This window comes from Pseudopipra pipra, chromosome 2 (assembly GCF_036250125.1).
Source record: "Pseudopipra pipra isolate bDixPip1 chromosome 2, bDixPip1.hap1, whole genome shotgun sequence".
Taxonomy (NCBI): domain Eukaryota; kingdom Metazoa; phylum Chordata; class Aves; order Passeriformes; family Pipridae; genus Pseudopipra; species Pseudopipra pipra.
In genome coordinates, this window is record NC_087550.1 from 34,849,192 (window position 1) to 34,912,900 (window position 63,709).

At 41.4% G+C, this 63,709-nt stretch overlaps 4 protein-coding genes across 13 annotated transcripts; 1 reads left to right on the forward strand and 3 right to left on the reverse strand.

Annotated features, from left to right (window-relative positions):
* Positions 1-1,723: 1,723 nt before the first annotated feature.
* CCDC90B (coiled-coil domain containing 90B) lies at positions 1,724-12,455 on the forward strand. 5 transcript variants are annotated; one of them, XM_064644983.1, is made up of 9 exons: positions 1,724-1,866; positions 3,218-3,337; positions 5,681-5,844; positions 7,800-7,901; positions 8,548-8,589; positions 8,668-8,739; positions 8,822-8,875; positions 9,824-9,938; positions 11,080-12,455. In XM_064644983.1, exons 1-9 carry the CDS (start codon positions 1,761-1,763, stop codon positions 11,133-11,135), a joined length of 831 nt encoding a protein of 276 aa, XP_064501053.1. In that variant the 5' UTR covers positions 1,724-1,760; the 3' UTR covers positions 11,136-12,455. The 5 variants fall into 5 exon arrangements, with proteins under 5 accessions (XP_064501053.1, XP_064501055.1, XP_064501054.1 ...); XM_064644984.1 differs by having other exon boundaries at positions 1,725-1,866; positions 5,681-5,784; XM_064644985.1 differs by lacking the exon at positions 8,668-8,739.
* ANKRD42 (ankyrin repeat domain 42) lies at positions 9,978-32,024 on the reverse strand. 4 transcript variants are annotated; one of them, XM_064644975.1, is made up of 14 exons: positions 30,631-32,023; positions 30,339-30,495; positions 29,137-29,300; positions 27,470-27,577; positions 27,026-27,145; positions 26,298-26,433; positions 22,836-23,036; positions 21,753-21,878; positions 20,079-20,184; positions 19,279-19,454; positions 18,742-18,868; positions 15,952-16,096; positions 13,386-13,518; positions 9,978-11,004 (listed from the first exon to the last, which is right to left on the reverse strand). In XM_064644975.1, exons 2-13 carry the CDS (start codon positions 30,352-30,354, stop codon positions 13,423-13,425), a joined length of 1,521 nt encoding a protein of 506 aa, XP_064501045.1. In that variant the 5' UTR covers positions 30,355-30,495; positions 30,631-32,023; the 3' UTR covers positions 9,978-11,004; positions 13,386-13,422. The 4 variants fall into 4 exon arrangements, with proteins under 4 accessions (XP_064501045.1, XP_064501044.1, XP_064501046.1 ...); XM_064644974.1 differs by lacking the exon at positions 9,978-11,004 and having other exon boundaries at positions 12,811-13,518; XM_064644976.1 differs by lacking the exon at positions 9,978-11,004 and having other exon boundaries at positions 12,811-13,518; positions 30,380-30,495; positions 30,631-32,022.
* A 1,439-nt stretch (positions 32,025-33,463) lies between these two features.
* On the reverse strand, positions 33,464-55,029 carry PCF11 (PCF11 cleavage and polyadenylation factor subunit). Of its 3 annotated transcripts, XM_064644937.1 has the most exons (17): positions 54,615-55,028; positions 49,785-49,910; positions 47,329-47,517; positions 46,764-46,955; positions 44,491-45,599; positions 44,040-44,229; positions 43,331-43,964; positions 42,638-43,243; positions 41,766-42,556; positions 40,319-40,406; positions 39,540-39,659; positions 38,867-38,975; positions 37,507-37,690; positions 36,936-37,091; positions 35,768-35,860; positions 35,173-35,208; positions 33,464-34,582 (listed from the first exon to the last, which is right to left on the reverse strand). In XM_064644937.1, exons 1-17 carry the CDS (start codon positions 54,801-54,803, stop codon positions 34,373-34,375), a joined length of 5,022 nt encoding a protein of 1,673 aa, XP_064501007.1. In that variant the 5' UTR covers positions 54,804-55,028; the 3' UTR covers positions 33,464-34,372. The 3 variants fall into 3 exon arrangements, with proteins under 3 accessions (XP_064501007.1, XP_064501006.1, XP_064501005.1); XM_064644936.1 differs by having other exon boundaries at positions 38,867-38,972; positions 41,766-43,243; positions 54,615-55,029; XM_064644935.1 differs by having other exon boundaries at positions 41,766-43,243.
* On the reverse strand, positions 52,527-55,476 carry LOC135409442 (uncharacterized). Its single transcript, XM_064644993.1, has one exon. The coding sequence runs from the start codon at positions 55,428-55,430 to the stop codon at positions 54,999-55,001; it is 432 nt and encodes a 143-aa protein (XP_064501063.1). The 5' UTR covers positions 55,431-55,476; the 3' UTR covers positions 52,527-54,998.
* Between the last annotated feature and the right edge of the window lie 8,233 nt (positions 55,477-63,709).

The following is a 63,709-nucleotide window of genomic DNA, read 5'->3' on the forward strand; positions in this document are numbered from 1 at the left end:
GCAAGGCTGAAAACTTCTCTTGCTATGCAGAGGTGGGAGGAAAGCATTGAAACTGCCTTTGAGAAGGAGCCACTACCTCAGAAGAAAGGCTTCCTAGCAAATGAGTTCTAACTTTCCATTATATATTCTTCCGGAAATATATCTATTCCTACAGGGATCTGCATCCACTTGCTGTCCCTGTTTTCACCTGCTTGAGAAGAGGTCTTCTACCATACAGCATCTTTGCAGAGTATGACTACATGAAATAATCCCTGCTGCAGCCCTCATCCGGACACCTGGACTGACAATATAGACATGTGTGACTTGTGTGCATGCTAAAGCTGCAGGATGGCTGGCTGAGGGCATAGCAATAGCTATCCTCCACCGTGTTTGTACATAAATAAAACAGAGAGGAAGGGTGACCTGATCAAAACAGACAGTGCTATCCTCAGCCCGTCTGGCTGTAGGCTGCTGCCCTCCTACGGCAAGCTGGGGCAGTCATTCTGAACTCCAGATCAGCTCCCTGTATTACTAAAATGGACCAAGCTCAGCTGTTGGTTCCAGCTGACAGAAATTGCAGCTTCCAAACACCCAGTTTGCCATTTTGTTATCTGTCTGAAGTAGAAAATCAGCACCCTGGGGCACTCAACCTCTCTGTCCTGCCAGGAAAGCCTTTGTGGAGGGAAAGGACTGTGTGCTGCTCAAGGAGCAATTGCCATCCTGAGCCTGCATGTGCCACTGTTGGTGTTGAACAATACATCCCTGCAGAGAGGGTGCAGATCTGCGGCTCTTCTCCCTCAGTGACACCTTTCGGTTGCTATCGTTTGGGCTTTTTTCTAGTATCTGTATCTTGGCAACACAGCAGCTGCTGACTCATGGGTCCACGAGATCTTCATGAAGTTCAACAAGTCCAAGTACAAGGTGCTGCACCTGGGTGGGAACAATCCCAGGCACGAGTACAGACGGGGAGAGGAACTCAATGAGAGCAGCCGTATGGTGAAGGACTTGGGGGTTCTCATGGATAAAAAGCTGGACATGACCCAGCAACATGCGCTCAGCCCAGGCAGCCAACTGGGCTGCAATGAAAGCAACGTGGGCAGCAGGTCAAGGGAGGGGATTCTGCCCCTCTACGCTACTCTCTCCTGGAGCGCTGCATCCAGCTTTGGGGGCCTTGGCATAGGAAACACATGGACCTGCTGGAGCAAGTCCAGAGGAGGCCACAAAGACGGTGAGAGGACTGGAGCATCTCTGCTGGGAGAGTTGGGGGCATTCCACCTGGAGAAGGGTTAGGGGAAACCTCACTGCAGCCCTACAGCACCTTAAGGTGGCCTATAAAAAGGAAGGAGAAGGACATTTATACCAGCATATAGTGACAGGACAAAGGGCAATGGTTCTAAACTGAAAGAAGGTAGGTTTAGATGAGATATTAGGAAGAAATTCTTCATTGTGAGTGTGGTGTGGCACTGGCACAGGTTGCCCAGAGAAGCTGTGCATGCCCCATCCCTGGAATTGCTCAAGGCCAGGTTGGATGGGGCTTTCAGCAACTTGGTCTAGTGGAAGGTGTCCCTTCCCATGGCGGAAGGAGGTGGAACCAGATGATCTTTAAGGTCACCTCCCCGCGCACCCAACACCCCCGCACGGTGACACCACCTGAGGGCGAACACGGCGCGGCCGCTCCTCCCGCCCGCGTGGGGGCGCTGCCGCGCGGCTGTGGACTACAGTGCCCAGCATGCCCCGCGGCCTGGCCGGAAGTGGTGGCGGAAGCGGCGGGCGGGGGCGCCATGAGGGGTGGCGGGAGTGGTGCCGCGATCCGCGCCTTGGCCGGTCTGATCCACGTCCCCGTCCCGATCACGATCCCAGCACGGCTGCCCCCAGCTCCTCGCAGAGGTGAGAGGCGCCGCAGCGCCGTGCTCGGCCCGCTGGCAGCCCCCAAGCACGGGGGCAGCCCCCGCGCTCTGCGAGAAAGAATGCTTGGAATTGTTTTTCATTATTTGTCGTATTGAGTGCATCTTAATTCCAAATACAGACATTAATTCGGGTGCTGTGGCTGGTTTAGTTAGAACCAGTTCTTTAGAGCGCACGTAAGGTAGCACGTGACTTGATTTATGTGGTAGTGGCACAATGTAACTTCCCTGTTGTTTAAGCGGTATAAAGCTTTTCAGTAGATAAGGTTCAGAACAAAGTTTTGTTCAAGGCAGGCAGCGAGCAGTGTGTAAGGTTCGAATAAGCATGGATTTAGAAGTAAAAGGGCTGCTTAGAGAACAACGAATCTATTAGAACACAGTCTGTAATATTCAAACCCCACAAAGATAAGGTGCAGAGAAAGATATGTTTGAAATAGAAATAGAAGTAGTGAAACATCTTCTGGGAAGACGCTCACATAATGAGAGGATCTTTAATATCCATTTGTAAGATATTAGGTGCAGGCATCATATAGCTTTGTTGCCTAGTTACTTTCCTGATGAACCAATAGACCCATTCTGAAAGTTACACCTGCATAGATTTCTAAAAAATAAAAAAATCTGTAGCTTTATCTTCACATCCACATCCTTGCTGGAAAGGATAGTGATAGAAGAAAATGTAAAAAGAAAGTGATTGAGGAATTCTTTGCAAGTGAGAAATTTAGACTGGATATTAGGAAGAAATTCTTTAGTATGAGGGTGGTGAGGCCCTGGCACAGGTTGCCCAGAGAAAGTTGTGGATGCCCCATCCCTGGAAGTGTTCAAGGCCAGGTTGGATGGGGCTCTGAGCAACCTGATCTAGTGGAAGGTGTCTCTGCCCATGGCAGGGGGTTGGAATTGGATGGTCTTTAAGACCCCTTCCAACCCAAGCCATTCCATGATAAGATAAAAATCTGTTGGAATTAAGGCTCAGCAATTTAAATAAAATAGCAATGAATGCCTAATTGCATTAACTCACTGAATGTTTTAAAAATAAGAAAATTATTTAAGGGATGTTTCCCAAATATTATAAAACAGTTGGCTGTGGTGGGTTCATTTCTGTTGTCTCAGGATGCTTGTCCATTGCACAGTTACGTGGACACACTCATCATTGATATATGAGTCCTAGTTGGTATAGATTTCCTGTGGAAAAGGGACAGATGGTTTCTGGTGTGTGCTGTAACCCAGCCTTTTGTTGCAACATCCATGCAGCTTTTCTATGATGAAATAAGTTAAAATTAGTGTATTGCATGATAAACCAATCAAGTTAAGTTTTAGGCATGTTTTGTTACTTCCAGGTTTTGCTGCCACGTTCATTAGGAAGTCATATGATGTCAGAAGAGTTGATATCACTCCCCTGGAGCAGAGGAAGGTAACTTTTGATACCCATGCTTTAGTCCAGGATCTGGAAAACCATGGTAAGTGATATCTGATTAGTAATTCAAAGGAAAACTTTTAGTTTTAAATACTGTAACTTTGAGTGCTATCAGTTTCCCCAGAGTACCGGTACTCAGTGGTATAAAATATTTGGCAGCCTGTCTAGGAGGCTGGTGAAGGAGAGGCATCTCACCTGAGGATCTGATACATTACATTCACCTCATTACATTTGCCTCATTAGGCAGGTTTATCTAGTGTCTTCCAGCTGAGGAACATAATTCAGTTAACAAATGTAAAGTAAATAACAGTTAAAGACTGTTTTAGAGCAAAAAGGAAGCTTTAATAGAAGTTCCTGCTCTGTGCCTGCTAATAGTAATTTAAGGGTTTTTTTCTAACTAGAAATATTCTCAGCAGCATAGTGCTGTGATACATTCTTAATGCCCACACTTTCATGTTGTGAGTGTGACTGGCTGAAGTTAGGTGAAAGGTCCATCTAGCCCTGGGTTCTCTCTCCTGACAGCAGCTGTGAGTCAGTGCCTGCAGAGAAGTGTTGAAACAGGGTAAATATCTGTGACACATCCCCTTTTACTTTCTAAGCCTCCAGTTGCTGTCACCCTGGAATTTGGGCCAGGTGTGAGTTTTATTAACCTTTGCTGGAAATCTTCTCACAAGCTTATTCAGTCCCTGAGCCACTGTAAACTGATTAGTACCCAAAACATTCTTTCTCATGGAATTTCAGGCATCCACTCCTTTTGTTTATGCAGAATCTGGCTTCTGTGAGGTGAATTTGCTGCCCACTCAGCTCTTTTGTGGGAAGAGGACGTGAACATTTGATCTTCCGTGTCACTCATGATTATGCAGACTTCTGTCATATTCCCCCATCGCTCTTTTTCAAACAGAAGAATCCTAGCTTATTGCAGTTTTCCTTGAGCAATAGCTTTTCCATATTTTTGATCATTCTCAATGTTCTTAACATTAATAATTTTGACTTCTATCACATTTCATTTCACAGGGGAGGGAACAGAGCTGCTGGCATTACTTGACAGTTGAATGTCCCGTAGATTTGAACAGTGATGTAAAGTTGCATCTGTTTTATTCTCTGTTCCTTTTCTTAGTAATTCCTAAGAGTTTGGTTTGCTTTATTGGTCCTTACTAAGCCTTGAGCTGGTGTCTTCATCAGACTAGCAACCATCTTTTAAAATCCTAAGTGACAGTAGAAACTTAATACAATTGGAACTTCATACAACTGGAGGTTGGGATTTTTTTCCATTATTTGGGTCTAATAATAATATGCGTTAATAGTTAAAAGACTAATAATGGTCCACTAACAATGTTTATTTTTTTCATGCCTGTCAGACTTGACAGCCTGCAGTTCCCTACATCTCCCTAGAACTGCTTTTAAAAACTGGCATTGTTATTTCCCAGTCCATGGGTAACCAAGGTAGGCTAGGAAATATTACTTCCGCCCAGGACTATTTCAGCTATTTCTTCATCACGTTCCTATGGGACTTGTGGGGTGAGGTCTGTCTGGTGCTGGTTGTTACTCAGTTTAATTTGTTCCGTAACTTTACAAATATTTCAGTACCACAGTGGCAGAGCTCTATAGGTGAAGCCTATACACACCACAAAAGTGAGAAAGCATTTTATTTTTTCCCAAGCTTGCTGCAGACAGTTTTCAGGCTCCATTCTCTTGCTTATAGGAATTTTTCCACGTTTTCTAAACATCCATGCAACACGAACAGTTCCTGCTATAGAGGAAGAGTGAAATAAGGAATTGGCAAAAGCCTAAGTAACCCTGAAGATTCAGAGGAACTGAAGCAATACTATCACACCTCTTAGTGGAAGGAAGCTGTCATAAAGCATGCATAGCTTCTTTAGTCATGTAAACCAATGGTGCAGCTTGACAGTACCAGTATTTTAGAAGGGAGCAGTGGTATAGTTCTCTAAATAATTTGCCTTGAAAGTCTTTTTCAACAAAATGTTAATCGAACCCATTTTTTAAAATAGGCCAGTTGAAACACATCAGTGAGATTGCTGGAAATAAATCTGTGGCAGTTCATTATGAAGTAAAATTTTGCTGAATTATTTTCACAATGCATGAACAGTTAAACCTCGAACAGAAATTTGATCTTTCTGTCAGCTGCATCTATAGACTTTTAGTATATTAAAAGTTAACGTGCTTCAGATTTTTGCAGTCTGTGTTTTTTCTAGTTAAAAGTCACAGGGACCGGCTCCTGGCTGTCAGTTTTCAGGAACTGTGTGAATTCCCATGTGCCACTGTAGTTAGGTATGGCATTTGAGTGTCCCAGGTTGTCGTGTAGCTCTTGCTCTTCATCCAGATTTTTGATAGCACCTTAACTTGTCATACTTCTGTTGTCCTCTAGGCTTTGGGAAGGAGCAGGCGGAGACCATCGTGTCGGCACTAATAACCCTGTCAAACGTCAGCTTGGACACCGTCTATAAGGACATGGTCACGCAGGCTCAGCAGGTGAAAACCAATCTGTGGTGTGTAGCTGTAATGGCTCGTACTTGCATCTTTAAAGCACAAGTGAGCAGCTCTTGTTAGTACTATAAAGACCTCACTGTGCCAGGTTTTCCTAATTTTCACTTGGGATTTTAAATGATAGTTAAATGCCCTGACCTAGCTTCTGCTGAAGTCTGGCTGCTTCATTGAACACAATGTTGTTTTTACAATTCCTGGGAAAACTTCAGTTGCATTTACACCGAGGAGCCTCATCCCATCTTGAAGTATTCAGTCTCAACACTGACTGCACTATAAAAATCAATGTTTCTGCCTGACACAATTCCATGCAAATTATATCTGGGTTACTGACTTTCTTTGCATATAATAGGATTTCCAAAAAGAAAGGTTTCCATTTTGAAGAAAAAAAAAATAAAGAGAGAGAAGTTCTTGTCTTCTTCTGAGATTTAGAGGAAGAAAAAAATTTAAACAACTTTTATTAGAAATAAATGCCAGTAAGATAAAAATCTGTTGGAGGAAAGGCTCAGCAGTTTAAATAAAATAGCAGTGAATGCCTAATTGCATTAAGTAATTGAAGAAGAATGGCACATGATTTCAGCTTGCACAGCCTTCCCGAGTAATTATTAATGCCATCACTGTGCATCAGAGCTTTGTTATCCCACCCAGATGTCTACCCTACAAGAAAAACTAAGTTCTTTTTATTTTGTCAGTATGCTAAAGCAAAACTTCACCACCTCTACTGTCAGCAGGAAAGCCAGCCATGCTACTTAACTGACCTGCTGCCTCCAGGTATGTCCACAGACATGGACTTGAATACCTCAGTGAAGGAAACACCCCAGTGCTTTGCTGGAGTGCAGACCAAGGTGCTGACCTGGCCAGCACAAACAACCAGGTTTATACCAACAACTGAGTCATGCAGAGCCCACCCGCTGTCCCCAAGGGCACATGACACAGCACAGACTACATCCAGGTGGCTAAAACCTCTGCCTCCTAAATCAAGGTGGCTCTGTCCACCCCATCTGGTGGGACAGTCCTGGCCCTGTACTTTCACATAAACTATGCCTAGGTCAGGGAGGCAGAGCTGCCACAGGTCAAAACCAAACCACACTCCAATGGCTGTGGCCAGCCATGCTGCTGAAGTTTTCCCAGGAGTTGTAACAATTTCATTGTGTTCAATGAAGTAGTCAGACTTCAGTGGAAGTTTGGTCAGGGCATATTTTAATGAATTTAGTTCTATGTAAAATATGAGAAATACTGTTGGCTTGTAGTCTGAGTGAGAGCTTTTTATTTTGCTGGCTCTCAGCTTTAAAAGACGAATCCCACAATGATATGTCATTGTCATTATGACATTTCCATAAATAATAGGGTAACTTCCTTATGGTGACTGAAGGAATATTATTGCTTTCAAGATTCTAAAGTACTGCATTTCTTCCTTTATTTTCTGGAGGTTTTTTTCCTCTATAGTTTATAAATAGCAGTTGATTTCTGAACTTGTTAGGTCAAACCCCACAAAGACTTTTTTCAGTGCTTTTTTAGCAGTGTTTTTACCTGTGTCTGACTTCACTGCTGAGAGGATGGTGTGATACTTGTATCAGTAAGACCTGGACTTTTGATCAGTCTGTGGGCAAGCAGTGGAAGTGCTTCTTAGGAACTGCATTCAAACCAAAAATTAATATTTCTGAGGCTACTGAACAGTCACTGAAAATGGAAGAGACTGAAGGACTAACTTGTAGTTTCAGGTATATTTCATTTCATAACTACTTGGACTAATACTTAGGGCCTTTTTTCTTAAGTTCAAAGTTGGTGCATTAAAGCAACAGAAAGAGCACAAAATGCAAACCTCTTGAGTCTTCCAAACAAATTGCAACTATAAAATTCTGTTTCTATCACTTCCTTGTTGGAGAGACTCCCCACTTTTGTGCTTTGGAGTAACTAATTTCATAATTTCAGACCTAAAAATCTTTCCTTTACTTGCCAGAAAGTGTGCAACATAATCAATGGCATATTTTATTGTTCCAAAGGAAATAACTTTACAGCAGATAATGGCACATTTGGACTCCATTCGAAAAGATATGGTCATCCTGGAGAAAAGTGAATTTGCAAACTTGAGAGCAGAGAATGAGGTACTAATATATATTTTTCATTAAGCAGTTTAATTCCAATATACGTTGGGGCTTACATGTTGTACATTTTTGTGGAACAAAGTATGAATGTAAAAATAACCCTAGATACTTCCATCAGAGTTGAAAAGTTTATAGATTACACTTCTGAGATCACATAAAAATATATTTCACATAAGACTTGCTCAGGTTTTCTGTAAAGAAAAAAATGGACAGATCTTACAATCATCTTCTGTAATTTTATTTAAAGGTAATTCTGGTAGTTTGTGGCCATGAAACATATACTGCAGGGAGAGGAGTCAGCCGTTTCTTTGCAACAATTTAATTAAGCTGGTAATTGAGATACATTTTACTTTTACTTGATGGCATGTTGGTATTTTTCTGCTGTCTTTAGTCTCTGAATAACAAGATCATCATTTTTAGAAAATAATCTCTTTATTTTGAGCAAAATTGCCAGCAGATGATATGTGGCTGTACAATTGAACACCTTATTGAGGATATTTAATCAAGAAAAAATTGCCCCACTGGGAGAAAAATTAGGGAAGAATAATTGCATGCATGCAGTGGTAAGGCTTACACGACTGATTAATTTGGTTAGCAGCTTCCTGAATTTGTAAAATCTTTCTTTTTTTCTCTCCTCTGCACTTAGAAAATGAAAATTGAATTAGATCAAGTTAAACAGCAGCTAATGGTAAGTAAATAGCAAGTACCTACTTGCCCCTATTAGGGAAAGTAAATAGTTATTTTCATAATCTTTATTTTTTTAAAGAATGAAACTGGTAAAATCCGAGCTGACAGCAAGCTAGACATAAACCTGGAGAGGAGCAGGGTGACAGATATGGTAAGCTGGTCTGTGAAGATGCCCTTATCAGTTCTGTGTCATGTTTCTGTTACTACAGTTATAATTTACCTTTCATCCACAGTTTACAGATCAGGAGAGGAAACTGATGGAAGCAACTACGGAGTTTCATAAAAAAGTAAGTACTGAGTAAAGCTGATTTATAGTCAGCAGGATACAGTTACACATTGCATTTTATGTACAAACTTTTGTGGAAGTTAATAGATTTTTGGATGTGGTTAAAGAAGAGGCTGGACTGTATCACTCACGGCTGTTGCAGATGTTTTTTGCCTTAGAGATGAACACCAGTCAGCAGAGGGAGGCATGCAAGCCTTTTCCCTTGCTTCCCAAGTACCTTGTTGCTGGCTGTTACAAGTGGGATGTGTGCTGTCATGCTGCCCTTCCCAGTGTTAACTGATGAGCTGTACAAGAGGGATGGTCCAGGTGCCTGCAGCCAAGCATTTCAAGGGCTGGAAGTCCTCAAAAGCTGCTAGATGGCACCAAAGTCTAAGAGGCTGAAGAGGGACTTGTCCCATCTTCAGCATCTCCTTCCTTTTTGGGATATGGCTTGTGAATGCTTAAACCTTTGTTTTTCAAAAATGTAGGAATAATGTTCTGTGTGCTGTAGAATGTCTCCTTTAGGATGCACTGGCATATCAGACAAAAGTCTGTATCATGAGGGTGGTGGGGCACTGGCAGAGGTTGCCCAGAGAGGTTGTGGACTCCCCATCCCTGGAGGCTTTCAAGGCCAGGCTGGATGGGGCTCTGAGCAACCTGGTCCAGTGGAAAGTGTCCCTGCCCATGGCAGGGGAGTTGGAACTAGATGGTCTTTAAGGCCCCTTCCAACCCAAATCATTCTGTGATTCTGCGATCATCAGAGTTTTCTTGCTTTCTGTCACTTCAGTATTCTTCCTGGATTGTATTAAATGGTGTTCTGTGTCTTCTAAGGTCTCTTAGTAATGTTTTACTTCAGTGATAGGCTGGAAATTAATTTCTTGTTTCTAGTAGCATAGTATTTTAGTGCAGCTTTGCAAAGCTGAAAGGGTTAAACACCATTGTCATTATATGCTATCTTTTAATGTTTCAGGATTCAAGTACCAATAGCGTTATCTCAGAAATCAGTAATAAAATTGACACTGAAATAGCTTCCTTAAAAACACTCATGGAATCGAACAAACTTGATACGATACGTTATCTGGCAGGTACGTGATAGGCAAGGAGGTGAGTGCCGGCACTGTATCTTGGATGTAAAACATTTTATTCAGGAGTATATGCTGAAAGAAGTCAGTAGTAGGAGCAGACAGCTGGGATTGCAGGGGGAGATTTCCCCCCAGCTGGATAAAGTGTGACACAGAACACAGATGAGGTGGGAGCATGCCACACTAGGACTAGGATTGTGCCCAGAACTGGGATAAGGAGGAATATGGACATGATCTAAAAAAAAATAATAAAAAAAAAGCTTAAATACCTTATCCATCTGACAGTACCTCTGCTTGCTGCAGCAGCCACTGACATGGCAGAGTTGCTACAGAAGTTCTCCTGAGGTCATTTGGGTTACCCTGAAAGTTTGCTGTCATTCGGGACTGGTCTGAGAGTGACCAGTTCTGCTTCCCATTCAGTCTCCACAGACATACAGTTCAGTGTGACAGCACTTGTACTTTCCCCTGCCAAGCAGAACAAATCTCAGTCTAATTTGAGATTGTCTTCTCAATATATACATAAAACCAGTGAAGTTTTCATTGTGTTGGAGCTGGACAAAAAGAGAGTAATGCAATATATTTGGAAGCAAGAGTAAATTCAAAGGGAAATGTAATTAGCTTTATTCTAACACTGATTGAAACAGCAGCATAACAAATCCAAAAGACAGCTTGTCAGGGGTGCTGCCGGGATATCCTGGTGTTGTGTCAGATACCTGTATCGTCAGTTCATTGTCGTTTGGTTCAGTGGCAAATCATTATAACCACATCTAATGCAAGACCTGATACAGCATCTCCTGTAATACAGCTTCCAGTAGTAAAAGTTCCTGTAGCCTGTGGTGCACCGAGTATCCAGTGTAGCTGTTCGGATGTGTCCCTGAAAACATGCTTCCTTAGGCTGCTGAATTCAGCCCCCATCTCACCACCACAGTGCTGCTGTGCAGGGTATGACATCTAAGGCAAGCCACTGTCTTCTCAAATTGCTCTGTCACACCTGCAGCAATTCATGGAGTTTAAGAGGCTCTGCTCTAGTGTTGTTACCGTTTTCTTCCATCTGTTTGCAGCTAATTTCCTGTATGTATAAAGTGATACACTTCAGCATTCAGCTAATTATTTCCTTTCTTTGGGTTTGTTTTTTTTTTAACAGCTTCAGTGTTCACTTGCCTGGCAATAGCACTGGGATTTTACAGGTTCTGGAAGTAGATCTGAATGGAATGACTGCATCTAATACAGACAGAGAAAAGGCCACCCAGGCCAACAGTAGTTTGATGATCATGTTTGCACTATGGATAACCTTGGTACCTTTTTGATTTGATATTCTTACTGTATAAGAAAAATGTTTTCTGAATATGTAACACTAAAATCAAAATAATTGGGGGGAAGTAGCCAAATAGTAATTTTGTTGTCTCTTGTTCAGTAATGTATTAATTTCAAAGTATTTCTTATTCTATACCACTAAGTGTTTCCTGATATTTTTTATAATTAAATTTGGTTTTCCAACATTCTCACTCTCAGCTCCTCTTAAAATGGAAATATTAAACATTTTATAGGACCTTGAAATGCAAATACAATTCTCAAATTAGTGTTCCCAGTATGGGGATACTAATACCAGATTACAATACATCTACTCTGATCTAAGTATATTAATCTTAAACATAGGTTCTGGATTTTTGTCTTCAGTCCGTTCCTCACTTTTCTGATGGATTGAAGCCTGGCCCTTTGGGGGTTTTATCTGCATACAAAAAAACGCACTCCAAGGCCTTTATTAAAGAACCCCTTTGTCTTGAAAACTAGTTTACATAAAGTTAAAATCTTATGTACAACTAAAATGTCTCCATAGATTTATTTTCTTTAGTATCTCTTGCAATGTCCATAACCCCAGAAGTCAGCAGAATGGGGGAACTTCTCTGTCTTTGTCTTTCCAAGGGGAAATGCCACTACTCTGAGCAACCATGTACAGCCCTGGGGCAGATAAGTACTCTTAATTTCCCCCTTTCAGGTAGTGCAGAGTATTTCTAATGAACCCAGACATATTTTCTAGGCATAGTAACATGGAAATACTCAGCATCTCGGTGGTGCCAGTATGGTGGTGGTGGTGGTAGTGGTGGTGGTGATCCTCCTCCCATCTCCACACTCCTCGGGTTTGTTCTGTAATCCTGACACACTGACTTTCCTAACCCATCTACCTTCTGCAAGGACTTGAAAACTTTTGTTGCAGAGATGCAACATAGCAGGTGGATGCCTTCAAAACTGAAGCAGTCACATCTCAAGTACAAATGCATATGCTTGGTTTGATTCTTGTAGTAAAATAATAATTTTTAAAGAAGTCCTTCTGGATTAACTTCGAAATAAGAATGGGCCCTTTATGGGCTAAGGAGTATGTAGTAGTGAGTAGTGGCAATATTTTTTATTGAGGTTTTATTCTGTTTACAGTTGAACTTGCTGGTCTTCTGCTAATTCTTATATTCTGTGCATTAAATTATTTATTATCTTCATTCAAGAAAATAAAATTAATTTCTTATATTTGCCGTCTGACTATCTGAGTGTTCCTACATTAACATTTAGCACCAGTGGTGAGGTAGGAAAGAGCTCATGTATTGCAGCTTCTCACCATCATCATCTCACACACCCTGAAGTGAGCTCTTGAGACTGAATTTCTACTCTTTAGCTCTGATACAAGGCTTATGCTGTTAGTCAGTGTGCCTCTCCTTCAGTGTGCACAGAAAAACATTGATTTTTATTTTCCAGTACCTCTGAAATTCTCAGAGATTGTTTTCTTTGGTACTTAAGGAGAGGACATATCAGGACTTGAGCACTAAAAAAAATAATCTCAAAATGAGGCTTCCAAAGGGAAAATAACTTCACAATAGCACACAGATGAGAGAAAAACTTTTATAGGTGTAGTAATTAAATGTTTTCTAGATATGGAGGAGAGGTCAGGGTTGCCATTTCTAACCACAACGTGCCCCATAACCTAGTAAACTCTTCAGCCCTGAGCTGGAGGCCTGCTGCTGCAGTTCGTCTGGCACCTCACAAAGGAGTCACTTCCTGGCTTCTTTAGGAATGACTTGAAGATGAAAATCAAGGTGCCTGGTACCTGTCTGCAGCTGAGAAGTAATTCTCCCGGAGACTGTATTCTGCTTCCACACTGAAGGTCCTGTCTGAATATTCTAGGAGGTGATGTGCACTTTTTCCTTTCTAAGGTCACAGTACAAAACAGGCCAGGAGACAGAGGTACTTCTCTCCGAATTATGAGGGCCTATGACATTGCTGCTGTTAACTGTTGAAATGTCAATTTATAATTTGCAAAGCTGTTGCTAAACTACATTTTCTGCTGCTGCACCAGAGAACTAGAGAACTAAAACCATAGTTCAGTGAAAGGCAGAGAACCACAACGCATCTGTGCAGCTGGGCCATGCAAACTTTGCATTATCTGGAATATTGCCTTTCTACCTTTGCAGTCTCCTGCCCCTCCTTGGAGGGTTGTTCCTCAGCGTAGCCTCACAAACACTCCTCCTGGGCTGCAGGCTGGCTGCTTCTTTATTTTCTTTTTGTCTTTGCAAGACTTGGCAATTGTCTCAGCTTCCTGAAACAAAGGATATTTCAGCCATTAAACAGCAATCACTGAAAGGATTTAAAATCTATGGCTGTGAGTAACCACAGAACACTGTGTTCAAACTGAAGCTGGGGGCAGAGCATAGTCCCAGGCCATGGGATGGCATAACAGCAGTGTAAGTGGAAGGCCCCCTGGCTGTAGCAGTCACTCAGAGCAGTTCTTGAAAATAAACCTGCCTTGGTAGTTGTCTCCAGTCCCAGCCAGTAAATCCAAAGCTCAGCTAGACTTTTTTAGACTGTTGTGGATAAAAACAATTACAGCCACTCTTCCACCCTAGGAATGGGGCACTCTGTGCCATAGTTGTTCTACATTTTTAAACCTGCCAGGGAAGTATAATGAATCATGTCTTAAAGCAAGCTGTTATTAGCCTGGGGTCAGATGATGACAACAGAAGGACTAAAATTCTTGGGATGAAAATTCCTGTGCTCTTTCATGAACTCTAATAATCTGCTTAAAAAGCTATTTTCTATGACTTACTCCCTCTGGACTAGTGAATATTGAAATACAGTGGTTACACTGCACAGCTGCCCACAGGGGAATGAATATGGCTCCATCTCACAAGAGCAGATGTTGGGCTGCTTAGAACATTCCTCCAGGATGGGTATTCTTGACTCCTCTAGGCAGACGAAGGACTTAAATCTGAGTTGCCCATGTTGCCAGTGATGAGTTCTTGCCTGACTTTTATCCTGGATACAGCAGAGCCATACAAACAGTTACATAGACAAGGCAGTGCAATGGCCAGGGCAGTTAAGCGGAGCTCCAAGAACAGCCCTCCCACGTGCCTTTTCCACTGGCATCTTTTCCTAAGAACCAACAGTGTTACTGCACACCAGTCCCCACACCCATAGGGTAAGGAATTTAGGTGCTTCATCCAAGGCTGACAACTTGACTGAATGATAAAAACCTGACAAACAGGATTTTGTCAAATCAATTTTTGAGAGTTATATTGGGCAGCAAAAGGTCTGAAATGCCAGCTCACCTGTCCCCAAAAATTAGCATGTGAATTTCTGATCTATCCTCAAGCTTTCACTTTTTGAAAAGCTACAGTTTTTATGTCTTTGCCTGCTAAGCCAACCAGTAATTCATATCTGTGTGTATATTCTTTGCTGTGAGAGGACTGGATAATTGGGATGATAGCAGATGGCATACAAGAACACTCTCTGCAATCAGCCACTGCACACATCAATAAAGTCCTGTACTACAGTCCTCCATCAACTCACTTCCCAGTCTGGTGTAAAAGAGAGAATAGCAAACCTGTTTTGAAGGAGTTTTGAAGCAAAAGAAATATCCTAAAGTATAAGCTGCAATTGCTACAAAACCTGCCAGCCAGGGGGTGGGGGCTGACACAGCAGGTTGACACCTAATGTGAGCAGCCAAAAAGCTGACCTGGTTAGAAGGGGAAAATTACCAGGAAAAAAAAACACCAGCTGAAAAATGCTGACAAAGAAAATATCTGCCAGCTAGGGAATTGTGAGGCTGAGAACCAGAAGCATCCTTGAAAAGTACAGCTGGCCTCTTTGAAGTACAGCTGTGGTACCTAGAATTCAGAGCCATACCAAGATACCACCAATAAGTGCAAAAACAAGAGACTGTAGGAGCAATTGACTGAAAAGGTGGAAAATACTCTGGGAAATAAAAAATGGTCTGAAATAATAGAAAACTCATCATCTACTGGCTATACAAGCTATGCAGGTGAAAAGTAAAAAATTAGAAATGGAAACATCAGCATCTATTGGTGGCTTACAGTGGTGGTGTCCTCTTCCCTCTTATGCCTCTATGATATAAAAAGGCCTTAATATTCAATTCAAAATGGAGCCTCTCTGTCGGAGAACTTCCCGTGCCACATGTACTTTTCCTTTCCTAAACAGACTGAATTTTCTGCACAAACTTTCTATGAGATCCTGGACTCTCACTCAGGATGCCTGGCTGATTCCAGACTCTGTGACATAGATCATCTTTGAAGTGAGACTGTTATTTTCTTTGTCCCCCTTTGGGGACCCATGGTTATGATCTCTCAACTCACAGGCTAACCCTTTAGGTGATGACACCTCTCCTGAGGCAGCAGGCCAGTGTCAGGTACCAGGTACCAGCCAGAGGAACTGCCAGTCACTGTATATGCATGTGGAAGTACTCAGGGATCAGTACACTCCTTTTACTATTATGCAGAATATTATTGGTGCTTCTCTGCCAGGGTACAAAGAGAAACTGATATCCTTTCACAGCAGAGATACTGTTAGGACAGACAAAGGCTCCTGCTCACTTCCATGTCCTAAGCTAAAAGCTGCTAGCACATTTTTCTCTAGTATTTCCTAGCACCATGCCTGGGAATCTTAGAAGGAACCAACATGCAAAAGCTACAGGCAGTAGCTTCTGTCCCACGCACTGGGGGAGTGTGGCACTCACCATGGGGACAGCAGGGGGGATGCAGGTTTTCTCCAGGCTCTCCCTAAGGTGGCTTATCTCAGCACGGTAGTCATCCAGCTGGCTCTCCAGCTTCTCCCGCCTGACTCGCTCATACTCCAGCTGGGCCTCCAGCTCCCTCACAGCCCTGTCAAAAGCAAAGGAGACAAAGCAGAGCATGAACTACATCCAAACCCGCCCTGGCTGCTCCACGTGCTACTGTGCCTTTGCCAGGGAGCAGGTTAGTCACGAAGAAAGTGCAGTACTCTTCACACCAGCTGTGCTCCTGGCTCCAGACCCTTTGTAACAACTGTATAAACAGCAGCTTTTCCCTCTCCACTGCCAGCTGTGTTCAGCGCAATTTGACCACGAGATGGAGACGTCTGCCCACACACCCACAGGAGCCTGGGGCTCGTGCAGCCTGTGACCGGGTCCATCTCCAGCTGTGGGAGAGGAAGAAGTGCCCAAGGAGCAGCTAAGTTATTACGAAATAGAGAAAAAGCATAAGGCTGGGATTCTGGAAGGGTCATGCAAGCTGTTATTTGAGTATTCCTCATTCGTGCCTAAGCCAACCAGTAGGAAGGATGTAGCAGCACCAGATGTAAATGAAAAAGCTGCCCCTGATCCTTACTCAAGGGAAACTGATGCACTGGTTTACACACAATTGCACAAGATCTCACTGGTCACATCCACAACAGCTCCTAATTACTTGAGATTCCACAAACTCTTTAGCTGAGACATGATTCACATATATTCTAACAGCAGTTGACCTCAGCAACTGAGTCATCTGGAATTGAGCCGGCTCTTTTCTAAATCAGGATGAATTAGCACAACTACAAAGACGGAAGATCGGTAAAAGGAAAAGGGAGACATCTGTCCTGTGGATTCAAACAGCATGGCAAAAAAGCTGTCATCAAGAGCTGAGGCATTTCCTGGAGAGAAGAATTCCTGACTCATGGGCTCAAACCAGCCTTAAAGACACTGCAAGAGTGGCCTGTGCTCAGTGTTCAGGGGACAGCCAACTTCTTGCACACTTCAAATTAAAGAGGCACAGCTCCAAAACTCTGTAGCACACACATGGTGGCAATTTTTTCCATGCAAGGCAGCCTGGTTAAAGCACTGTGCAATGGTTCACACAAGGCCTCTTACAGCCAGAAAACATGGACTAGAGCAGAAATCTTCAAAATCTGTTACAGTGGCCTTCCCAAGTAGCAACTCCTGCTTTTAATCAAGCAAAATGGTGTTGTCATTAAATATTTTTAAGTAATAGGTTTTCTGGCCTATGTTACAAGCATCTTGGTGTTTACCCACAGATAGGTACCCTGAGAAGGGTAGGTAGGTATGCTGAGAAGCACTATTTCCATTTGAAAAGGATAGTTTGGGGCTAGGTATGCTTTCCAGCCTCCACAGGTGAGAAAGACTCTTCAGAGCCTCACAGTTTTTCTAGTTTAGCCATCCATGCCACAGAAAGCAATGACCCTTATAGAGCCTCATCAGAGCCCTCTAATAGGCACTGTTCTATCCAAAATGAACACTAATGTATGCCTTTAGTCAACAGTGACTTTTCCATCATTAAAAACAGATTTCTCCAACATAGGTATCAACACCTCAGCTAGTCACCCTCCTCCTTTGAAGCCAGGAGAGACACTCCTAGAAGTGATGAATCACACCTGAAATACGTGTCTAATTATGCCCTGAAAGTGCCTACAGAAGTCTAAAAAGGAGCTCAAGGTCACTAACTCAGATGCAGGTATCTGTTAGCTATAGCAGACATATCAAGTTAACAAAGATGGACTTTCAGCCTAGGCTGAGTCAAAGGGTGACCTGGAACCAAAAGAAATCCTGTCCTCAGTTTCTTGGCTCAGATATGGCTGTAAAACAAACTACTTAATGGCAATTTGTGACACCTATTACATGCTCCAGATCTACACTGACTGGTAAGTCTGCTGCCTTAGTGACGGTATACAAGCCCTCTGGACAAGTCTCCTCTCAGTAACCAAATAAAGACAGTGATTTGGGGTGGTCCAAACAGATTACGGAGGTGGTTATCTACAGAGACTGAGATCTATGGGTAGCCAAATCTTTGACAGATAAAGGTGGAGACAGGCCTGTCTTTGGATGCTGCATTATTCTTTAAGCTCTAAATCTTTGATACTCAGAAGGATTTTTCTTTGAAATGTAGACAGTCTGTCCATCAAATCACCTGACCAGTCTAACAGAACCCTTTGATTTAAAGGAGACACTGAGAATTAGACAGACATTATGAATAGTTCTTCATGGGCAAGGGCAGGTTTGCTTATAGTTTGGGTTTTTTTCTGTGGTCTGGATACAAGCTAATGCTTTCCTGAGCATAGAAATATATTACCCTTGACACAGAAATGTAGCAGGTCACTGAATAATCTCTGCTGTATATGCACTTCCATGCAAGCCATGCTAAGACTAATGCCTTTTTTCAGGTTTATTAAAGTGCATACACATCTTTGGCATCCTCAGTGGAAACAAAACAGCCAGGACTTATCAGACCTACTGCACATACACTGCAGGAAAACCTGAAGGCCAAATAGATGATCTTGCCCAAGAAGTGTAGACCTATCAAGCACTTCTGTTGAGCTGGTGGTAGAAGTTTAGAAATGGTCAGACGAATTGCTGCAGCCCATTTCTTTTTGATCTGGTTAAAGTTGGCAACTGGAAAAGACAGACTGGGCAAAGCAAATTTGAGTGTATGTCAGCCTTAAAAAAGGCTTTAAAATGGGCTCCACAAAGTTAAACATTAGGAGGGCAAAATGTCCTTACTTCTCAGCTTTCCTTTCTTCTCTTTTCATCTTCCTCTCCTCTTCAGTTATCCCTCCCAGCTGTCTGTAGTTGCTGTAGGCAATTTCTAGAAGTTGCTTTAGTTCTTGAATCTTGTGATAGGCCCTTACTGTAAAACAGAGTTCTCCAGGTAGGTAAAATGCATGGACAAGGCAGTCATGATGGAATCCAATAGTCTGGAAAACAGTCTCACAAACACAGAGCAGAAATCACACCGCTCAGCAAATACTGAGCTACAGCTGACACCCACACTGCAAAGAGATCTCAAAAACAAGTAGCAATCCAATATAGTTTCACCAACATGGATTAAAATGGTGTAACAATTATGTTCTGATTGCCCTCCGCTATGCTTTCTAATTTTCCACAATTTGTTTGAATGCTCAGTGGTACAGATATCCTGTCAACTATCACATCTTACAACAGAAAGGTCCCAGCAGTTAGCAGGAACTGTGCAACTATGACTATAATGTCTTTATATCAACCTTTTCAAACAAGGAATGATGGGAATACAGTGCTTACTCCGTGCATTCCTTTTCTCTGCTTCATCCAGGGTTAAATCTTCTTTGCTATCTGTACTCCCTTCCACACCATGTCTTTCAAAAAACTTTATGTTGTTTGCATCTAGTTCTTCATCACTAGAGTTACTGTCTCCAGTTCTTGGTATCAAAAGTTCCACAGCTGCCAGATGGGCACATCTGCACAGAGAACAGTTAAACCAACACTGAAACATGCCCATCATCCGGAAAAACACGTGTGACAGAAACTCTCTGAAACTGTCCATGTTCCCATTTATCAGAGGGGTTTCAGGATTAAAGGAAGCACTGGTACACACACTACGAGCAGCTATCTATCTGCTTTTTGTAATATTCTTATAGTGTGAGCTCTGCCTCAATGGAATCTTATGGCAATGACTCCTGCATCAGAGGTATCTTTTTCCTTTGCAGGATTTCTTAATTGAATCTCATCAGAAACTGCATTATTTTTATTAATGCAAAAATCAGCTGGCCTCCACTACTTCTCAATTACTTTGTACAGCAAACTGTGACCAGACTGGCTCACAACTCTCCTTTTTCAGATCAGCTGGTTTTCCTTTTTTTGTCTGACCTTGTTGAAAAGAAAATTAAAATAAAATAAGGAAAAAGTAAAACCTTTCGTAGCTACAATACAGCTTTGCTTAGCACTCAGAGCTGGAATTCATGGGCCTGATCTGTTCTTTCTCCATCACTGAAAATCAGGATTAATTCCAACAAAGCTGACATGATATTGATATACAAATAGTAAGTAAATAAATGTCAGAGCTACAGGATATGTACTGCTACCTCTTGGCTACATCCTTTGGAGTCTCTCCAGCATCATTTGTAATGTCACAGTCAGCTCCCATTTCAATCAACCACTGTAAGCAATGGATATGCCCCTGTTCAGCAGCTAAAGGAAGGAAGGTGCACACAAGTTAAGTTATATACAACTGTAGGGTTTCAAACCTAAAATGTCCTCCTCTTGTCATTCTTTGACATGCCAGAGGTTGGGTTCTCTAAGACACCACAGGGGAGATACTATTTCAAGAGAAGCCTATGTGTCAAGATGCTCAAATCACACGGGTACACACAGTTTTGGGGAAGCGTGGTTTGGTGACTCTTTCTAGTTCCAGAAATGTACTGGCAGCTCTTCCTGGACACAAGTTAAATTAAACTTACCCAGTTCCATGTGTTGAGCATGAGACACACAAATCACCGCTGCCTCACACTCTCTTGCAGTAAGGCCTGTGTGTCCTAGTTGGGCAGCAAAGTGCTGTCACCTCTCCCTGGCTTTAGGCTCCCATGTACCAGACACAGCTGGTTGCCCCAACCTGTGGTGTGCAAAGCTGTCTCATGGAGGAGAGAAGCAGGGCTTTGTGCTGGAGCTGTAGGTGCATCATTTCTTAGGGCAGACACTCAAGACAACACTACTCAGCAGCAGCCTCACACAAGCCCAGTCATATGATCTGGCATGGCCACTGCTCATACCAGGTGGTGCCAGGAACAATGTCTTACATATGGAAAGTGATATTTGGCAAGTCTAGTTGAAACTGTACACTATTTTTCTCAAGGAAGAGTAAATTCATTTCTTGATAGCACTCCCTTTTGGATATTTGTTATATTTGTTTTCTTACTGAGATAGGGAAATGAAATTACAATATCAGGATGTAAAGTCTAGGGATTAGAGTTGTAGGTTAGCACCATTTCAAGAAAAGAAAGTAGGAAAAAATGCAGAAAACATTTTAAAATCACTACATATCTTTTTTTAATGAGAACTTCAATTATGTTTTTTAAAATTCTATCGTTGTATCTAGTCAAAAACAAATGTGAGAAATAGGGATAAAAGCATATTACAAAAATGCCTCCCTGTTTCTTTCCTCTCCCATTTTTCTCTTTCAGACATTACTATGAAACCCCAAATACAAGAGGATTATTTTTTCTGTAATGCTAGCACTCCACTACATGTCAAGGTGTTAGATATCTGAAATTTACCTTCCTTTGCAGCACCCTACCTAATGACTTTGTTGTGATTTTTATAAAACATCCCCATTTTGTTGTGATTTTTACAAAACATCCCCCCAGTACTGCTATGTTCAGTAAATAAAGGCCCAGGCCACAATACAGACCATTCTTATACCTGATCAGACAGACGTTTCTAAAACCCACATTTTGCCTGATTTAAAAAAAAAAAAAAAAAGGCTAAACAAAGAATCCCACTATTTAGTTTTCCTTTTAGATGTTGATACCTCTCTATTAGAAACTCTTTTTTCTTGACTTCAGCTTGGTGATTTTGTCTTTAAAGTGACACCTACACACAAATACATCACTAAATATGTTTTTTGGGGTTGCACTTCTGAGACCTCACAAATGAGATGTTGTTTTTCATGAAGTTTATCTGATGAGCAGCCACTTGAAAAACAAAGTAAACACGTCAGCAACAAACGGTAACAAGCTGAAACACAGATCGTAATTACTGACCTTTGTGCATGAGAGTGTATCCCTTATCATCCCGCTCATTGATATTGATTACTCCACTTCTCACTAATCTTCTAAGCACTAACAAGTCCCCTTTGAAAGCAGTGTCATGAGCTGGGAAAGCTAAAACTGAAAATGAAATGCACATGTTTCCAAACAGATGCCAGTAATTCTACTAAACGTGTTGGTATTTGTCTCTCACAGCTGGCCTCTCTCATAGCAACTTATGTATGGATGCTTTGTAGTTAAGGAGGTTAGTGCACCTTAATTGGCAAAATGCAGCTGTGTAACTAGCAGTGTTCACCACAGACTTGACTAAACATGTCTTGGTTATGACTACAGGCACCTCACACAGTTAAGAAATTAATTTCATAGACCTGAAGTAACAAGTATAGCTTTGTTTTACGATTGAGATTGTACTACTGGTGGTAACTGGAGTAATTTGCCTGTTTTGAATTCCAAATATATAATCTCATACTCATACAGACAATTTGATTTTTCTAGTTATCTTTTGTAGACAGGGACTACAGACAATATACTTTTATGCATAATGAAAAAAGACTAGCAGATAAGGACAGTAAGTTCCCAGAAGTAGAGAGGTGAAGGTGCAGTTGTCATATCCATGTTCTGCTGAGGGTTCTCCTTAGAGACCTTGCCACATTTGCATCCTTTGGTTGGTCTGACTACCATAGTATTGCTAGTTAGCAAATAACCTTCATTTCAGTGGGACATTTTCAGGCTAAGTTGCTATTCAATGCAAGTAAGAGATTCTGTGCAGACAGATCTGCAAACTAATGAAAATTACACAGTTTTTCTGGATCTTTGCTGGAGTCTAAAAAGAACGTGGGCAACTTGGTATTCATAGTGCAACACAGCGTGATCACGGATAAACCTAAGACATTTATAAAATCATACTGCGTATCCCAGCCTTTAGCTACCTGTAAATGTAGTAAGCATTAAAAAGAAGTTCTTCCTTATACTGATAATTAAAATGTTACACATCTGCTCACACGAGTTTTCAGAATCAAGCATTTCTACGGAATTATTTATAATGCCTATTTTAACTGTATCTTGATCCATACTCACCTTCCTGTGCCTCTGGATGCTCCCTCTCTTTTTCCATACTATCAATATATTGCAGAATATTATCTTTAAAGAACTGTTCAGCCAAGTCCCTTGGAGTCTCTCCTTGGTCATTCCTGGCTTTCAGCGTGTGTGTGACACTGGCCATTTTCCCAACCAAGAACTTAAAGCAATGCAAGTGTCCTTCCACTGCTGCCAGGTGGGCTACAGCACAAGGTGAAACAAAGTGTATTAGAGCAGAGCCCCGGAGAAAGGGCCCATGGAGAAGCCCATGGAGAAAGCAGTGCTCTCACAACTGGTTAGATCTGGATCATCCACAAGCGCGTGAGCCATCCAGCACTGCACAACAAGTAAGAGCAGCCTTGGTTCAATTGGGCATGTTCAGCTCCTATCCAGGACAGAGATGAGCTCTATGCAAAGGAGGTAGAAGAAAGGTGTCAAGGATAGGATCTGCAAAGGAGATTCCCTGGCAGAGCTGACTGTAGGAAACAAAACAACACTCCCAACAGACCACTGGGCACTAGCTAAGAGAGTGCACTGCTGGGGTCTCATCCTCCCCATGAACACAAATCTCAGTCTTCAGCAGCTGTCTGACCTCGCTGTCCTGGGATACCCATAATGGAGCAACAGCAAGCGGTGTCCTTGATGAGGTGTTAAGGCCATTTCTGCTTTAGGCCCACCTCTACTGTGCCACCACAAACAAGTTGCATCACACCCTCAGTCACCCCAACTACAAAAGGAGGACACTGACATGCACTTTGTTGGGTAAAGTATTCAAAGGTACATTCCTCACCTGACCTTCAGGCTACGAAGAGGTTTAGTTATTTATTACTACTAGAGTGCTGGGCCTATAAGAAAGTAAGATGTACCAAACACAAGCTGATTATTTTGAAATGAGTAATTATTCTCTAGTCCCATTAATGGGAAGAACTTGCCAAATAATGCTTATTATGTGTTCTCCATGACAATGCTCTGTAAAAGCAGGCTAATGTTCTAGAGGCCAAAGGATTAGTTTGTCTCCAGGTAAGAATCCCACTATCTTCATAGTCAATAAACAATGTACCTAGGATCTAGAAAAACCATGTCACTTCATTTGGGGCACACACAATTCTCTATAGCAAACCATTCACAGCTTCCCAGAGCGTAATTGCTCTAAAAGGTGATGGATATTGGTTTTACAGCAAGATGACAATACTTTGATACAGATGATTGCTCAAAATCTGAGCTTTATTGAAATTAGAGCCATTTTTCCCATTGTCTGAATTTTATTCAGTGAGTGAGTTACTTAAGGAGAAGGGAAAAGAAGAGGTACCATGCTAAAGGTAAGTACTGATTAATAGTCAGCTACTGAAAAACTGACTCAACCCTTACGAATCCATTTTCAGATACCTCAAATCTCCAGGATAAAACTTCACCTCTTGGAATTAAACTTTTTTATCAGATGTTTGTCCTGTGCAGAAAGCAATCAAAAAAGTTCAACGTTTTCTGCAAAGATGGCAAGGGGAAAATAGATTAAAGAGTTGTGTTCTGTTCAAGTCTTTTTGCACAGTTTCAGTGGAATGCTGTGGAATACACATAAGGGAACTTTTCATAGGTGGCTTAACCTGTGTGTGTGTCTTAGTAGCCAGTACCCGACATGTAACTGTGCCATCCCATCCTCAGTCATGCTGAGCACCTGCAGTTGAGACTAAAGTCAAAGGGTACTGTGATGTTAACACAGTAACATCAAAACATGCAGCTTAGTGCCAAGAACTTTGAAAAACCTTGTCTCAGGCATCACAAATAGGCAGTGGTTAGTTGGTGTTGGTATCACAACTTCTCTGTGTTTTATCTTGCCTTTCATTAAGTCAGGCTAACGCTACTCACCCTTCTCAAAGCCACAAGTGAAAAAAGAGTGCGAAAAATATTTATAATAGGTTTGACTAGTGAGCAATAAAAGAAATATGGATGTGGCCCAAAAATTAATACAGAGAGAAAACAAAATGTTGAATTAATAATCACAGCCCATTCTGTACATTGAATGAACCACAAGATTTTTTTCTTCCAAAAAATTAGCATGCAAATTAGCAAAGGCAATAAGACCCTCTGCTGTAACACACACATGCAAAAAGTGCAGCCAGTTTTTAAGTTTTAGATGTCCAGCACTGCAACCTCAGAAAATTTCTTTCAGTATTCTCTTAGGAAAAATTATAGCACTGTTCAGCTAATCTTGAAGCTGAAGCATGCAAAAATAATCTAAATTCACTTCGCTGTTACACAAGCTGAGGCAAAGCTGGTCTGTACAGTGTATCACTTCTACTAATCTTTTACGAGCCATGTTCCAAAGCTTTTTCTTTCCTTTGGATGATAATATGATCAAATGAAACAGAACAAAGGCTGGAAGATCAAGCTTCTGTAGGATGTCAAAATACAACATAACCAATTCTCTACTAACCAGTATATACAGAGCATTGAAGTAGAACTGGGCTGGCATCTGCTATATCTCCACAGAAGTCTGTTATGGGAGAAGTGTTCCCAAATGCAAATAAAGCTGCCTTCTACACTGCCACCAGGGTGCCTAACATCATGACCCCTTCCTGCTAATGCACCAGATCTCCTGCTGAGATGCAGGAGCCTCATATCTTCTAAGGAGACCTAGGTTTGCAAAACAGAACATAGCTCTCCGTTTCCTAGGTAAGTAGCTCTTAATAGAGGGTAAAGGATTTTAAGAAGGGATTTAAAACAAGAACTCTGTACAAGTTATAGAGGAAAAAAAAATATGGTCTTTGCAACAAATAATATGACAAACCATAAGAAGGAAAATGCTAAAAGGGAAAGGATGCAATGAGAACCCAAGACAGGAACAATACCATTCAGCTTACAGAGGATATTGAGGCAGTGGCAGAGGGACACTGGAGAAACTATGAAGAGCAAGGAATAAACACTGCCCATTTTTTTGTGCTAAAATGAATACGCTCATGATTATGAAAAGAGAACGTACTACAGACAATACAGAAAGATCAGTATTCCACAAATCAAGATGAACGAACACACCACAACCACAGTGGCACAGCCGTTAAAGCCTGGCACAAATTCAAAAACTAGCACTTAGCAGCTGAAACTGCCTCCTGCTGCACCCACCCATGTCCTGTGACCTCCACTGGCACACCTGCTCTATCACACACATAGGAGATGCTACACTACACAGTGCTCTCAGTCAGGCTCATCCTGCTCCCTACTCCAGCACCCATGAGCTCTGATCCTTGCCAGCAGCAGCAAGAGGTGAATGGGATACTGTCAACAACAGAACTATACTTCGGATTTAATAAATTCTCCCATCATGAGAAAAATGGACTATCTATGCTAACTGCATGGAATCAAATAGCAAATGTTGCTGCTGTGCATTACTTGAAATTTGTTCAATTATCACAAAACACAACAACTGCAAACCAAAGGCTTAAAAACGTATGATTTATCCTGATATACCTGGAAGGTTTCCATTGTTATCCACATCATCGATACATGCTCCCCATCGAACAAGAAGCTGCAAACACCCCAAACGACCATGAAAAGCAGCATAATGAACAGGTTTCCAGTCATTCCTGTCTGAAACATTTACATTCTAAAATGAAAGCAGCAGGTTAATTCATTCACTTCTGAATCTTAGACACAAGAGAAATTTTATATATAGTAATCGGCTATTCATTGTGTTATATTATTTAAATCAAATAATATTTTTCAAAGTTCATACCATATATGCAGTTCCCATTCCAAGACTTTTCACACTTTTACTTAATACACTTATAAAGGGTGCATTTTTAGACACATTTTAGTATCATAATGACCTGTAGTGGTCATTACTCTGTAAATATGCAACTGGATTTTTTCTTTTTTTTTTTTTAAGTTTATGTCTCCTTTACTATAGAAGATTTGTACAACTGCAAAAAATGACCACCACCCCAGCACCTGATCTTCATTTAATGACATCCTCAGTGGAATGTGATTTACTTATATTATTGATTCTCTCTAGATTTTTGAATCATTTTCCTAAATGTATATTACAATTTAAAAAATAGAAATATACCCTAAAAATAAATTCACCAACAGTAATTAATCCACAGTCTTAAATCTCAGTTTAAGCTAGGGACAGTTTTGTTTGGGAAAAGCTACCAGCCTGTCTCTGCACTAGGGCACTGCAGGTAGAAGTGTCTCACCGCTCCACTTCTCAGTATGGTCTGCAAGGTGTAGGACTGCCCGTGGGCTGCAGCCAAGTGTGCCGGCGTGCACCCACGGTCATCCTGAGCTTCTGTGTTTGCTCCATTTATTAATAAAGCCTAAAAGAAATGCAAAGCAGAAGTTCACTTCACAAGCTGAAAAAGCAAACACTGCCTAGATGAACAGGTTACGATGATCAGCAGGATAACTCTGGGTTGACCTCAAGGTCCTGGCACTGCACAAAATAATCTGTTTCTACAGACAGTGCAAATGAGTGCACTGGTTTTAAAATGAGTGACTTCATCCCAGAGGCCAAGACACCAAGATGAACTAGCTACTCAGAGCTCCCTTAGGAGCTTCCTCAACTGATCTGCATAATGACTTTGTCCAAAATTAAGGTCTGCCCAACATACTTTTGCTTGAGAGTGACTATTTACACATACCTGCATGCAGGCATCCTGCCCTCGGATGGCCGCAAGGTGAGCTGCTGTCCAGCCTCTGACAGTCACATGAGTTGTGTCAGCTCCATGCCAGAGCAACCAGTGAAGGCACTGCTCAACCAAAACCAAAGTGGCTTTTATTTAGCTGTTCATACCGTGTATCTGAGGCACATTTTAACTAGAATTTATCTGTTGATGTTACATTTCAAAACAGTACTGGAATACTTCACTATGGAAATGAGATCCCAGAGCATGCCTTAGCCAGATATTTGGGCATTAGAAACTTACAGGTAAGTTATACTTTCCAGGTTTCACCCAAGGGTACAAAATGTGCAAATAATCTACTAGATCAGACCCTAGCATTGATTTTACAGTATGGCTTCTTAATTTTACTCTTTCAGATTTAAAATGTAATCTGTGAGAATATTCACATGGCGCGAGGTAAAAGCATTGGAAAAAACAATGCAAACATCCTCACATGAAATCCAGCTAAAATTGCTCGTAGGCAAAATACCATGAACTAAATTCAAAACCTCATTTAATTTATTAGGCTCCTTAGGTCTTTGTAATCCCATCTCTCTTCTCACTCTTCCATGGCCTAGTTTTGTTTTATTCACTTCTTCCAGCAGATACTATTGCTTGCAATGGAAAGCTTTATGGACTATCCGGAGACAGCTAGAGGGACAGTTAAAACCTTTTATTATATATTATTATAATTTATTATCTTGTTTCAGGCCATACTTCAGCTCTGGTTCCTCCACTATTTCTACCAAGGAGCTTAGAAACAAATAGAAGACAGACAATTGAAAAAAGTCTAATATATCAACTGAAAAGTAGAAGAGTCAAATGAAAAATGACAGAATTTACAGAGGCAGAAAAGGGTGGATAAGCAATCCAGTTTTGGGGCTGACAAAATGATGATTATCATTTTCTTGACAGTTTCTCTACATGGCAGAAGTAGCACTGCACTTATTATTTCTTGAGTTTAGCAAGAACTTTACATGCTTTTCTTTGGGACATGAATGGCCTTGTTGCTTCAAGGTTAGATTGCTATGAAGACTGAACAAGAAGGCTACAAGAAGAAAACCAATGTTGTGTTGAATACAGCAGTTCAACCTTTCTGGAAGTTCAAAACATTCATGCAAGCACCTGCTGATCTATTCATCATTATTCAACATTTTAATTTATTAAAATAAAATGTATTAAGACTACTTCTAGAGAGAACGAGGCATGGGACATTGGTAAACAGAATGAACATGTTTTCATGCCACTTTTTATCTGTTTCAATCACCTTCAGAACATTTTACACATTCTGTAGGATTTTCCAGGACTCTCAAGAGAAGAGGAAAACACAACAGGGACAAAAGGAGGTCATGAGTCTGGAAGGGAGGCCATAAGTCACATTTTGATGAGTAAGAAAATCAACAATTTAGTAAAATATGACAAAGTGTATTAGGTGAAATGTCTGGGGCTTCAGAAAAAAAAAAAAAAAAAGAAAATCTAAAATGCTGTACTTCTGCTCTAGGTGAATATATTTAATGAGAAAAGGAGCCAGAGATTATTGATTCAGTTTGACTCAAGATAGCAATGTTGTGTCCAGCCTCTCCCAAAGAAGGAAATATGAACATACAAAAACCTGGCTGTGACTAAACACCAATGTAATGTTTTACCTCCAGACTTCCGGAGTGGGCAGCACAGTGCAAGGGTGTGAATTTGTGGACTACATCCACCTCGTTAACACCAGCTCCACTTTTAATCATCAATGCAAGCTGTTCTACATCACCAGCTTTCACTGCTTCATGCACACTAGTATAATTTTGCTTCTTCTCGACAACTAGTGAGGAACAATAAAAGGGCATTAGTCAGTTGCTTAAATCAGCAACATATAAGAGATACATAAGTGATGAATCAAAGAAACATCCGTGTGATAGCCTCACAAAACCAGCTAAAATGTCCAGAGTAACATATGATTGAGATTAGTATCAGTGGAATTCCTAAGTCACTGCTGTTTGTCAGGAACAAAACAATATGCCAAAACCTGAGACACGCATGGCCCTTCAGCCCCAGTAAAGGGCCCAGGAGTAAAACCCAGCAGAAAGATGACAAGAAGCACAGGAAGAGCAGGAAGTGGAGATACTCCATGTTAGCAAGTGCCAGAGCAGGTTCACCCAAAAACTGTCTCTCTTCTTAAACTGTGGGTGGCCATCACAAACTCTTTCATTAATCACATTTACAAATATAACACCAGGAAGGCTTCTCACTTAGGCAAACAAGCTCTCAGCCATCACTTCCCAGGTGCTCCACATGCTGCTGCCAGCTGCCTAAGGACTTAGCACAGCATGGCATATCACACTGGAGGGCACCAGAGCCTTCACCACGTGAGCATACCATGTAACTGCTCTTGACTGAGCTACACAGATCATCTTCAGGATAAACTGATGTCAAAATTAAAGGCAGATCTTTGTACAATATGTTAGTCATCCTCTGTTGCTCTCTTGATAGAATTACAGCATTGTTCTGTCACAGCTCACTTTTCAGCAGTCTGATATTTTGCTCCCACCAAAGTCAATAACATTTTCAGTGACCTCAATGGCACAGAATGAAACTCTAAATGTAGAAGCAGTAGGGTAAAAAAAAATATTCTGTCACCAGGCCATGGAATCAAATAACCTATGTCCTCCCTTCAGGCTTTTCCACTGATTAACTACATGACTGGAAACAATGGGAGTTACATATCCAAATCCCCTGGTAACATCTTGATATCTTGACAAAACTTGTAAATAGAAATATGAGATGTAAGCAGATCTAATGGCTGAGGGGACTAGCTTCAGACAGCCAGGCACGAAAGGAAGGTAAACCAATTAGTATTCACCTTCTACAGTAGTCATTATTCCAGTAGCAAAATGTACTAACACTGTTTGATTAGTTTTCACGCTGTTAGAAGTCCTGAAGAGGTGGGCTACTGTTCTGCAAGTCAAGCAAGCATAAAACTGTAGGTCTTAAGTTATTAAGTGTCTCAGCTTCTCCACCTGTGGAGAAGAAATGGTAGAAGTAGACTGTTACACAATTTGAGGTAAAAAATATTAAATAATATAAATGTGATATTGCATTAACATGTTTGCAATATATGTAAAAAAGCACTAAAAGCAGCCTGTGCAGTTTACCAGTGCCTATTTTCACGTGCTCTGTAGTGTGATAGTAGTGCTTAGGCAGATTTGGGTTTGTAACAGAGAGGAAAGAATGGCTGAAGCTGTTTCAGTACTCCAGGCTGACAGGAACACACCCTGTGTGTGCTACAACACATCATCAATCTTGTGAGTGCGTGTAACTCCACTTCCACCTCCCCTGCTCCCCAGGCTGCATCACTGCTTCACTTAGAAACTGTGACTCCATCCTGCAAAATACTGTTTGAACAAAGAGCAGCAGCACAGAAACACAGAATAGGTTGGGCTGGAAGGGGCTTTGGGAGGTCATCTAGTTCATGTTTCTGAATAATATTTAAGAATGTTTTGTAGTTTGAGTTGTTTGGTTTGGGTTTTTTGTTGTTTGGGGGTTTTTTTAAGAAACAGTATCACCAGGATATAATTTTTCAATAAGGGAGAAATTTCTCATTATAACAAGTGAGGGTTAGAGATTGCAGCCCAATTATACAACTTTAAATCACAGGCAGATCTGGCCGATTGCACTACTTGGCAAAGTACTAATGTGTTTAACACAATGTTACAGTGCAGCAACTTCAAGATCTTTTTTTTTCCCCTTTTTTGTTTTTTGTCCAGAAGAAAGCAAACAACAAGGCCCACTAGCAGAAGAAATATTGTCTCCCCTCCCCCTCTGGAGACCTGCAGCTGCATGGAGGCAGATGCCCAGGGTGGATGGCTGCATGGCTGCTTGACACAAGACAAAGGCAGCAGCCCTGGGTCTGAAGTTCAATAAACAGCTGTTAACATCAGTCCTGTAAAAAAATATACTGATTTTCAAACTGAAGGGCAGGCCCCAGAATTTTAGTACAATTTCTATTTAAAAAAAAAAAAAAAAAGGTATCAAAGGTATCAAACACTGGACGTCCTCGGAGAAAACTTTGTGGAAAAAATTAACTAAGGATTTTGAGATCAGTACCTGCCCAAAATTCAGTTAAAGAGATTAAGGGAAGAAGAACATGGCACAGAACAGGGGAAAGAGGCACTGTTAGGTGTTGCGACGTTCCCGTAACACACAAAGAAGACAATCCCGCACAGCTCGCCTTTGGCAGCAGCTCCAGGGCCGCGGGAGCCGCCAGCCCGGCCCAGCCCGGCCCGGCCCGGCCCAGCCCAGCTCAGTCGCCCGGGGGCAGGGCGGGCGAGCCCGACCGGCCAGCGCCGCTCCCCGCCTTTCCCCGCGCGTCTGGCGGATATCGGAGCATCCTCGGCACAGGGTGTGTGTGTGTCTCGGCGGAGCCCTGTGCCACAGGCCGGGGAGCGCCGGGGAACCCGAGCGGAGGGAGCGCGGCGCGGACAAGCCCGTCCTACCCCGAGCCACTCGGGGGCCGCCCCTCGCCCCCGGGCAAGCGAAAGGGGAAGGAGGAGGAGGAGGCGCGGGCGGAGCAGCCTCACCTGCCGGAGCGGGGGCACAGCGGCCCCTCGCAGCGCAGTCCCTCCTCCTCCTCCTCCCCGTTGCTATGGGCACCGCGTGAGCTTCCCCCCGGCTCGCCCTTCCCTTTCCTTCCCGCGGGAGGAAAATGGCGGGCGGGGCGGGACAGGGGCGGGTACCGGGCCGCGGTGCCGCGGACAGGGAGCAGGACGGGTCCCGCCGTGCGAGCTGCACTGCAGCTGGCTGTGCATGGCGGTAGCCACAGAATGGTGGCTTTTTGCACCTCTAGGCAGCCCTGGGCTAGTGCCTTCATGGCATTCCCCAGGGAGAAGGGTAACAAGTACCAGTTCTCATCTCTGAACCTCCCAGGGATACATTGACCACGACGTATTTAACCTGTGCTCTCCACGCTGCACGATCAGTCTCCAGTCAAGTTGTATCTTTAATCCCCTTTACTTTTTTCCCAACAATGAAACGCCTGCTCCTCAGTTCCCTTAGCCAAAACCAGAAGGTGCCCAGAAGGAAGCTGGGTTCCTTTGATGAGACAGAAAGGACCCTGCATTTCCAGAGTTCTGCTTGGAGGCAATATGAGCCCAGACAGATTTACAGGTGTGCAGTGATAACTACATGGACCAAGGGAGGTACATTTAGAGCCTAATTATCCTCGTCATTAGAGTTGTCATAAAGCCTCTTGCTGCAACGTATAGGTCTCTTTTTGTTTACTCTCTAGTAGACAGAATAATTTTTCCGTTTTTCTAACAGCCTTGTACATAGTTAAAGACATCACGTCTTTGCTCAGTCTCCTCCAAACTTCAATTGTTGTGTGTGATTGAGAAATTTACAGTATTCCAGGACATAAAGCATCATTTTGGCCAGTGGGCCAGGCTACAACCCTGCTCCAGGAAGAACTTCCAACAACACTGAGTAACTTCCCCGCAGCACAGCCAGCAGCCAGACACACCACCCTAAGGACTGACATAACCCTGATCTATCATGTACTTTTGTCCTCTGGACTATTTCTAATTGAATAGCACTTTTAAGGCTGGTATCTAGAACAGGGCACACTCACTACAACTACAACCTTAATACCAGAGTCAAAGTATTATTTACATCTTAAAAACTGCTTGAAGCCTGGGTGTGAACACGGGAAGAAGTTTTTGCAGCCAGTAACATCACCTACACTGCTGGTTATTTCTGACTCCAAAGTAACCCTACTGCAAGAGTAACACACTAGGAATTGAGTAACACACTAGGACTTGTGACATTGCTCTCTTACTTTTAGTACATCTGCCTTGCTCCCAGCAGCTTTAAAAATATGCACTATACATAGAAGAGTGAATGGAACAAATACATACTGTCCTAAAACACACAACTACGATCCCACGAATGTACCAGCCAATGGACCCATTATTGAAAGAAAGAGACTCACACTCAAATCTATGCTTAATTTTATTTATAACATTTAAGAAATATTAACATCTCAGGATATCTGGTTTACCATCTAAGTCCAGTCATAATAAGCAACAAAAAAGAAAACGTTAACCATGTTTCAAATGAGCATTCTTACATTCATTCCCCCCTGTAACGTAAAGAAAAGTGTTCAGCTTTCTTAAATTTATGTGTTTGACTAATGGAAAAAAAAATCATTAAAAATGTCTTAACTACCAGGCATCCTGGTTTGTTAATTTTTTTTGTTGGCACTTGTGTTCACCACAATCAAGCACTCCAGTTGGTTTATTAAACTGTCCCCTTCTACCCAGAACTGTCTTTTTGTGACTTTTTAAAATTATTATTATTTTGATGACGTTGTAATTGTTTTTTTAAACATCTGGATATGTAAGTTTGTTCAAATAAGTTTAAAAAGACAAAAAATCCAGGCTTGTCTGTCTGAGAAACTCCTTCCCTTGATAACCCACCTAATCAGATAACTGAAGGAAGAGACTTGCTTTCATTTTTTTGAATATTAAGCAAAAATTCATTTTAATTAATTTTAAACTGAAAAAAGTACAGAAACACACTCTTCATTTGATGGTGTGCATAAACATCACACTCCATATATAGCAAAAATATCTTTTATTTATAATTTACATTTCAACAAATGAAATTTTTTTACATTTTTACATATACCATTAAATTTTCACGCATCTACAGAACTTTCACACAATGACACCTGAAACTGTGCAGGCAGTAAGAAATTTCAAATACAAAAATGTATTTATTAACCAAACAGTACCTGAGGCCCTGCCTCAGTTGGACATTTTTATTCATATAAAAAGTATTTGTCTTCCAGAATTAATACAGCAGCTCTTCTGTTAAAAAAAAAATCATACCTCAGTTTATTTAAACAGATTCCTCAGGTTCTGTTTTTATATCTGTAGATGTGGGTGTGCTCTCTTCTGCACAGACAGGAGGGGTGTCATCAGGTTCTTCTTTGATTTTAGGTGAGTCACAGGACTCTTCTGTTTCTTGTTTAACAATGTTCAACATTATATTTAGTGGATTTTCTGAAGGAGTCTTGCTGGGAGATGGTGTGCAATCGAATGATGATGTCTGCAAAGTTAAAGTAGCATTAGCACATTAAAATGACAATTTTTAGCTTTTCATCCCTTTTGCCCTTTTTCAAAATGCAAACATGTTGATGGACAGGCACTCAAAAGCCAAACTTCTGCCTTACCGAGTTCCTTAAAAACCAAATTTATATTTTGAATAGCATTGCTTTTTTTCCAATTCCTTTGAAAAGTTACCACCAAGCAGTGATGAAATGCTTAACACGTTACCATGAACTGTTCCCTTCTATGTGCCCTCAGGGCAACCGTAATTCCCAAAGCATTAAAAACGTCACACAGACCAACACCCAGCTACTTGATTTTTACAAATTCCTAAGATTACGCATGTTACTCAACAATAAATCCATCAAACCATGGCTTTGCTTTGTGGCATACAAGCTGTCATGGTACCTCAAAAGCAAAAACGTATCTTAGCTAATTCTGTATTATAAACTTGCCACACCCAAGGCCTCCAAGTCTTAGGCAAGAGAAATGGGCAGTACGCTGAACACCTGTGCTCCCTGCAAAGTCAGAGATCAAGCAAACAAACTGAAAGCAAAATGGTTCAAAAAGTATGAAGAAGGATTCACTTACATTTTGATAATCTTCGTAACAAGATGGATGGTAAATCTGAAAAAAAATTGTTGTATCTTTAAATACATAAAAATAAATTATAGCAGTACCAGTGGTAATGAATAGAACACTGTCAATTACACATTAATACACAATTCATCTAGAAAAACTATCGTCTGAGCAGGCCAAGTATGATGTTAAATATACCTGGGAAAAGATTTTGTGATGTTTATTTAGAAAAAGTTATCATACTGCCTGGTAAGTGCTGTGAATTAAAGAAGCCTGGTGAGTATTGGGAATTATTTGTGTACAGCTGCATACAGAAATAACTGAACCAATACCTATAACCATACACAAAGACATCCATTTTTCCTTTAGCTCTGCAGGATAAGGGAAGGCTAGTGAGCCCATACCAACAATACCAGGACTAGTGAGCCCATAACAGGACTTCAGGCACTTCTGAAGGCTGAGATATTTATGTACTTCAAAGCCAGGAAAACTATGATGGGAATCTTTCAGACGAAAAAGAGCACTTGACCTGCCTTTATTTTTTACCTGTATTTCTTTGGATTTTTTTACTATAAATTAGTATCATATGTAAATAAGATCAGATTACCTTTTCATCTACTCTGATAGCATTCTTCAGGTGCCACTCTTCCTCTTCCTCATCCCAATACTGTTCAAATTGCTCTTGGCAAATTTCACAGCTCTGAAAAATTATTGGAGTAGCAGAGATAAAATGAAGTTATTGCAAATTTACCGAACATGTGAACTTCAAGAACCTAGTAAGAGTCAAATAAGGCTATTTTTTAATTAAGATAAATACATTAAGATTAGAACATAATCTTTCCTCCACACTTTAAAGATCACTTGAGAAAACCTTAATTAAAAATTGAGTATGTTTTGCAGACAGAGGAACGATCATCATCTGGCCTTGAATACTCTTGTCACTTGAGAAAGGTAAGCTTTGCCCTTTTAGCCAGAAGTTTGCAAAGCACTTTGTAACAATCTAATGCTGTGTTATTGTCATGTAAGACAATACACTACAGAGATTTAATTCATTTTATTTACGGCATTATCTTCTCTCTTCCCCTTAACCTGCAACTCAGGTCAAAAAAGGCAGAACTTTTAGATGAAGTACTAACATTTTTAGTACTTCTTGAAAAATAATCAACTTGGAGAACAAAGCACAAAACGTACCTTTTAAAATTAAAACAAAGACCTTTATGGCTTGAAAGCTAGTTTCTTAGAGACTCAGCATGTAAAACTGAATTGCAATTTTAACAGCATTTGTATTTGATTAGTACATCAATTCATCTACCAAAATAGAGCCAAAAAGCTCTACTGGTTACTTTATTATTGTGGTATTTCTTTCTCCTAATGCCCATCTTCTACCAAAGAAGGAACTTCTGTGTAAAGTATCAAAACCCCACTAAATCCAGTAATTATTTGAATGATGAAGGACCATCAAAGGAAAAATCACTTGCTCTACTTATTCTTACCATGGAAACATTCAGCAAATTAACACTCTTTACCTGTTTCAGTTTTGCCAAAACCACAGAATGCCAATGGGTGTAGATTTATTTTTAACTACAGGTGATTTATAATACTATCTGCCCACAGAAGCAACCATTACATACACAAATACATGACCTATGGAGTGGCTGCACAAAAGCCCAAGAACAAGATTTCAGTCTACATACAGTAAGAAGAATGCAGTACATCCCTTTGAAGAACCAGATGACTCTTGGTATCAGAACTGATAAAGGCAAGCTGAAACTTACCTCGACCGCTCCAGCTGGTCCAGCAGGGACACTCTGAAACTCCTTCTCTTTCGCAGCTTCTTGTGTCTTCAACACGACCTCTTCATGAGCTTTTTCAAAGAACTGGCTTTTAGCACGCTCCTCTAGATCTGCTATTTCTTCAAATTCAATCCAGTCCTAAGGAAAAAGTTTTCATTCACACTCAGACATCTCGAAGTATCATATTTAATCAATCTTATTTCGTTAAAACTGAAATGCTCCTAAACATGCGGCATTAGCACAGTGCACGCTTTCTGACAATGCTACACTTCAAAAAAGCTTTTTCCAAAAAATCCACTACCCTTTGAATTCCATTCCGTTCTCAGTGGAATGAAAACAGTGCGCTAAACAGCTTCAAACTGTTCATTGTTCATCATAAAACCGCCTTTTGTATTCTGACAGGCATTTGCGGACTACTTGAAGTATCTAAGACATGATTGTTTACCATAGGCCAACTCCTGCGATGATGTGAATTTCAGCTGCAACCCTACACCACATACAAAGTAAAACATTGCAGCCTGTAATTTATCAACAGGAAGACTGCATTACTTACTGTTAAACTGTAGTACCATCTCCTGTGTGTAATTTTTCTGCTAACATCTTTTTCTGTCCTATTCTGGCGATAATGCCAATCCAAATGATCTGCATAAACATCTGTCTGTGACGTAGTGAATCTCATTCCACATGAGTAACACTGAATTCCAGTGTACAGTCGATTTATAACACTATCATAACGCCTACAAAAAAAGAGATAAAAAAGGGTCTTAACATTTCTTTAAAAAGAGAAAGGTAAGAAGTTTCTCAGTAAGTTGCTTCGTCTACAACAGTAAGGAGAAAGCATGAATCTACTGCAAGGTTAGAGTACACAATATGACTACATTCTTCCTGAATTTCATAGCACCATCAACTTAAACATTCAAAAAAACAAAAAATGGGCTCTTATTAACGATTCAAGAGAAACACATTAGTATTGTGTTTCATGCCTACTAGCTTTTCTAAGCTAATGGTGCATAAATAGTAATGCCTGCATTTGGTTCAGCTTTACAAGCTACCACAAAAGTGGTAAAATTAGAATCAGAGAACGGTTTGGGTTGGAAGGGACCTAAAAGATCATCTAACTCCAAGTTCCCCCTGCCATGGGCATGTACACCTTCCACTAGACCAGACTGCTCAGGGCCCCAACCAACATAGCCTTAAGCACTTCCAGGGATGAAGCAGCCACTGCTTCTCTGGGCAATCTATTCCATGATCTCGCCACCCTCTCAGTAAAGAATTTCTTCCTAATATCTACTGTAAATCTGTTCTCCTTCAGCTTAAGGCCATTCCCCCTTGTCCTGTCACTACACGCCCTTTTGAAAAGTCCCTCTCCAGCTTTCCTTGTAGCCCCCTTTAGGTACTGGAAGGCTGCAATAAGGTCTTCCCAGAGCCTTCTTTTCTCCAGGCTGAACAACCCCAACTCTCTCAGCCTGTCTTCATAGCAAAGGTGCTCCAGCCCTCTTATCATCTTGGTGGCCTTCCTCTGGGCTTGCTCACAATAGGCCCATGTCCTTATCCAGGGACCACAGAGCTGGATGCAGCACTCCATGTGGGCTCTTACCAGAGTAAAGTAGAAGACTAGAATCCCCCTCCCCTGACCTCCTTGTTACACATCTTTAGCTGCAGCCCAAGATATGGGCTTCAATACATATAAGCTGAAGTAACAACATGCACCTTTATGTAAAGGTAAGTTTTCCCATGTTAATTTTCCCTCTTTTTCCTTTTTTAAAATTCTACAAGGCTGACATCAAACAATGCAGGTCTGCTTAATCACAAAGTAACAGATAATCTTTTAAAAGCTTTCAACTGTCTTGGATTAACTATCTAGATACTGCCATGTTGTTATTCTTACTGTTAACTGATTCTACTATACGTACTGTCTAAGTTCTTCAACTATGAAGTTAGTGAGGTCTGGAACGTTTTGATCTTCATTCTGATCATCATCTTCTTCTTCAGCAGTTGGCTGGGCTGATGTTTCATTCGCTTCTAGAAAGTATAAAGATATTATTTTATCAAAACTTCTGTACATCATTAGAAAAAAATTATGTGCTCCAGAAAGTTATTTTTATTCAAATACTAATAAATACAATCTGACTATGTTAAAGCACAGGTGTGCAACAGCTAAGTCAGTCATCTTCTAACGTTATTTTAAAAAAGCATAGAAGAAACCAAGTCAGAGTTTCAATTTAGGAAAACAGTATTTCACCTCAGTCTTTGGCACTGAAATTCAGTCTTCAGAGATACAGAAATATTTCAGAAGCTGAAAAGAACCTGATTATAATCAAGAACAAGTTACTAAGGCACAGCACCAAAGACAAAACTGACTGGTCTATATAGCTGAAGTGTACAAATTAAACAAGATCTATATAGCTGAAGTGTACAAATTAAACAAGATACTACATATTTACTCCATCACATGTATTAAATTCCTTCCCAAAAATAAAGTTCAGCTTAAAAAACCCCACAGAAGTTCACAATATAATTTTGTATACTCATATTTACACTTGAGCTGGATAAACTGAATAGTTAGAACATAATGAATCTACATACGTGCTGAAGTGGAATCAGTTTTTGATAATTTGAGGATCCCTGTTTTCAGCAGTTTAGCAAACAATTCATTGACATCAACCTGTCCCAGATGGTTATCAGGATATGAATGTGGAAGGGCTCCTGGGGAAAAACACCAACGTTCAAGGAGGCAAAAGGTTAGCATCAGAAATTGACTTCACTTTCATCAGTGTATTTCACAACACAATTCTCCTGTTGCCATAATTTCTTCCATTTTTTTTTAAATTGTTTATCAACTCCCTTTGCTTTATGTGCAGCATTTGGCTAATTTTTTCCCTTGCAACAGCTTCCTTTATAATCTGTTCTGAAGTGCTGTCTAAGCTGGTCATCCATACACAGATATCTACTGGCCAGTGTTTATTAAAATGCAATATTGTCCTCATTTTATGCTTAAATATTTCACCAAAATTAATCTACTTCATCACCTAGTTTAACCATTTATGACGTTTTAGAAGCTTTTCATTACTAACCACACATACACTGGTAATGTTTGCACACCCTGGCAAATGCAGACTGGTGCCTTCCAGAAAAATAGACCAAAAATGTGGGGAGTTTTTCCAGCAGAACTATATAGCAAAACCACATGGTCAATGAAAACTAACAAAAGCCTTCAATGTTTGAGAGAAGTTCCTTTAAGAGATGAAGGTGCTACACCTACAGCCACCAAGAGGAGGCTTTTCTTAGCCCGCACAGACCTAGCACAGCAGGACACCACCAAACAAAACAATCCAAAAGAAATATAAGGAATTATAGCTACACACCTGCAGGATTCTGGACAAAACTTCCAGGATTTGGCAAATACTGCTGACCTTGGCCATAAGGTCCTGGTTGAGCAGACATGAGAGAAACCTGTGAAAGTAAACATGTAAGTATTCTTTGTACAATAATGCAATTATAACCTTACTTTTTACATTTTATTATTAGCTTCTACATGTTTCTCAATAATTTTACATATATTAAACTCCTTCAGGAGTGAACTGTGTCAGTTTGGTATTGAAAGGTCAACAAACTACTACATAATATATTTCCCACATTTTCATTTTCCACTAGGAAAATTTCAGAACCCCTCCTCATTTTGCCTAACATTGCAAGCCCCCCCCACACCTTTTCTTCTACTTACTGAGCCTTCGATCACATTTTCAAAAAATGGCATTTCCTTTTAAATTGCTCCTTTTCACCAAAACTCAAAGAAATTCAAGGAACAAGTAAATGTCTAATAACATATGCCATGATTAATTCTCATCTAAGAACTGAACCAGCATCCACTAAAAACACACATCTTGAAAGCAAGATTTTTCAGCAAATGAGCTACAGTACACTTTAGATAGAAAAAGTTTTTATAACACACTTGTAATAAAAACGTTCGGGTTTTTTTTTTCCTAATCGTCTGTTTTCTCCACTTATGAACTGTTTAGAATTTTACCCCATTAAGAGTTCTGCAGGACATTACCTGCTTTTGTACAATCAATTAACTCTTCATGTTTAATTTTTATCCCCCAAATGAAAAAATGCTCTTTAAAATCTCTACACTACTGAAAGAAATTACATCCTGTTCACCAAAGTAAAGTATCATTTTCCCCTCTTAAAGAGAGCACTTCCAACAGGCAACAGCAAAGACAACTGAACTGATGAAGCAAGCTGGTACTGAGATAATTTTAAAAGACAACAATGAAGTTGAACAAAAATGTTCAACAATGGCTTTATCTCTCTCAATTCTCCCAAATTACAGGTATTTATTTAATAAACTGGCTTGTCAACAGTACTAACAGCTCCAAAAAGACAATAGAATTATTTTGGTCCATTCTGATTTCACACCTCTTAGAAAAATTAATCATGTATATTCAGTAACATTATCTTTCATGCTTTATATAGAATTCACTTTTATTGAACTCTAATGAAAACACCAAAGGCTTCCAATTACCTGCTTTTGTTTTCATGTCAAAATGAAATATGATAATTTCACTGTCATATTCTGAACTACGAAGTGATTGCAAACATCCATTATTTTGTTTAGTTCTTAAAAAAATGTTCTTAAAACATAGCAATGCATGTCCTTCTTAAATTATCTAATGACTTTTTTACCTTGATAATGGCTTCCAGCCTGCCAGCTCTTCAGAAAAATAACCAATTTTTAGAGGAAGAAAAACTGCTAATTGTCTACACAAAAGTACTTCTGTAAGCAAACTATTTAATGCAATCAATTCTTACCTGATTACTTCCCATTGGCATATTATTGAAATTTCCATATTGAGGACCTTGAAGACCTTTTTCATCGAAGTAATGTCCAGCTGCTCTCAGTGGGAAGTTCTGTGCTCCTGGGCCAGCTGGCCCATTGAAATTTGGTCCAGGTGAACCATCAAATATATCAGGTCTCTGGAACTGCATTCCATGAGTTGGTCCATTGTAGCCCTGGCCAGGATGTTCAACAAATGGACCACCTTGTCCATATGGTGACATTTCTAGTCTTGAGGCAGGATGGTTGGCTACATTTTCAAAACGTGCACCTTGAAGGCCAAGGGGCAAGTCAAATCTAGAGGCTGGCTGGTGAGGTCCATCAAATCTTTGAGGTATGGCTGTTTCAAATCTTGCTTGTGCCTGTTGACCAGGTCCCAGTCTTGGACCAGGCTGTCCATGAATTCCATCAAATCTTTGTAGGAGAGACAGCTGTCCTGGCTGACCATCAAATCCAGCTGCATGACAGCCATCAAATCTCGGACCGGCCCTACCCAGAGGACCATCAAATCGAAGTCCACCAGCTCCCTGGTGCACCGGTCCATCGATCAACCTAGGACCTAGACCTGGCTGACCATGTGGTCCTTCCAATCTCAGCCCACCACCTGAGGGCCCATGTGGCCCCTCAAATCTGAGCCCACCACCTGATGGTCCATGTGGCCCCATAGGCTGACCATGTGGACCCTCAAATCTGAGGCCACCTCCAGGTTGTCCATGGGGCCCCAATGGCTGCAAATGTGGTCCATCAAACCTGAGGCCACCCCCTGGTTGACCATGAGGCCCCAAGGGCTGACCATGGGGTCCCTCAAACCTGAGAGCACCCCCTGGCTGACCCCGAGGCCCCATAGGTTGACCATGAGGTCCCTCAAACCTGAGACCACCTGAAGGCTGACCACGAGGACCCTCAAACCTCAGACCAACTCCAGATCCTTCAAATCTAGGACCACCTACAGGCTGCCCTGCAGGCCCCTCGAACCGCAAAGGCCCAAGAGGTCCCTCAAACCTCAGTGGACCTCCTCCACCAACCTGTCCTGGGGGTCCTTCAAACCTCAGGGCCCCTGCCAGCTGCCCTGGTGGCCCATCAAATCTTAGGGCTCCAGCTCCTCCTGCTCCTGCCAGTGGTCCATCAAACTGAGATGAACCTGCCCCCACCAGAGGCCCTTCAAATCTCATAGCAGCCTGTCCAGGTGGCCCATCAATTCTGGAACTTGAACCAGTAGCAGGACCATCAACAAAAGGACTTCCTTGTCCATCCACTCCAACCCTTGCAGCAGCTGGTCTAGGTGAGCCATCAAACAGAGGTCTGTCTTCCATTAGTGCACTTATCCTCTGCTTTGCTTCAATACCTCCAAATCTAGATCCTGGACTGTCTGGAAATGGTGCTTTCTCTGGATCTTCATACCTAGCTCTTTTGAAACGTTCACTGAATGGTGATCTTGGTTCCTCTCGAACACCTAAAATAACCCAGAACAAGTCAGATAGCCACGCACTAAAATGTTGCCAATTACTTAACAAATATAAAATAAAGCAAAATCACATACCAGCTTGCCCAAGAAGCTGTCTTTCTTCACGATTATCAAACCTGCAGAGTGCATCCCCATCAATTTTCTGGAACTCTGTTGTGCCTTTCCCCTGTTGCCTGAGAGCATCTCTAAATTCATCTGATTCTGCCCAGCTGTCATAAGGATCGGAACCTCTCGCTCCTTTAGTAGCACGTTGTTCTTCAAGTCTTCGTCGACTCTCAAGTGGTGACAGGTTATCAGCAAAAGGCCTCGTAGTGCCACTTACAGGAGAGTGTCTCCTTGATCGTTCTGCAAATGGTTCTTTTCTGTCAAACTGTACTCCACGCTTGGCTTTTGCTTGCTCACATTCTATTCCAGAAAGCAATGCATCAGGTACATGATAATCCAAAATATCTTCAGGATCCAACAGATCAAGCCTTGACAGTGAATGCTGAACTTGTGTCCTTTTTAGTTTAGCTTTATGTTCATAATATGTTAATTCTGCATCTGATAGAAGAGGTTTCTTTTTCAAACCACATTTTTCCTCTGTAGGGCTATCCCAGACATTACATCTGTGCTTTCCTTCCTGATATTGGAACAGCTGTCGAATCTGATGAGCTACCACGAGGAACTCATCTTGTGTTATTTCACCAGATGTTAAGCGGTCATTGGCCTGTAACATAAGGTTAAAGTTTAGACTTCCAAAAAGAGAAGAAAACAAAACCATACGTGGAATACTTCTACGTACCTTCTTAAGTAATTCTCTCTTGCTTGCAGATGTCAATTCTTTTGGAATCTGTAAATTGGCATCCACACTTAAACGGTGCTGCTGCTTTGGTGCTCGGGGTGATAAAATTCCTTTACCAGCAGGCCAGTTTTCCCTGTGTCTTTGGTGAGGGGATTTACCAAGTGCTTGGTGTTCATCATTCTGCTGTGAGCTGAAAGAAAGAATGCAAAATACAGATTATGTCTTTATTCAGAACATAATTGTTACATTCCTACTAGAACTGATCATGGCAAAACATCACTATGGCCTCAGAATCTAAGTATGCATCATTTCCAGATTTCACTAGCAGAAACAAGTTAAATTTATCAATTTTAACAATCTGAACACTTCCTCCCAAAGCCAACTATACTGAAGCCAACGGGAGAATTTCCACCGACTTCACACAGAAGTTGTTTAAAAGACAGTAACTTACTTTTTATTTTCTTCCCAACCAGATTTCCACCTCTTGCCTGATTTGGATCCTTGCCAGTTTTCTGCATTCTCCTTTGGATCTGGAGAAGCTTTTGTAGAATGCTGGGTGGCTGTTTCTTGGGGTCTTTCCTCTTGGGCTTTCTTCACTCTCCTTGGATCTCGCACCTCTTGTTTAACATTTCTCTTATTAGAACTTCTTTCATCTCTTGCTGCTTGTGCGCCTTCTTCAACATGAGACTGCTTAGTGCCTATCTGACGTATCTTGCCAATTTTAGGAGTTGATGAAGTAGGAGATAAACTCCTAAGTCTTCTTTTAGGTGATCTCCTCTCTCTTCTTTTTGGAGAATGTGTAGATGGTGACCGTGCCTTAGGGGAGCGTGATCGTGACCGTTTTCTACTACTTGATCTTCCCTGTTTTCCACCCTGTTTTTCTGACTCCTCTGTAGTTATGTCTTGTTTCTGAACTGCACCATTAATCACTTTATTTCTGCTCCCCACTGGTCTATGTTCACATATTTTATGCTCCTCTTTTTCCTTTTTCTCTGTACTTCTCCTCTTTTCTTTGACCTCCTCCTCTTTGCCCTCTGACTTATCTTGAAGATGCCTTTTCAGTCTTGGATCCCGCTTACTAATGTCAGACACTTTACCGCTTTCACATTCCTGGCTTTTACTGTCTTTAGTATCAGGTAGCTTATTTTTCAAAGGGGATGGTGACTTAGATTTTGCTTTAGACTGGTCAAGTTCTTTCTTCTGTGTTTTTTCACTTGCTCTCGATTTTTCTGACTTTGTAGAGTTCTGTTTTTCACCCTGTGTTGTTTTGTTTGCCTTGGTATCAGACTGGCTGGTCACATTCGGTGAAAATTCTTTCCTATGAGACTGATCTTTAGTATGTGAAGAATGTTGACCCATCCTATTAAGTCGAGGATCCCTGTTTACTATTTTAACATCATGAAGTGGAGGACTTGGGGATGGTTTGTTTTTTTCAGATTGCACAGCAGTCTGATGAGGCGGTTTAACTGTCATATGAGGTGTGGGAGACATATGTTGCTTGGAAGGTGCTGGAACTGAAGCTATAGTAGATGATCCCTGCTGAACACTAAGAGATACAGCCTGAAATTGGAAAAAATCCATCATTAATATGCATGCCACAACTCCTACCCAGAGGTGCTCATATTCTGCCTCAAATACAAAACTGCAATAGCAATGTCTTGAAAGTTATGAGATCCAGCCATTTAACTGAAAATGACCCATTAACTGCTAATTAATGGATCATTATTATTCTACATTAAATCACAGTCATAGAATATGCCAAGTTGAAAGGGTCTCATCAGGATCCAGCTCCCGGCCCTGCAAAGGAAACCCCAAGAATCACACCACGTGCCTCAGTGTTGTCCAAACGCTTCTCGAACTCAGACAGGCTTGGTGCTGTGACCACTTCCCTGTGGAGCCTGTTCCAGTGCTCAGGCACCCTTTGGTGAAAAACCTGTTCCCGATATCTAACTTAAAACTCCCCTAAGTTAGCTTCATGCCATTTCCTTGAGTCCTGTCACTGGTCATGAGTGAAGATATCGCGTCAAAGAGAAAACATTAAAACATTAAAATAATGCAGTATCATTACAAAAGATCAAATTCAAATATAATGCAAGATCAGTACTACAAAATCAATATTGCAAAATATGTAACTTAGGCACGCATTCTAATTACAGCATTGGCTTTTCCATATAAACCACATGCTCTAGGCAACTCAGCTGCCAAGTATCCCTATTTTCAGACTTCTACACTTCAAACATGCTTTATTTTGGTATTGTCAACTGTCAACATAGCAAGACTTTCAACTAAGAATGTAAAACAAGACGTCTTTAACCACTGTCTCTATACGGCAGCATCAAACCAACCTGACCTAGTGAGGAAACTGACTTTATTTACAACAGGCTCTCTTGTTCTTTAAGAATAAATATATTTGAGAAAGCCAGGCTTGCTGTGAGACACAAGAAGAGGTGGAAGATGAGGACCACAGTCATCATTTTGAAGAGAAGTTAAAAATAAAACAAGAGGAATTTCACTTTTTTTTTTTTTACCTGTAACTTTTAAGGGTTTTAGGAAACAAAAACAGTTCAGGAACCCCAGATTCCCCTGCACTGCTCTTAGTAGTCCCATAACAGCCACACTTGCCTAATATGAAGAAAAAACAATATGCTGTACTTAACAGTACAGCCAAGTACTGTTCAAAAGAAACTGAGACCCAACTATGAAAGTTTCAACTATCCTACTCACCAACTGTGCTTTAGTCTGTTCCAGCTCCAGCTCTAGTTTTTTTTGCTGAAGTTCTAACAACTGCTTTTGCTTTGCAAGCAATTGCTGCCTGATCAGTTGCTCCTGTGTCAAATTCTTTTGTATTTCAGGAACAGCTGGAGGAGTAGAGGCACCAGAAGTGACAGCAGAGGTAGGTGCAGTAGATTCCTCTGGCTAAAAACAGAATTTAAAAAGTTACATTTAAAACCCTGATGGAATCAACTAAACCCATCTTCTTTCAGTGTTATGATCTGGGACTTAGTTTGTATAGCAGTTATAATTCGCGTTTTTTTGCCCCACGACAATTTGCCTGCTGTGACAGGTGTACATCATTTAACATAAATTCACTAATGTTCCAAAACCTAGAATACAATTTTGAAATACAAAAAATAAACCCTTCAAATATTCTGAATTCATAAATTTCTCTTACCTGTCTACAAAGGCCAGACACTTAATTCTTAATATACTAAACTGTCAAAAAGCAGTATACAAACAATGAAAACCACATGTATTACCATCTGTTCTTACAGCAGGCAGAAAAACTTACCGATTTATTTAAAAACTTAGGATTCACATGGATGCTAGAAGTATTCACATTTGGGGGCAGAGGTTTAATTGGCCAGGCAGGATCTAATGAGTTGACTCTGACATCAAGTGCATATAGTTTCTTCAAAGGAAAAATATCATCCCATGTGGAGCGTAATTTAAATAAACTTTTCCTAGTATTTTCATCCACCTAAAACAATAAAACAATTCTATGGCTTGTTAAGTTAATATAGAACAATTTCTTTAACTTTTCTGTAGAACTTAAGATTTCATTAATTTCCTATTTCTATCAACAGTTTGCCATTTTAACATATTGAACTTGCTACACAAAATTTATAATCAGTGCAGATCATACATCTCTACCAATGGGATCAGTAACAGACGCTCAAATGTGGAATTGTTGTTTCAAGGCCATTTGAAGGTTTTATTGTATTACCATTCTCTGAGAATTTTCTTTTCCATTAGCAAAATTCTCATTTTACTGGCCCAATTTCTGTGGAAAAAAAATACAGTAACAAAAATATTGAAGGGCAATAGCCTTTTGAGACATTACATTATTCAAGTGTTTGTGCTGAATGGAGTATGACAATGACAAACAAATCAAGAAAAAACAAACTCTGAAGAGAAAAGGTGTTTTACTCAGCTGTTTAGTCACTGAAGGATTTTTTTTAATAAATGCAATAAAAGGGGTATTAGCTCAAATGAAGTTAATTATTATTTCTGTTCGACTGCAAAATTAGACCCATCTGTGAGTCACAGACGAAGCATACTTGTAGGACCAGAGGCCCATTTATCTCTTCACAAACAACTAGGTTTGGATTATCTCATGACAGCTAATTGACAAATTTACAGTAAAGCAAAATTTAGTTAATCTCATAACTTGAGTAGTTCAATAAACAATAAATGAAAAACATTAGAGGACAAAATACAAGCAGCTGTCCTAATGTCAAAATCCCAATTCAATCATTTAAGTATTGCCAATGTAGGTGATTTTTGCTGAAGTTTTATTCTTAAGATGTTACAGCAAGACGTAGAATAGTCTGGAAAGTTTGGAGATTCTTCTGGGGAAGAGCAGGAACTTCAATAAAAATAATTAATACTTTGCAATTGAAGTATGCCTGTATACAGTTTTCAATAAGAGTACAAAGTTCACTGCAAAAAGGTGCAGAAATGACTGAGCACAAAGTTTCTGACCTCATCAAGTGTCTAAAGATACCTTAGTGACCATTTACTGATAAAACGAAATTTCTAAAAATATCTGTGCTGGAATTCTACTTACACCTTTTAACACGAACAACTAAGCTATTAGAAATGACTGCCACTTTACACATTCATTTAGTACACATTAAATAGCTCTAGTTAGCTTAATAGTGTTAACATATAAAACTCTGAAGATTAGTTATGATCCAGGGCATCACTCAGCTGCAACATTAAACGCAACTCAGGATAAGAGCATTTACAATTTAACTGAAAAAACAAGTATATCTACCTATCTACTCTAAACAAAGGAGTTTATATGTCTTCTACAGTCATGACAACAATCTATTCCTTACTTTATCATGCACTTTATATCTGAAAATCATATATAAAGCATACTGGGATCTCAGATCCTTGCTGATATGTAACGATAAATATGCAAAAGCTCCATTCATCTCACTCATACGAGATGCCACTTTCTTATAATGTACAAGAAACCACAGAAGTCAACCCTTCTTTTCTGATCCAACTTAAACCCATCCAAGTCCAGCCTTTCAAAAACTGGACTTATGATTTGAGTTTCTCACAGAGGAATACGCACAATTACTTCACTGGGTTTAAAGATTAAGAGCCAAAATTAAAAGATACGGCAGCAGCTTTCAGTGTTGAATGAAATTAAAACACCTATTTATAATATAATATAGTCATGCATTCTAAGACCCTTTCCCCCCCACACTCCCAGCATTTTTTTCAGATGAATAAGAACCAGGTGTCAGTACTACTTCAGTTTAAGCGCTCATCCTGCACAATGTGAATTATGTAAATCACACAAATCTAAGCATAGGAGAGAGAAGCTTTGAGAAATCCACAACAAACTGATTCTCAGTCTATTCCTGGCATAATGACTATTAACTATCTTAAAAATAAACCAACAACTCATAACTAATTGGTCTATACATTACAAAAAGTCCATCCAGGTAAGCAATCGATAACCAAAATACTGCTAGTAAAATCTTGCCTGGATAGGAAAATTACAGATGTTTATAAACCAAATTAAGTAATACTTTGCATCTTTCAGCTAACGTGTAATTTACATGCTTGACAGCAAAAAGAAGCATTCATAGTATACAGTACTGAGATTTATAAAAACCAATCCAATTTAGTTTACCACCCAAGAAAACCCAAACCTGAAAGCATGTATTTATTTTACCAGGAACAAGCTTTGCTTATAATACAGTACTTTTCTGAAAATGTATATACCTTTTCAAATACACAAATAAATGTTGCAACTAGGTTTTTAGTAAATGCAGTGAGATACTCTCTTCCCACATTCTTGACAATGGAATCCATTAGGTACATAACGGGGAGCTTCTCTGACGCAGGAGCCTGGAGTAATAAGAAGAAACTGAGAAGTTTAGTACAACAAAAACATATTTTAACCTTTTCAAATAAAGGGATTACCAATCCCAGAAATACACACCTCTCTTTCTGGTTGCCACTATAAACACCAAGGGATTTGGTGGGATTTTTTGTTTATACAAAAATTTAATCTGAAAAAGGGACACTCAGTTCAAAGTATAATGCAGTGGGTCAATTACAAAAAAAAAAAAGGAACACCTTAGGTTATTTTGTTTGCATGACAAAGCCTTGGAAAAAGGAAAAAAAATAGAGGAAAAAAGCAGCCCCCAAGACAGTATTGCCACTACTGTACCGAGTGTAACCTTCCACTTGAGAAAGTAACTAAGCAGGAAACCACCGTTAGCACTTCAAGGAACTTCTAAAAAATTGTTTATAATTAAAACCTCCTGGATGTGTTTTTCTGGATTTCAAAGAACACAAATTAGACTTCCGGCAAATAGCCCAAATTAGTGAACTTTTGTAGCTGTAGAGTATACGTAGAGCATCACAGCCTTTTCTTAAGCTACACGCAGAATAGGTTGCAACTATTTCACTGTAATCCAAATGGACAGAGCAAGGAGTCCCATTCTCTCTCGGCACTTGCAGGTGGTGACGGTTCAGATTTCCAGAATGCATGCAAAGATGCAGTCAGAACAGAGTTCAAAATCCAGGAAAAATTCTATCATGTAGTCGACCAGGTAAGTGCACAGACTAGCTCTGGAACTGCAATCACCATTTCCACAGACGGGAGTCTTCAAACTCTGGACACATCTTTGTTACAAGAGGAGGCTCAGTTTTTGTTGCTGGGGTTTGGCTGGGGTTTTTTTAAATCCTTTTTCAAAACTCAAAGCAAGTTTGTGCGATAGAAGTGTGGTGACCCTGGACTGCTACAGCCACTTCTAATGTACAGAAAGCACTACTGGACCAATAAAGTGATTTTAATGCCTACCAGTGGCTTTCACAATGCAGAAGGCACAGCAAAGTTCCAGAAAACATCAGTAAGTACGCAGGCTTGCTGAAGAGGACAACATGGACGACAACACAAGCTGTGTGTGTTGACCATGATCCCCTTAGAAGAGCATCCACTTGTAATATTCTAAGTCCCATTCACCATCCAGTAAGGATAAAACCAGAACAGCTTCACATACTGCTCATTTTAAACAGGATAGGCTACTAGGTTAATTAACAGCACCTTACTCTGCAGCCCCATTATCCAGACAATTGTGTAGAAGAGCACTATTTTAGATTTAATTCCTTCCCTTTTGAGGTGGTTCACAGAAGGGTACCCACTCAACAAGGTTTTACATGGGCAAATCACAGTGTTTCCTCACTCTCAGAGGTGTATTAATTTACCATAACCTGAAACTTATTATTGAAGAGGGCAGAACTCCTTGTTAATTGGGGGACAGAGGGGGCGCACTGCCTTTGAGCAGATCGGAAAAAAGGTAGAAAGAGGCAGGTGGTGCCTTTCATACATATAACAACAGAAAAATCAGCAAAGTTAGGTAAAATTAAGTGCAGCACATTGAAAGCCAATCTTACATTATGACATAATACTGATCTGTAAACAATCTAATATGCAAGTGTTAGAAAAAAGGCATTGCTCTAGTCTCAGAAATCAAAGACTGTGGGTCTGGAGCTATTTTAAATGTCTGTGGAACACTGGTTTCTTCTTTGAAGTAGTCCGCACAATGGCACATTAAAAACACTACTTCAGTTCCGAATGCCTTCCTTTATGAAAAAATGACAGCGAACCATTTCTGACTTTTAGTCAGCTATGTTAGAGACACAAAGAGCTGTTTCAGAAGTACCTATGCCTGATGGCTACTCACACGGTATTTTATATTCTTCCATTTCACCCATGTATGGGAGTAGCTCATAGTACTCAGCTAAGCTTCAAGTTTGAGATGCTGGGGAACCATTAGTAGCAAAAGCACTATAAAAAAGTTTAACTGCCCCTTTCATCCTACTTCAGACAGTTAAAAGCAATTATACACGGAAGCATCATAATCTACTAAGGAAGCCTACTTCAAACTATGGCGCAGATTTAAAAGCTTAGCAGTGTCCCCTGCTTCAAATGTAAGCTATTCAGGCGTCAACATCATAAGAACTGTGACTTAAATATGGTTGGAATATTTAAGTCTTCTCTTCTGGAAATGTTTATTATGTCAAGGTATCTAGCATGTATTTCAACAGCTACAAAAGGGAATCCCAGACTGGAAAGCATTTTGTTTTCAGGAGGTCTATGCAATACCCTCTAACAAGACAGATCCCACAGGACACTAATCAAAAGGCAGGGAGGTGCCGCATAATCACCAGAACACAGAAGAACACTAACTCTGAGCTCATCAGCATAATATTAAAGACTTCATTATAAAACTCCCACTGTCCCTTCAAATAACGTAGGAAAGCTATTGTTGGAAATGTGTGGCTCTTTTTTATTAGTTTCCTAAAAGATTTCAAGTTTAAAATAATATCTGGCAATTGAACCCCGAGTCACAAGCTTGTGCAAAAATTTGTTTAAAAAAAAAAACCAACTTTGTATACAAAATGGGTCTTGGAAACAAATTCTGCACTATACAGTGGTAAATAAAAAGACAAATACATATTTCACACTTTTTATTTACAAATTTTATAATACCAGTCACACATTTCAGAACCATTTATTTAATTGTAAAGCAGACCACTCAAGTTTTACACTAAACAAACTGTCTCCAGGCAACACTTTTTAAAAAGTGGCTTAGTAAAGGAGATCACTTTCCCAGAAACAACTAAAAACTTGCCTTGAATAAGCTACAGTCACAAACAGTAACTAGGCAAAACTAACCATTGATACAGGTTTTAAGACATCTTTTTAAAAAAACCCCACACTTCAGGGCAGGTTCTAAATCACCCAGAAATAAAAAAAAAAAAAAAAATGACAGCATTGTTATTCACCACAAATCATTTTATACACATCCACTGCCCTTTAGGAGATATAATGGTGAGAGCTATTAGATTATGAGGTCACCTCCCCAAGGAATGGCAAAACTCAGCCACTGGCAGCATTTAAAACTAGACTGGAAGAGGTCTGTGGCATACTAAAAAGACATCCTGCATTGACAGAAAGATAGATTAAGTAACTTAGGAGATCCTTCCCTCCCCCATCATTAGGTAGTACAATTCTCACCATTATAAACCACGATTTAAAGCCAAAGGAAAAAAGCCTTTTAACACCTGAGATCAGAGGGAGCAAGGGAAACAACGAGGGAGGGGTGACTGGCACCATGGGGGATTGAAAGAAGAACCCTTTTCTTACAAAATGCTCATTAGAAAGGTGCTGCAAAACCCCTATCCATGTGTAGTGGCTGACTGATGTCAGCAACTGCCTGGGCTGGGCTCAGAGGGAGCCTCCTCTTTCCCTTTTTATATCATGTGCCTTTCAGACGCCATGTTAGGATCCTACAGGCTGCTGCAGTTTCTACAGTCAGGGACAATTTCTTCTTCCCCATCCTTAACCAATAAACTTCTCTAGCCAAAATATATTAAATATGCACACAACACTAGCGTTACTCGGGGCACATATCATCTGAAAGCCAAAGAGATTATCCCAAGCCCTCAGAATTTTCTCTAATCAGTCAGAGCAAAACAACCCCACCACCACCTCTCTATCCGGAGAAGATGGCCCACAAACTTTTCTATACGATAACGATGCCCCCCACCCCCCAATTAATCTCTCACAGGGACCACACTGGGTAAATGGCCTTAACTGATACTTAAAAGTCACTATATTTAGCCCTTCAGAAACGGACAATTTGCGTTCTATAAACTTAATATTATTTCCCTTTAAACTACCCCCCAAGAAAAACCCAACCCTCCACGAGACCTCCCGACTCAGGCCCTCTCTAATGATTGCAACATTCACCTACTGTCCAAATCGCCTAAATCCAAGGGTTTAGACACCAGATTCGGACACCGAATCCTGACTCCATATAGGGGGAAAACCCAGCTCCAAGGGCGCGGAGGTGCAGCTGCCCAGTCACTGCTGGGCCGCCATGTTGTGCCTGCTATTTACACGGGGCTCGCACCGCGAGCCACGCTCCCCTCATCTCGCAGCTTCTCCTAGGATGAGTCCCAAACCCTTCCCTAATCCCAAAGGGTGGTGTGGGGGCTGCTCCCCTCCCTCGAGTCCCCTGCTCCCTATGCAATGGGGCAGTAGAAGCAGCAGCCTTAAGTTTAGCGATGGAATAAGGAGCCCTCCCCGCTCCCCGCCGCCTCGCCCCGTACACCCTGATCCCAGCTGGGAGAGGCTTCCCTCTTCCGCCTGCTCCCCCCACGGCGACCCCTGCCTCCTGGACCCATCGGAGCCCCCGACACCCTCCAGCTCTGTCCAAATCCTCTCCCTACTCGCCCCCTCACTACCAGGACCCTCCCCGGCACTACCTTCTGAGCCCCCCTCGCCGCCCCAGCCCAGCCATATCCACCCCGTCGCCGGCCTCCTCACCCCGCCCGGCCTCCGACCGAGCTTCTCCCTTTCTCTCTCGCTCCATTTCCCGGCCCTCGGGCCCTCTTGCCCACCCCTGGCTCCGCTGTGTCCCCCTGTCCTCCTCGCCCCCCTCTGCCGCTGACCTCCCCTAGGCCGCCCTATCCCGCTGCCCCGGCCGGTCCCCCCAGCAGTATAGGTAGGAGTAGTAGTCGGTGGAATATAAAAACCTTGGCGATTTGCGCCTCGATCAGGGAGACGATGTCCTTGGCGAAGGGCACGTTCTCCTCGGCCAGGATGGTCAGCATGTTGATGTGCGGCTTGCTGTTGAACGTCAGGTCCTCCAGCGACGACTGGTAGTCGCGGCACGCGTCCTCCCGGGCCTCGCTGCTGCCAGCGCTGCTCTCCGGGGCCGACATGCTGCTCGGACCAGGACCCGACCCACCGACCGACAGCCCCCTCCCCGCGATTCCCCGCCGCCGAGCGATGCCGATGCCGCCCCCCCGCCGCTGCCGCCGCTGGGCTCCTCTACCGCATCCTCCGCGCCGCGACTCCCGCTGGCTGCGCTGCTGGTGCCGCCGCTCCTCCGGCCGCCGCCGGCTCAGTCTCGGCGCTCACAAAATGGCGGCGGCGGGCACGGCTCGCGAACCGCTTCCCGCAGCCGTTGCGTCATGTGAAATTGTGCTCGGGAGAGGGGCCAGGGCCTTGGAGGGCCCCTTTTGTTCGCCGGTCGCGCCCTGATTGGCTAGCGCCCCGCCTGCGCGGCTCGCCATTGGCTCGCCCGTCAGCACAGCGGTCTCCGATTGGCTGGCACCGCCCTTCCTCCCCACTGACGAGCTCCTGCGCTCAGGTCCCGCTCTCGCACTCGCGTCCCGACTCGCCATTGGCGGCGTGTCTCGGCCCCGCCGCTCCCGTCCCGCCGCTCCCGTCCCGCCCTGCCTCTTCCTCCCGCCTTCCTGTGCCGCCCTCAGCGCTGCTTGGTGCTCCCGGCGCAGTCCCGCCTCCCTGGCCAGCACGGCCCCGCCCGCCGATGGCTCAGCCTCCATAACGCTGTCCTCGCCGAAGCGGCCGCTTCCAGGGACAGTAGGTTTTGTTTATTGGATGGGAAGTGACAGGACTAGGAGTAGTGGCTGTGAACTAAAACACAACGAGTTTCATCTCGACGTGAGGAGGAACTTTTTCACGTTGAGGGTGGTAGAGCATTGGGCTGCCCGTGGAGGTCGTGGAGTCTCCCTCTCTGGAGACATTCCAAAGCCACCTGGACACTTTCTGTGTCACCTGCTCTAGGTGACCCTGCCTTGGCAGAGGTGTTGGACTAGATGGTCTCCGGAGGTCTTTTCCAACCCGAACTATTCTGTTTCTGTAATCCGTCCGCCTCAGCAAGCGTCCCGGCCCTCCCTGTTTTTCTGATGCCCTTTCTGTCTTCCACCTTTTAAGTAGTCCCCCCTCGCACCAGTGTTTCGAGGCCTAAACAGAGCCAGGAGCCACAGGAGTGAGCTACTAATAGGGGAGAACTAGAGAGAAAAGTAACAAAACTTGCTCTTCCTTAGTCATGAGATTTGCCCAAAGGTATCTCTTTTAAGTGAACTTGCTTGCAAAGCGTTTTCAGGTATAGCCATTCCTTCCTCCCCCCGTTGCATATTCCTTAGTGACTGTGGGGAACTGTCAGCATTTGAAAGCAGGCAGTGGGTGAATGCTTCATTAAAATACACTGAAAAAACACATGATGAGATTATGTTAAAGTGTAAATTACATATATATGTGGATATACATATATATTCTGCAAATATAGTGGAAAGATAGCAAAACCGAAAACCTGACCAGCTTCTGGTAAAAGCTGCTGTTTGTCGTTTTATCCAGCTGCAAATATATTTTAGTTTCTGTCTTCATGTTTGTATCCCCTTTCTGAGAAACAGGGAAGGAGGTGACATGAAATGCAAAAACAGCTTTTATTTGCCTGTTGAATTGCATATTCATGTTTGTTCCTGTAAGCCTTGAAACACTGTACTTTGAACACACCACCTTTACAGTGTGTCACCACAAGATAAGAAAATAAAACTAAAGTTTCTGTGTCTGGCTGACCAAAGCTGGAACTACAAGGCCTCTTCTCAGCATAAACATTAGCAGCTATTTGAAGACCCCCTGTCCATTAATAATATTAATTATGTACTAGGAATCAAGCCATAATGTACATCCAGTTTATTTAGCAAAACCAGTACATACTATTTTGCTGCTAGGGGAAAAACGTGGGGGCAGGGAATTGTTTCTCCTCCTCAAACCACTGTGTTTGTAAGTTAGAATGCTTGTTTGTACTAATTACAGGAGCAAACCCAACAATATAAGCAAAACTGCCTTGATGAAGATGTCATGTGGTCCAAGGCCACCCTCAAAATCAGATTTGCTGTTTACTGATCAGGAAAGGACTGATGTGATGCAAAAGAGTTTGCTACCCTCCAGAACACAGTCTTCCTGAGGCTGAGTACACCCAGTGTCCCTGAGCAGATCTAGTGTTTTAGTGTATTATTAGTTTGTCTTTACTAGTCTTCATGTGAAGCCAGTGGTACCTCAGCAAAGGTCTACAGGTTGTTAGCAAGAAGTTGCCCGTGAGGTCTCCATGCTGATGAGTTGTGGGAATGCTCTGTGCTCTAAGCAATTTTTGAAACAACTCATTAGGAGTTGTACAGAAATGCCCATTGAAATGTACAGAAATGCCTTGGGCACTCTAATGAAAAGTTGTTTATTATTACAGGACTTGTGTTGTTCCAGCAATGTGTGCAGAGTGTGAGTTTATCTATGCCTGCGAAAGCATGCCTCATACATGTGTTCTTGAAACCACCTCCTAGCAAAAGAAGAGCTTTGCTGAAAGCATCACTTAGAAATGCGTCTGGTACAGCTGTGTCCCATTGCTTCTTACAGCTTCTTACAGCAGTCCCATTGCTTCTGACATAGCTGTCAGATAAAGTTTGGATATTTGGTTTTTGGTTTGTGGATTGTTTTTTTTTTTTAATAGATGCAGCTATGGGTTTTGCTGGTATAAAGCCCACTAAAAAGCCTCCAGACTAGACCCATATATAGCCCACATGACTTGAGTATCACCAGCAATTGGTAATTAAAGATGTTTTGCTGAATAGTCATGAAATTGTAGTACTATATAACAAAATATATCAAGGAAAATGCCTTTCAAGATTTTATTACATTCCAAAACATCTGTAGTTGAAAATACTCATATTTCTGTTTATGCTTGAGATTATTTTTCTTGGGAACTTTCATAAAATTACTTTAAGCTGCTTTATAGCTAAGCAAGGATAGAAAAAGAAAAGAATCTCTAGGCACCCAGAAATGTTCTTGCTGCTTTTCATTCTGGAAAAATAAAAAAAAACCCAACTAATTGAAAATGCATCTTTTTTGTCATGTTAGGAAAACACAGACACTAAAGAAACAAACACAGTGTAGATTTTTAAATATTGGTTTAATGAGATGTAAATTACCCCTCTGTATATGAGCTGAAGTCCTTTGTTCTCCAGCCAAGATTCTCTTAAGGAAGTAGACAGTGTTTCTCAGTGGGCCTCCCAAGGGGTGGAAAGCTTTATACTCTCGTCAAGCCTTCAAAGCAGCTCCACTGTCATCAGCCTCACACACTTCAGTAGCTGATTTGTAGAACAGCCTTAACTAGAAAGTTTGCCAATATAGTTACAGTAGAAGACCTGGTAAACCCTCCTAGAGGCATGATCCAATTTAAATTGCTTTTCTAACTGTCTATTGCTTATACCAGAACTGCAAAGGATGTTTTGCCATTGAAACTACACCTGTGGATTTTTGACAGCCAGCATAGCTGTATTGATTGGTGAATGTTGTTTCAGTCCTGGTATTGCTAAATCAGCAAAACTTTTAAAGATAAACCAAGCCTCCGTTGTCTGCCGGCCAGATTATTCCTTGTCTAGGTTACACAGGTCTCACACAACTTCCCTCACTTTTATTCACCTTTAGGGTTGTACCTTGGTGACCTCTGAACTAGTAACCACAAGCCTTTTATAACAGGATTATCTCCTGTTTAGAGCTAAGCACCTAGGTTGCTCTGAATGTGAAGAGCCTAGTTTTCTTCATAAGGTCAAAATGCAGGAAGTGCTGGAGTTGCAGATTTGTGGAAGCACAAAAAATTTCAGTTTATTTTTCCAGTATCTGATGGTGAATAGAGATGAATTGGAGATGCTTGATGAAGGAACCATCTGCTAACATTTCAGTACTTAAAAAATTCTGGATATTGTAACTTTTCTAATATAGATAGGGTTTCACAACCTCAGAAATTCTCAAGGTGTGATAAATACATTTAGTAAAGGATCATTTGCTCAGTTGATAATTAGGAAAAATTCAAATACTGACATACTGAAAAATATGTTTAGTATGTCTAGACAAATGTACTAACCTATATTGCCCTTCAAAGCTTTGCAAGATAGTCCTGACATCTTGTAATCTCTGTAACATTTTCATTATGATGGGTTCATCTTTACAGTAAGGCTCAAACAGCAACGAGCCAAGATCAAAGGCTGAGAATAAATAGGAAAGGAACTGTTGAGTCTGCATGTTCCTGCCTTGGTCAATCTACACTAAATACTGTGGGGGAAAATAAAAAAGGCAGTGTCCTAGTTACAGGGGCCAGGATGAGTTTATCACTATGTGGTTATAACCAAAACTGTGTATTCTACACCCTCTATGTCATATCTGATGGACTGTTAATAATGGATCATTTGCAGCAGCTGCCCAGGGCACACCTGACACCTCAGCTTACAAGATGGGTGTTAAAAACTGTGAGAAGTGTTTCTTTATTTTCACACCAATGACTCAGCTGTGATAACTCCCCTCCAGGGAGGCATGAGCACCTTCAGACCCAGCCTGAGGGGACAACTCTGCTTATGGGCCACAAAAGACTGGCATTATAGGCAGCTCCAATGACCTAGTCTATCAAAGATTCCCAAATATCCCATGACTCACAGAGTTAAATCACCTGTTGTGAAACTGCCAGTCCTGGAGGAAGTACTGGACATTCCCACCTGAACCCAACCAGATATAATCTTGGAGTTTTGGGAATTCCAGTACCACTCGTTGGATCCAGAGGAGGACCAGAACTTCAACAGGACTGCAGCCATCATCCAGAGCAACAGGTTTTTCGAAATTTCCTTTTACTTTGCACCCAGGGGAGCCATGTGGTGCTCAGCACAGGGGCTAACAAAGACTATTCCGTTCTTTTCCTGGGTTAAAACCAGTTTTCTCTGTATCACTGTATTTATTGTAATCTTTTTAGTAAATTGTAACTGACTTAAAATCTCTCTTGAGTTGGGTTCATTTCTCCTGCTGGTTTACTTTTAAACCAGCATAGGCAGATTTCAGAAACTTTATGGATAGTGTTACCAAACCTAGCATTTGGTATGTGGATATAGCACCCAAAGATGTGACAGTGAGCTTTTGTGAACCACATCCTTATTTATATTGATTCTAAATAGCCGGGTTACCAGTAAGAGCCTGACTGCGGCAGTGTCTGGTTCTAAAGACTTGCTGAGTTCCCATGAAGACTTGCATAATCTTTTGAAACCTCATGTTGTCACAACTAAATTGTTATGGATACCTGGGTTGACATGCTACCAGCTCACCTTCTGAAATGACATCTTGGTGGGTCTTGGGAGACTGGAGGACTCAAAACCCAGATAATATTTTATTCTGGCACTTCTGTATCGTTCTCAGCTACTCAGACAGATATTTATTACCATTCTCTGCTAGCTGTGACTGGATGACATTTTGCTGGGCAAGGTTCTGGGTTGCTACAGAAACTGTCTCTACAGATCCATTCAATCAAGCAAGGCTCTAGTGACAAGACTCATGCTTTCAGCAGGAACATAAATAATTCACATTTTTACTGGCCAGCTCTCTGTGCCTTCCCTACAAGCAAGCTGGCAGCTCAAAGGAAAGCAGCTGTGATTAGTTAGAACTAATATGTAGAGAGTTAAAGGCATGTTAGAAAGTATATTATATTTTGGAAACATTTTGCTTCAGAGCCTAATTTTTTTTTGAGAAGGGCAACACCAGCAAGACTGTCAACTGTTTTTCAGAGAGATAATGGAAAAGACTCTTCATTTAACTAAACCTCCTCCTATCACATCACATCACACTCCCCCAGTTATCCCTCAGTGCAGTACAGCAGCCAAAGAGGCAGCTGGCTTTCTTACTGGTAAAGCACACAGTCACGTAACACCACAGAATTAACCTGGAAAGGATTCCCTGGTGTTTCAGATTTGTCTGGCTGTCCCTACCCACGGACAGCCATTGGCGCAGATGCCACTGGGTAACCATAACAGTGAAGGACCTACAGCGTTTAGGCTCTGTTTATGCAGGGTGCTGGAACTGCTCATTAAAACTTGGTGTGACTACTATAATACTTCTACATACAAATTCAAGAGGATTCCCTCCATGCAAGTTGTAGACCCTTCTCACTCTTGACTTTTCCCACCTGTGCAAACTATCCATCCAGTATTTAATCCATCTCCTTCTCAACTATGCTTTTGCTGTTCAGTTCTGGGAGTTCAACTCTTCCTTCTGCAACAACAACATCCCCTTTTACAACTATTTTCAATGAATATGGGATGAATGTCAACAAAAATAGGATGGATGTCAATAAGTATGGGATAAATGTCAATTAATATTGGAAGATGAGAGTCTGCAGCAGTGTTTGGATGAGCCAAGGTCTCATTCACCTTTAGCAAGCGAATTGCCCAAGAATTTTGTGAGTAAATTCCATGTAATTAAATAATATTTAGGTCGTATTAGTGTTCAATGTGACTGCAGCTAGCCTAGCCTCAGTCATAGACTGACCTTTTCTTTCTGTTACAGTGTGGCCTGATAAAAAGTCCTTTAGCACTTACATGTGTGCTGGTTTGGGTAGGGGTAGAGTTAATTTTCTTCACAGTGGCTGGTATGGGGCTGTGTTTTGGATTTGTACTGGAAACAGTGCTGGTAACACAGGCATGGTTTCCTTACTGCTGAGTAGTGCTTACAGAGTCAAGGCCTTTCTTGCTCCTCACCCCAACCCACCAGCAAGTGGGCTGGGGGTGCACAGGGAGGAGACACAGCCAGGACACCTGACTCCATCTGTCCCAAGGGATATTCCAGACCATATGGTGTCATGCTCAGCATATGGAGCTGGGAGAAGAAGGAAGAAAGGAGGGGATGTTTGGAGTGGCGGCATTTGTCTTCCCAAGTCACCATTACACGTGATAGAGCCCTGCTCTCCTGGGAATGGCTGAACACCTGCCTGCTCACGGGAAGTGGGGAATGAATTCCTTGTTTTGATTTGCTTGCATGCACAGCTTTTACTTTACCTATTAAACTGTCTGTATTCCAACCCACGAGTTTTCTCACTTTTACCCCCCAGATTACCACTGGGGTAGGAACGTAAGAGAGCGGCTGCGGCTGTGTGGGGCTTAGTTGCCTTCTGGGGCTGAACCACAACAACATGTCATGTGTCTTTCTTTAGTGGTCACCTGCATGTGTTGGAGATTGTAGATGCCAGATCATTGTGCTGGGAGCTGCTATCTGAATTAACAGCCCCTCCTGCCTTTCCTTTTCTCATCACAGCTGTTTGTGATTGCAGGACATTCTGGGGTTTCTGATGCTTCTGTGCATTGCATCCACTTACTAAATGTTTTGAAGTTGGTGTGGGAGAATGTATCTACTTTTCCTAGGTCCCTTTTTAGAAATACTTCTAGCCTGCCAGTTCTGTGGAATAAACTATAAAGAGACTGGAAAGCTCTAGACTTCTGGTTGTGGTTTCTGCTCCAAATAATGACAGCAAATGGATCCACATCAGAGTAAAGACCTAATCCAGGCGTATCCATGCAACTGATATTTCTGCCACAGGCAACAGTTGCAAAGCATGACAGGTGGTAGAAGGTGTGTTCTGATCCTTTTGGGAAAACCAACTGCTCACCAGCTCTTTCTCCCCTGGTTTCTGTGTGCCCAATCATTCACGACTTTGTGCTGCTCTCCATTGCATTTCAGTCCTCAAAATGTTGCTCTGCTTGTCAAGTTTATTTTGAATTTTAATCCTATCCTCCATTATAACCGCAATCTTCCCCCTTTTGCAAATTTCACACATGTATTTTCTATTTCACCATGTGCATTGTTAGAAAAACTTTGAAAAAAACTAGGATAAAAACATGTAGCCACCTTTCTGTGGTGAAAATATATGAAACCAGATTTGCGCTGACCCTGTAGGGGTTTTAGCTAGTTTGTTTATGAAAATGCACCACAAGACAAAAATTTCACTTTAGTCCACATATCTAATTATATCCACAGCTTTTTGCTTATGAGTCTTGTTAGCCTATCATAGAAAGAAATTTGATTGCGATTTCTACCAGATATAATTTCTACCTGATGCATTCATGGTAGCTGCTACTCATTTCCTTGTTGTTTTCCAAATGCTTACAAATAACCTTTTATCTGCTCCAAATTGAAGGAACTGAAGATGACTGGCCTTTAATTTGTTTGTTACGAAGACCAAACCCTTCAAATCCTACTTCTTATTGACGATATTAGAGTAACACACCTTAAATGAATCCACTAGAAATGCTGGAATCGATTTACATAATGAATTTATAGCCTGCACTACTGCATGCTCGCAGTGCATGCAGACCTGACTAACAGAGAAGCATCTGATCTTTGCACTACCACTGTAAAAATCAATGGCGAGGGGGAAAGGGAATGTAAACACCAAGCTCTGAAGAAGAAGAGTTCCCTGATGTCTTCATGGAAGCAGACCTGAGATGGGTGCTTGCAGGTGCACATCACTCTGTTCTGATAGTGAATCACTGATAAATGTTTTCTGAGGAGAGTTACACAACCAGTTTTGCACCCCTGTAGAAATTGCAGCTGCTTGGCTTATGGGACTGTTATGTGAGACAAAAGCCCTACTGAAGTAGACATTTTCAGTGCTTTTTTCCTCTCCAAGAATCTGCTTACCCGTACAATGATTTCTATTGGTCTGATAAAATTTTTTTCAGATAAGTTGATGTTGCCAATTGCTAATGTCTTTGTTACCTATCATGGGGAATAAAAACACCACAAAGACATTTAAATATTGGAAAAAATATACAAAATATTTTAAGAAATATACATTTGTTTGGGGTTTTTCTTTTTTTTGTTTGTTTATTTGTGTTTGTGTTTGTTGTTTTTTTTTTTTATTTAAAGCAAAGCTCAGATTCTCTTTCATCAGAAGAACCCTATCCATCAGAAAATGCATGGTTTGGCAGTGAGGTGTAAAGTAGTTTTCCCCCAAGTC

Bases quoted from the DNA above. Each gene is read 5' to 3' on its own strand.
- CCDC90B (XM_064644983.1), top strand. From the start codon at position 1,761: ATGAGGGGTGGCGGGAGTGGTGCCGCGATCCGCGCCTTGGCCGGTCTG. The intron at 3,338-5,680 runs GTAAGTGATATC...GTTGTCCTCTAG, and splicing joins CCAGGATCTGGAAAACCATG to GCTTTGGGAAGGAGCAGGCG. The intron at 8,876-9,823 runs GTAAGTACTGAG...TTAATGTTTCAG, and splicing joins CTACGGAGTTTCATAAAAAA to GATTCAAGTACCAATAGCGT.
- ANKRD42 (XM_064644975.1), bottom strand. The intron at 26,434-27,025 runs GTGAGACACTTC...CTTTCATTTTAG, and splicing joins CCATACTGAGAAGTGGAGCG to AATGTAAATGTTTCAGACAG. The intron at 23,037-26,297 runs GTATATCAGGAT...CTTGTGCTGTAG, and splicing joins TAACAATGGAAACCTTCCAG to CCCACCTGGCAGCAGTGGAA.
- PCF11 (XM_064644935.1), bottom strand. From the start codon at position 54,803: ATGTCGGCCCCGGAGAGCAGCGCTGGCAGCAGCGAGGCCCGGGAGGAC. The intron at 47,518-49,784 runs GTATATACATTT...TTATTGTTTTAG, and splicing joins TTATTTGTGTATTTGAAAAG to GTGGATGAAAATACTAGGAA. The intron at 39,660-40,318 runs GTGTGTAGCTAT...GTTTTTCCCCAG, and splicing joins TTTTGTCCAGAATCCTGCAG to GAGCCCTTCCACATTCATAT.
- LOC135409442 (XM_064644993.1), bottom strand. From the start codon at position 55,430: ATGGAGGCTGAGCCATCGGCGGGCGGGGCCGTGCTGGCCAGGGAGGCG.